This window comes from Salvelinus fontinalis, chromosome 32, assembly GCF_029448725.1.
Source record: "Salvelinus fontinalis isolate EN_2023a chromosome 32, ASM2944872v1, whole genome shotgun sequence".
NCBI classification, from domain to species: domain Eukaryota; kingdom Metazoa; phylum Chordata; class Actinopteri; order Salmoniformes; family Salmonidae; genus Salvelinus; species Salvelinus fontinalis.
The window spans coordinates 40,483,060-40,540,572 of record NC_074696.1 but is presented as its reverse complement, the minus strand read 5'-3'; the positions used below and the strand labels follow the sequence as shown (position 1 = coordinate 40,540,572).

The 57,513-nt window shown below is 43.5% G+C and overlaps 1 protein-coding gene across 1 annotated transcript; it reads right to left on the bottom strand.

Annotated features, from left to right (window-relative positions):
- Positions 1-19,257: 19,257 nt before the first annotated feature.
- LOC129831342 (syndecan-2-A-like) lies at positions 19,258-53,947 on the bottom strand. The gene is made up of 5 exons (XM_055894671.1): positions 53,421-53,947; positions 28,935-29,049; positions 28,300-28,469; positions 26,456-26,585; positions 19,258-21,569 (listed from the first exon to the last, which is right to left on the bottom strand). The coding sequence occupies exons 1-5, from the start codon at positions 53,478-53,480 to the stop codon at positions 21,406-21,408; spliced, it is 639 nt and encodes a 212-aa protein (XP_055750646.1). The 5' UTR covers positions 53,481-53,947; the 3' UTR covers positions 19,258-21,405.
- Positions 53,948-57,513: the final 3,566 nt, after the last annotated feature.

The following is a 57,513-nucleotide window of genomic DNA, read 5'->3' as shown; positions in this document are numbered from 1 at the left end:
ATTGAAGACATTAAAACTATGAAATAACACATTGAATCATGTAGTAATCAAAAAAAGTGTTAAACAATCAAAACATATTTTATATTTGAGATTCTTCAAATAGCCACCCTTTGCCTTGATGACAGCTTTGCACACTCTTGGAATTATCTCAACCAGCTTCATGAGGTAGTCACCTGGAATGCATTTCAATTAACAGGTGTGCCTTCTTAAAAGTTAATTTCTTTCCTTCTTAATGTGTTTGAGACAATTAGTTGTGTTGTGACAAGGTAGGGAGAAATACAGAATATAGCCCTATTTAGTAAAAGACCAAGTCCATATTATTGCAAGAACCTCTCAAATAAGCAAAGAGAAAGGACAGTCCATCATTACGTTTAAGACATGAAGGTTAGTCAACACGGAACGTTTCAAGAACTTTGAAAGTTTCTTCAAGTGCAGTCGCAAAAACCATCAAGCTCTATGATGAAACTGGCTCTCATGAGGACCGCCACAGAAAGGAAGACCCAGAGTTACTTCTGCTGCAGAGGATAAGTTCATTAGAGTTGCCAGCCTCAGAAATTGCAGCCCAAGTAAATGCTTCACGGAGTTCAAGTAACAGACACATCTCAACATCAACTGTTCAGAGGAGACTGTGTGAATCAGGCCTTCATGCTCAATATGGCTGCAAAGAAACCACCACTAAAGGACACCAATAATAAGAAGAGACTTGCTTGGGCCAAGATAACACTAGCAATGGACATTAGACTGGTGGAAATGTGTCCTTTGGTCTGGAGTCCAAATGTGAGATTTTTGGTTCCAACCTTCGTCTCTTTCTGAGACGCGGTGTGGGTGAATGGATGATCTCCGCATGTGCATTTTCCACCGTAAAGCATGGAGGAGAAGGTGTGATGGTGTGGGGGTGCTTTGCTGGTGACACTGTCTGTGATTTATTTAGAATTCAAGGCACACTTAACCAGAGAAACAGACGCCTCACAAGTCCTCAACTGGCAGCTTCATTAAATAGTACCAGCAAAACAACAGTCTCAACGTCAACAGTGAAGAGGCGACTCCGGGATGCTGACCTTTTAGGCAGAGCTCCTCTGTCCAGTGTCTGTGTTCTTTTACCCACCTTAATGTTTTCTTTTTATTGGCCAGCCTGAGATATGGCTTTTTCTTTGCAACTCTGCCTAGAAGGCCAGCATCCCGGAGTCGCCTCTTCACTGTTGACGTTGAGATGTTTTGCTGGTACTATTTAATACATAGTACCCGCAAAACATCTCAACTGCCAGTTGAGGACTTGTGAGGCGTCTGTTTCTCAAACTAGACACTCTAATGTACTTCTTGCTCAGTTGTGCACTGGGGCCTCCCACTCCTCTTTCTATTCTGGTTAGAGCCAGTTTGCTCTGTTCTTGAAGGGAGTAGTACTCAGTGTTGTACGAGATCTTCAGTTTCTTGGCAATTTCTCGCATGGAATAGCCTTCATTTCTCAGAACAAGAATAGACTGACAAGTTTCAGAAGAAAGTTCTTTTTTTCTGGCCTTTTTGAGTAATTCCAACCACTAGTTTAAAGAAGGCCAGTTTTATTGCTTCTTTAATCAGAACAACTGTTTTCAGATGTGCTAACATTATTGCAAAAGGGTTTTCTAATGATCAATTAGCCTTTTAAAATGATAAACTTGGATTAGCTAACACAACGTGCCATTGGAACAGGAGTGATGGTTGCTGATAATGGGCCTCTGTACGCCTATGTAGATATTCCATTCAAAAATCAGCCGTTTCCAGCTACAATAGTCATTTACAACATTAAGAATGTACACACTGTATTTCTGATCAATTTGATGTTATTTTAATGGACAAAAAAGTGTGCTTTTCTTTCAAAAACAAGGACATTTCTAAATGACCCCAAACTTTTGAACTGTAGAGTATGTACCCACAAGTTTTATCAACACTTTTCACTTTTTTATCAACACTTTTCACAATTTTATCAACACTTTTCTAACTTTATTTAACTGTTTTTCTACATAATTTATTTTTCTCAAGGACCAGTAATTAACTACAGACCAGAGTTTAATAGTTTAAGTGTTTTATTTTTCATTCATTTACCTTTCAAAAGACAGTTAAAAAAAGCCCTTCAGTCTTTTGGAATGCGCCAAAGCAAGCCTGTTAAATGTATACTGTTAAATGTATATTAGCACTCATAGTTAAAATTACATTGTTTTTTTACACATTTTATGCCAACTTGCATACGAATGCCTGCCGAACTGCTCATTTGATGAACACATCATTTAAAACGGTTTGACCTAAAAATATGACTCAATAAATCATTTACGGGGTAACTATCGGACTTGTTCGCAAGGCATATGGCAGCTCCACAGGACTTAAAAACCTCTGAAATTGCTTTGGCAAGCCGCTCAAGGAAAGGAGCAATAGAAAGGGGGGAATAAGTCATTACGGGACGTTCTGCCGTATTCCGTCTGAAAACACTTTGGAGAGGCCCTTTAGTCTCTCCACACTGCCTATTTTGGAATAAGTGTTGATCTCAGTCATTATTGACTCGCCCAGCCATTTCATAACCTAGCTATTGACTGAGCTATTTGGTGCAGCAAATTATACCGCTCCCAAAGAACAGCTTTATATTCTAGCACTAGCAATGTGCATACAACTACTTGGGAAAAGATTAGAGTTACAGAATAGCGTTTTTGATTAAATGAGGAGGAGGCAATATGGGAATAATAGTCCTATCTAGGGACAACATTGTTACCTTGAATGTTTCAAGATGCTTCGAGTTATACTTCGTGTGAAGTTGCATGTGCAATGGGATTGTTATACTTCTATATATTTGCGTACTGTATACGAGTGCAATATTGCGATATGGTTATGAATGCATACTTTATGTTTATAACAATTATCGTCATCATCATAAAATACAGTATGAATGCCGAGATATCCCTCTCTTATGTAGTTCTCCTGTGAAACATTCTCACGTTCTCCCCTCTCTGACTGGACGTTGAGTCAGATTGTTTGTTCAGTGTTCCTGGATAGCTGGGAAGTGTGAGGTGTTCCAAGCGAGTGCCTGAAACCTTCTGTTCGACCACCCGTGGAAAAAACACCTCGTACACAGAGTCACGGTGCTGACTTCATTGTGTCTACGCAGCAGGTGAGCGGGGAGGGGAGAGATAGGGAGCGGGGGAGAGAGAGAGATGTAAAGAGGTGAGACTAAACCACTAGTGTTTTCTGTCAAGTCATTAATCTCTCAATGGGTGCCCAGCAAACACAGGGCCGGGATGAGAGGGGCCTAGAATCACACAGACCAGTCCTGGCTCGAACCCCGCACAGTCTCCCTTCCAAACAATGCAACCAAGTGTTAAATTTACGCATGCCAGCCCCGGCCAGTTTAACACAACATCACATGACGATACGTGGAGCCTCGATGGAGAAGAACACTCACAGAATACATTATTCATTGAATTCATTGTATAATTCCATAGATATGCATTACAAATGTTGTCATGATTACAAATGTTTCCCTCAGTTCAAATAAATATTGAATCTATAGTATTCAAAATGAATATTTTTTTACCACCTTTTTTCTCCCCAATTGGTAGTAGTTACAGTCTTGTCTCATCGCTGCAACTCCCATACGGACTCGGGAGAGGCGAAGGTCAAGAGCCATGCGTCCTCCCGAAACACAACCCAACCAAGCCGCACTGCTTCTTGACACCAATGTGTCAGAGGAAACACCGTACACCTGGCGACCTGGTCAGTGTACACTGCGCCCAGCCCGCCACAGCAGTCACTAGTGCGCGATGAGACAAGGATTTCCCTGCCGGCCAAATCCTCCCTAACCCAGACGACACTGGGACAATTGTGCGCCGCCCCATGGGCCTCCCGGTCGCGGCCGGCTGCGACAGCGCCTGAACCCAGAATCTCTGGTGGCACAGCTAGCACTGCAGACCACTGCGCCACCCGGGAGGCCCTCAAAATGATTCTTGATAACACGGGATAGTAATAGGATAGGAATTAATTGTAGTTCAACGTATAGAGGAAGGGGTAATTGGACAGGACACAGCAAGAGAGAAATGGTGGAATAGGAGGCGCAGGAGGAGGAGGAGGAGGGGAGTGATGGAGAGAGGAGGAGGAAGAGGAGGAGGAGGAAGAGGAGAGTGATGGAGAGAGGAGGAGGAAGAGAAAGAGGGGAGTGATGAAGAGGAGGAGGAAGAGGATGAGGAAGAGGGGAGTGATGGAGAGAGGAGGAGAAGGAGGAGGAAGAGGAGAGTGATGGAGAGAGGAGGAGAAAGAGGAGGAGGAGGAAGAGGAGAGTGATGTAAAAAGGAGAGTGATGGAGAGAGGAGGAAAGTGATGGACAGAGGAGGAGGAGAAGTGATGGAGAGAGGAGGAGGAGGAGTGATGGAGAGAGGAGGATGAGGAGTGATGGAGGAGGAGAAGGAGTGATGGAGAGAAGAGGAGGGGGAGTGATGGAGAGAGGAGGAGGAGGAGAAGAGGGGAGTGATGAAGAAAGGAGAGTGATGGAGAGAGGAGGAGGAAGAGGGGAGTGATGGAGAGAGGAGGAGGAGAAGTGGAGAGATGAGGAGGAAGAGGGGAGTGATGGAGAGAGGAGCAGAAGGATGATGAAGAGGGGAGTGATGAAGAAAGGAGAGTGATTGAGAGAGGAGGAGGATGAGGAGTGATGGAGAGAGGAGGAGGAGGAGGAGGGGAGTGATGGGGGAGGAGGGGAGTGATGGAGGAGGAGGGGAGTGATGGAGAGAGGAGGAAAAGGGGAGTGATGGGGGAGGAGGGGAGTGATGGAGGAGGAGGGGAGTGATGGAGAGAGGAGGAGGAGGGGAGTGATGGAGGAGGAGTGGAGTGATGGAGAGAGGAGGAAAAGGGGAGTGATGAAGAGAGGAGGAGGAGGGGAGTGATGAAGAGAGGAGGAGGAGGAGGAGGAGGAGGAGGAGGAGGAGGAGGAGGAGGAGGAGGAGGAGGAGGAGGAGGAGGAGGAGGAGGAGGAGGATGGGAGTGATGGAGAGAGGAGGAGGGGAGTGATGGAGGAGGAGTATGAGAGTGATGGAGTGGAGGAGGAGGGGAGTGATGAAGAGAGGAGGAGGAGGAGGAGGAGGAGGAGGAGGAGGAGGAGGAGGAGGAGGAGGAGGAGGAGGAGGAGGAGGATGGGAGTGATGGAGAGAGGAGGAGGGGAGTGATGGAGGAGGAGTATGAGAGTGATGGAGTGGAGGAGGAGGGGAGTGATGGAGAGAGGAGGAGGAGGGGAGTGATGAAGAGAGGAGGAGGAGGGGAGTGATGGAGAGAGGAGGAGGGGAGTGATGGAGGAGGAGGAGTACGAGAGTGATGGAGAGGAGGAGGAGGGGAGTGATGGAGAGAGGAGGAGGGGAGTGATGGAGAGAGGAGGAGGGGAGTGAAGGAGAGAGGGGGGTTTTCTGTAAAAGAGCCCATGGACCCACTTTGTTAAGATAACAGAGTGCCACTGCCGCAGCGCTATCACCTGGGGCAACAGCCGATCGGCAGCACTTTCCCAGAATCCTATAGGGGTTCCATCTCTCTTTTCTGCCCACCCCCCTGTAGGTAATGAGATGGGTCCTGCATGCCTAGTTAAGTGTGCACATTATCCATAACCTGATCATGGAGAGATAGAGATAGAGAGAGGGAAAGAAAGGTGGAGAGAGAGAGAGAGAGAGAGACGGAGCGAGATAGAGCAGGGTGGGAAGAGGAGAGAAAGCATTTCGGGGAGACGTAGGGCCTTTTTGAAGAGGACACGGGCGCTGCACAATCATGGCCTACTTCAAACAGCCTTCATTAAAACCTTGCCTGGAGACCAGAAACCCCCTCTCCCTTTCTCCACTTTTCTCTCCCTCTTTTCTTCTCTCTCCCTCTTTTCTTCTCTCCTCTCCTCAGCTGCAGTGACAGCAGGTAAAGAGGGAGTGAAGGAGGGAGGGACAAAGAGGAGAGAGAGAGAGAGAGAGAGAGGGAGATAAGAGAGAGAGATCAGCCAGGCAACAAAACGGGGTCTTTGGAGTGGATAATGTATTTTCTTAGGGACTGTTTTCTCTTGTGGTTGCTCATGTATGCCCGGGAATCCTTTCTCATCCTATTTTGTTCCTCTCTATGGTTAGGTTACAGAGAGAACAATATGTGTGCATGTGCTTGAGTGATGAATTAAAATGGGACCATTGCCAATGGCTAAGGATGGTCGGAGCCTACTGTAGCTTGTCTGGTTCGAGTGTAAAAAACATGAAGAACTCCTGCTTTTTCCATGACATAGACTGACCAGGTGAATCCAGGTGAAAGCTATGATCCCTTATTGATGTCACTAGCTAAATTAGTGTAGATGAAGGGGAGGAGACAGGTGAAAGAATGATTTTTAAGCCTTGAGACGATTGAGACATGGGTTCCTTATGTGCCATTCAGAGGGTGAATGGGAAAGACAAAATATGTATGTGCCTTTGAACAGGGTATGGTAGTAGGTGCCAGAGAGAATAAGGGTTAGCTTCAGGATAATATTATGACCATGCAATATACAAGAGGAGAGTAAAGTATCGTCCATATACAGTACAATATTAACCACTTATTAATCCACACTATACTTAGTATAAAAACCTTTCCTACCATCGAGTTCAACATTTTATCTGATGTAATGACATGTTATGAATATTGCATTATAGTCGTTATAACTTTAATGCCTGTTCTACTATTCCTTACAGCAGTCTTCAGATATACAGTGGGGAGAACAAGTATTTGATACACTGCCGATTTTCCAGGTTTTCCTACTTACAAAGCATGTAGAGGTCTGTCATTTTTATCATAGGTACACTTCAACTGTGAGAGATGGAATCTAAAACAAAAATCCAGAAAATCACATTGTATGATTTTTAAGTAATTAATTAGAATTTTATTGCATGACATAAGTATTTGATACATCAGAAAAGCAGAACTTAATATTTGGTACAGAAAACTTTGTTTGTAATTACAGAGATCATACGTTTCCTGTAGTTCTTGACCAGGTTTGCACACACTGCAGCAGGGATTTTGGTCCACTCCTCCATACAGACCTTCTCCAGATCCTTCAGGTTTCGGGGCTGTCGCTGGGCAATACGGACTTTCAGCTTCCTCCAAAGATTTTCAATTGGGTTCAGGTCTGGAGACTGGCTAGGCCACTCCAGGACCTTGAGATGCTTCTTACGGAGCCACTCCTTAGTTGCCCTGGCTGTGTGTTTCGGGTCATTGTCATGCTGGAAGACCCAGCCACGACCCATCTTCAATGCTCTTACTGAGGGAAGGAGGTTGTTGGCCAAGATCTCGCAATACATGGCCCCATCCATCCTCCCCTCAATACGGTGCAGTCGTCCTGTCCCCTTTGCAGAAAAGCATCCCCAAAGAATGATGTTTCCACCTCCATGCTTCACGGTTGGGATGGTGTTCTTGGGGTTGTACTCATCCTTCTTCTTCCTCCAAACACGGTGAGTGGAGAGACAAAAATAGAGCTTTTTGGTCTAATCAGACCACATCACCTTCTCCCATTCCTCCTCTGGATCATCCAGATGGTCATTGGCAAACTTCAGACGGGCCTGGACATGCGCTGGCTTGAGCAGGGTGACCTTGCGTGCGCTGCAGGATTTTAATCCATGACGGCGTAGTGTGTTACTAATGGTTTTCTTTGAGACTGTGGTCCCAGCTCTCTTCAGGTCATTGACCAGGTCCTGCCGTGTAGTTCTGGGCTGATCCCTCACCTTCCTCATGATCATTGATGCCCCACGAGGTGAGATCTTGCATGGAGCCCCAGACCGAGGATGATTGACCGTCATCTTGAACTTCTACCATTTTCTAATAATTGCGCCAACAGTTGTTGCCTTCTCACCAAGCTGCTTGCCTATTGTCCTGTAACCCATCCCAGCCTTGTGCAGGTCTACAATTCTATCCCTGATGTCCTTACACAGCTCTCTGGTCTTGGCCATTGTGGAGAGGTTGGAGTCTGTTTGATTGAGTGTGTGGACAGGTGTCTTTTTATACAGGTAACGAGTTCAAACAGGTGCAGTTAATACAGGTAATGAGTGGAGAACAGGAGGGCTTCTTAAAGTAAAACTAACAGATCTGTGAGAGCCAGAATTCTTACTGGTTGGTGGGTGATCAAAAACGTATGTCATGCAATAAAATGCAAATTAATTACTTAAAAATCATACAATGTGATTTTCTGAATTTTTGTTTTAGATTCCGTCTCACACAGTTGAAGTGTACCTATGATAAAAATTACAGACCTCTACATGCTTTGTAAGTAGGAAAACCTGCAAAATCGGCAGTGTACTTGTTCTCCCCACTGTATATCACCACAGGTTAGATCAGTTGAAATTATAATCGGCATGAAAAATATAGTTTCATTTTCATTATCTGTTAGCAGGCATCTTGCTGCTCATGCTGTACTCCTGAGAGTTGGTGGAAGATCAGTGACTCAGTCCATTGATAATTCATCAGAGTAAAGCAGACTCCAGTTTGATTAGACATTTGGACGCGGACATTGGCCAGAGGGAAGTAATGAAAGCAGGAGTAGCTCGTCACTTAGCGGCACACGGATATTTGTCACCACTCGGTGATACAGCAGAATTGTCAAACGTGATGAAAACAGCTTGGTGACAAAAGTCCTTAAAAAAGTGTCACGACAACTTCACTCGTCTCATAAATTGACGTGTGGAAGAGAAAAACGAGTGACACTTCAAATCATCTTTTCAGAGAGACATTGTATCCTTCTTTTTACTTGATTAAGGTAGAAGAAGATTGAAAATGTTTTAAAACTTTTGTTAAAAATTTTTTTTAGTGTCTCTGGGCAGTAGATAACGTGTCCTTTGTGAGAATGAAGATGTATTTTCCGATGTCTTAGGAGAGAAACGCCTTGTTGCTAAGGTAATGAGATCTCCAGGGGGTCCGGAGCTCACAAAAACTGTTTGTGATGAATAGATAATTATGCATTGGGAAAAACAAAGCAAAGATGGGATCAGCATATTACACTTATCCCGCTCATTGCATTGCCTCTGTGAGGGGGGTCGACACTATAAAGTGTATCTGATGCAGCTTTGATTCTCCTTCCCCTTCATCTCTATCAATCACAAAATGTACAATATGTTACAAATTTGCAAAACGTATGATATATTACGACTTCCAATTTGTTGCGGCTGTCATTAGCTAGGTGGCTAGCACTAAAGTTAGCTAGCTCTAGGGGTTAGGGTTTAAGGTCAGGATTAAGGTTAGGAGTTAGGTCAAAGCACGTGTCAAACTCATTCCACGGAGGGCCGAGTGTCTACGGGTTTTCGCTCAACCCTTGTACTTAATTGATGAATTAAGGTCACTAATTAGTAAGGAACTCCCCTCACCTGGTTGTCTAGGTCTTAATTGAAAAAAACAGTTGAGGTTAGGGTTAGGGGAAGGGTTAGCTAACATGCTAAGTAGTTGCAAAGTAGTTAAAAAGTAGTAGCTATGTTGTTGCAAAGTTGTTAACCTTTTCACTTGTGAGTTCCAAATATCTCTTACAGTCATCCCAGCGTGAGGGAGAGGTTCCAAAATGTGATTGTTAAGCAACAGGACAGTTAACTTCTTTGGGCTGCAAGCCCGAAGCCGGGCACAATATGACAACAGCCACTTCAAGTGCAGGGCGCGAAATTCAAAATATATTTTTTAGAAATATTTAACTTTCACACATTAACAAGTCCAATACAGCAAATGAAAGATAAACATCTTGTGAATCCAGCCAACATATCCGATTTTTAAAATGTTTTACAGCGTAAACACCACGTATATTTATGCTCACCACCAAATACAAAAAAGGACAGACATTTTTCACAGCACAGGTAGCATGCACAAAACCAATCTAACTAACCAAGAACCAACCAAACTAACCAAGAAACAACTTCAACAGATGACAGTCTTATAACATGTTATACAATAAATCTATGTTTTGTTAGAAAAATGTGCATATTTGAGGTATAAATCAGTTTTACATTGCAGCTACCATCACAGCTACCGTCACAAATAGCACCGAAGCAGCCAGAGTAATTACAGACACCAACGTGAAATACCTAAATACTCATCATAAAACATTTCTGAAAAATACATGGTGTACAGCAAATGAAAGACAAGCATCTTGTGATTCCAGCCAATATTTCCGATTTCTTAAGTGTTTTACAGCGAAAACACAATATAGCATTATATTAGCTTACCACAATAGCCAGAAACACAAGCCATTTACCAGCAGCAAAAGTTAGCGATCGTAACAAACCAGCAAAAGATATATAATTTTTGACTAACCTTGATAAGCTTCATCAGATGACAGTCCTATAACATCGCCGTGTTAGAATTCTAAAAATAACTTAATTACGACATCCAGCTTAGTTATAGCGAGAGACTGCCCAAAATCTGGGCGCAAACTACTAGTACACATGCTCGACAGATATATGAAATAGCATCATAAAATGGGTCCTACTTTTGATGATCTTCCATCAGAATGTTGTACAAGGGGTCCTTTGTCGGGAACAATCGTTGTTTGGTTTTAGAATGTCCTCTTCTCCAGTCAATTAGCACGGAAAGCTAGCAAAGTGGCGCGAAGCTCTCCTTCGTGAACAAACGCAGACAAAGCAACACACCTAACGTCCCGCAAAAAAATTCAATAATCTAATAAAACTATATTGAAAAAACATACTTTACGATGATATTGTCACATTTATCAAATAAAATCAAAGCCGGAGATATTAGTCATCTACAACGACAGCTTTACAGAAGGCAATACCAGGTCCCTTCTCGCGCGTTCCAGAAAACAGGAAATGGGGGTCACGTCATGCCAAGAGCTTTTATTTGACCTCAGATCATGTTATACACTCCATTTCTTCTCTCACTGCCTGTTGACATCTAGTGGAAGGCGTATGAAGTGCATGTATACTAATAAATATCAAGCACATTTATAGGCAGGCCCTAGAACAGAGCATCGATTTCAGATTTTCCACTTCCTGTCAGGAAGTTTGCTGCTAAATGAGTTCTGTTTTACTCACAGATATAATTCAAACGGTTTTAGAAACTAGAGAGTGTTTTCTATCCAATAGTAATAATAATATGCATATTGTACGAGCAAGAATTGAGCACGAGGCCGTTTGAAATGGGCACCTTTTATCCAGGCTACTCAATACTGCCCCTGCAGCCCAAACAGGTTAACCCACGCTGCCTTCAAACCAAGGCACACTGCCTGCTAATTATATATAGGCTATGTTATATATATAGGCTATGTCAACTTGTCAATTTCAAATTATTTTCCAACAAGTTTTATTTTCTAATCACAGTTTGAATTGAGGTGTGCTTCACATAGAAGGAGCCCATTTCACTGTTGCAAACAATTTATGTTTGCGGATTTACTGAGCAGACCAAACATCTGTCTTCGACAAGAGCCCAAGCAATACCTCAGTGTTTCCCCAGATAAAGTATGTAGACATTTGAGCATCTCCTGTCAGAACCTGCACAAACTCCCATGGCACATTTTCTGGCTGGCGCCCGTATTGCCTTCATTGTTGTTTTCCTTATTAATAATAACTTTGGACATGTGTGTGTTCCTATCAAAGTAAGTGCCTTATTACGTTATCATTATAGTTTCTGTATATTGGGTTGTCATTTCTACTGTAGCATAACGCACTGTTTGTATGCATGGAGCATAATGTATTTACTGCTTTATTCACATTTTCAAGTACTGGTGACAAATCATGCATTCCGATTCTTGCATAGATTGTAATGGACACATATGATGTGTGTAAAATACTTTTTGGAAAATTGTACTGTTTATGATGAGCTAAATGCCAGGTATGTGTGGCGCCATGTTTGTTGATTTTATACAATGCATTCTGGTTGTCACGTAAACGTCTGTCAGACCAAAGATGATATAACAAAACGAGGTGAAGGGATGGTTCACTTGACTGACTTAGATTGTAATTGTTGTTACTCAGGGTTGCCAGATAAGACCCCTCTTTCCAGGGTATTATTTTTGTTTATCTTATAAACTTCTCCTGTATTTGGCCCACATTTATTGATGAATACCTTCCCCCATTTCCACCCAACAATGCCGTTTAGACACGTTTGTTGCATCACACATTCTGTTGCTATTGTTCCAATCACATATTTGCGGTGGTACACTGCAGGGACCACTCAACAATGATCACAAATATGTGATCGTTTACATCAAAGAGTTAATTAGATAAAATGCCAAAGTTGTCCGTGATGAGATTTGAACACGCAACAATTTGGCTTGCGAGACATTTGTGTTCTACGCCTACTCATCCACCCGACCAACTACCCTCCTTTTGTTTTTGCCTAAGTAGCCTATCATACTAATTTGAGTGTCTCAGATGTATGTTTACTATGTTATGTCTAGTCTATGAGCCCAGTCTGCATGCTGCGGTTACCGAGAACCAGGGTCGAAGAACACTGTTCTACGGTACAGCATTGTTCCAATATTGCTTCAGATACCAGAACTAGAGGCCCGTAACTTTACTAAACCTTTACCAAACAAAATTACCAAGTGTGACTTATACTATTACCTCTACATATTTTCCTTGTAGCCCCGGACAAACACACCTCATTCAACTCATTGAGGGCTTGATGATTAGTTGACAAGTTGAATCAGGTATGCTTGTTCAGAATTACAATAAAAATGCGTACTGTTTGGTGTACTCGAGGACCAGCGTTAGGAAAACACTGATTTATACAACAAATTTCCATGGGCTCAAAAGCTCAAATCCATGACTCTTTCTCTCTCCTGAGCCTCCAACTTAATTAGAATATAATGATTATAAACGGTCCTATCAGAAAGGACTTAATTAATCAAAACAAAACTGACATTTTTCAAAATAGGCCTCCAATGAGCTGGTGGTATTAAAATTAAGCACACTATCGTGTTCCTTGGTAGAGGGAAGATGAGAATGCTGCCGAGCATGTTGTGGGGTGTTGATTTCTAAATCCTATCAGGGGGTACTACGGTGGCCCATCGGCATTTATTATCAGTCAGTGTTTAATCAAGCGCCGGAGTGATTAAGTAGCAAATTGAGGACCTTGTCATTTCTCAAAATTGAGTTTGTTGTGTGTGTGAGCAAAGGATATTATTCGTTATCATCTCACAGCCATTTAATGAGTAAGATTCTAATTCTGTTATTTTTACAAGACTAAATTAGTTTTTTACCATTTTGTTTGACATTTGAACTAACTTGGATTGCCAGATTTATGGCTTTGCTCAAACTGAGACACTGTTTAAAGCTGCATTATGTCACTTTTTGGGCGATCCAACCAAATGCACATCGAAATGTAAGTTATAGATCTGTCATTCTCATTGAAAGCAAGTCTAAGAAGTGTTAGATATGTTCTATATGCGCAATTTCTACGCATCCTGTTCCTACGTTTTTTGCGTCTTTTACTTCCGGTTTTGTATACCAGCTTCAAAAAGCTGAAAATACAGTTGAAGTCGAAAGTTTACATACACCTTAGCCAAATACATTTAAACTCAGTTTTTCCCAATTCCTGACATTTAATCCAAGTAAAAATTCCCTGTTTTAGGTCAATTAGGATCACCACTTTATTTTAAGAATGTGAAATGATTTATTGTGAAATGATTTATTTCAGCTTTTATTTCTTTCATCACGTTCCCAGTGGGTCAGAAGTTTACAAACACTCAATTTGGGTCAACTTGGGTCAAACGTTTTGGGTAGCCTTCCACAAGCTTCCCACAATAAGTTGGGTGAATTTTGGCCCATTCCTGCTGACAGAGTTGGTGTAACTGAGTCAGGTTTGTAGGCCTCCTTGCTCGCACACACTTTTTCAGTTCTGCCCACAAATTTTCTATGGGATTGAGGTCAGGGCTTTGTGATGGCCATTCCAATACTTGACTTTGTTGTCCTTAAGCCATTTTGCCACAACTTTGGAAATATGCTTGGGGTCATTGTCTATTTGTAAGACCCATTTGCGACCAAGCTTTAACTTCCTGAATGATGTCTTGAGATGTTGCTTCAATATATCCACATAATTTTCCTGCCTCATGATGCCATCTATTTTGTGAAGTGCACCAGTCCCTCCTGCAGCAAAGCACCCCCACAACATGATGCTGCCACCTCCGTGCTTCACGGTTGGCATGGTGTTCTTCGGCTTGCAATTTGGACAAACAGTTCTATTTTTGTTTCATCAGACCAGAGGACATTTCTCCAAAAAGTACGATCTGTGTCCCCATGTGCAGTTGCAAACCATAGTCTGGCTTTTTGATGGTGGTTTTGGAGCAGTAGCTTCTTCCTTGCTGAGCGGCCTTTCAGATTATGTCGACACAGGACTCGTTTTACTGTGGATATAAATACATCTACTTTTGTACCTGTTTCCTCCAGCATCTTCACAGGGGACTTTGCCGTTGATTTTTTATTTTATTTTATTTCACCTTTATTTAACCAGGTAGGCAAATTGAGAACACGTTCTCATTTACAATTGCGACCTGGCCAAGATAAAGCAAAGCAGTTCGACACATACAACAACACATAGTTACACATGGAGTAAAACAAACATACAGTCAATAATACAGTGAAAATAAGTCTATATACAATATGAGCAAGTGAGGTGAGATAAGGGAGGTGAAGGCAAACAAAATATATATATAAATAAAATAAAAATATATATAAAAAGGCCATGGTGGCGAAGTAAATACAATATAGCAAGTAAAAAAAATAACACTGGAATGATTGGTTTGCAGTGGAAGAAGGTGCAAAGTAGAGATAGAAATAATGGGGTGCAAAGGAGCAAAATAAATAAATACAGTTGATCTGGAATTGATGTGCACTTTTTGCAGCAAAGTTTGTTTTTTTTTGCACCAGAGCGCGTCTCCTTCCTGAGCGGTCTGACGGCCATGTGTTCCCATGGTGTGTATACTTGCTTACTATTGTTTGCACAGATGAACGTGGTACCTTCAGGCGTTTGGAAATTGCTCCCAAGGAGGTCTACAATGGCTAATTTCTTTGGATTCTTTGGATTTTCCCATGATGTCAAGCAAAGAGGCACTGACTTTGAAGGTAGGCCTTGAAATACATCCACAGGTACACCTCCGATTGACTCAAATGATATCAATTAGCCTATCAGAAGCTTCTAAAGCCATGACATCATAATCTGGAATTTTCCAAGCTGTTTAAAGGCACAGTCAATTTAGTGTATGTAAACTTCTGACCCACTGGAATTGTGATAGAGTGAATTATAAGTGAAATAATCTGTCTGTCAACAATCGTTTGAAAAATGACTTGTGTCATGCACAAAGTAGATGTCCTAACCGACTTGCCAAAACTATAGTTTGTTAACAAGAAATGAGTGAAGTGGTTGAAAACAAGTTTTAATGACTCCAACTTAAGTGTATTTAAACTTCTGACTTCAACTGTATATTTTACAGCTGTTTAGACGGTACAGTTATTTTCTACACTTTAAATTGCTTCTTTTGTCACATAAACTGAAATTAGGATAACTATTTGAATTTTAGCAACAAGGAAATGGAAGAGCAATTTCAGTATATTAAATGAACAAAATGTCCCCGAAGTAGGTTTTGGTGTCCAATGATCCATGTAACATCCCTCTAGGTTTAACTCAAAAGTTAATACGCAAAGGAAACTATGAAACTTTATACTTTGTGTTGGCTTTGTCAATGATTAAAGGAGTTACAGCCAGGCATGTGATACATTAACACCGTTCTCATCTGAGCATCAGAAATGTTCAAAACCTTATCAAGCAAAATCTGTAAGCAAAATCGTGTCATTACCGTAGGTTCATCTGAATACGAAAGGCATTAAGGATTTCAGAGATCACCAAGTGTGTTTTTCACGGGATTCTGACACTAAACGTAGTTTCAAGTAGCTAGCTGTTCAAATGATGATAAAGGTCTTGCCTGGAGAAAGACAGTGCATGATATACAGTACCAGTCAAAGGTTTTTCTTTATTTTTACTATTTTCTACATTGTAGAATAATAGTGAAACATCAAAACTATTAAATAACACATATGGAATCATGTAGTAACCAAAAAACTATTAAACAAATCAAAATATGTTTTATATTTTATATTCTTCAAAGTAGTCACCCTTTGCCTTGATGACAGCTTTGCATGCTCTTGACATTCTCTCAACCAGCTTTTCCAACAGTCTTGAAGGAGTTCCCACATATAATGATCACTTGTTGGCTGCTTTTACTTCACTCTGCGGAGGCCAGGTCATCTGATGCAGCACCATCACTCTCCGTCTTGGTCAAAAAGCCCTTACACAGCCTGGAGGTGTGTTTTGGGTCATTGTCCTGTTAAAAAACAAATGATAGTCCCACTAAGCGCAAACCAGATGGGATGGCATATCACTGCCGAATGCTGTTGTAGCCATGCTGGTTAAGTGTATCTTGCATTCTAAATAAATCACTGACAGTGATCACTGACAGTGTCACCAGCAAAGCACCCCCACACCATCACACCTCCTCCTCCATGTTTCATGGTGGGAACCACACATTGGGAGATCATCAGTTCATCTACTCTGCGTCTCACAAAGACACAGTGGTTGGAACCAAAAATCTCAAATTTGGACTCATCAGACCAAAGGACAGATTTCCACCAGTCTAATGTTCATTGCTCATATTTCTTGTCCCAAGCATGTCTCTTTTTCTTACTTTTGTTCTTTAGTAGTTGTTTCTTTTCCAGCAATTCGACCATGAAGGCCTGATTCCCGCAGTCTCCTCTGAATAGTTGATGTTGAGATGTGTCTGTTACTTGAACTCTGTGAAGACTTTATTTGGGCTGCAGTCTTAGGTGCAGTTAACTCCAATTTATCTAATGAACTTATCCTCTGCAGCAGAGGTAACTCTGGGTCTTCCTTTCCTGTGGCGGTCCTCATGAGAGCCAGTTTCATCATAGCGCTTAATGGTTTTTACGACTGCCCTTGAAGAAACTTTCAAAGTTCTTGAAATTTTCCGGATTGACTGACCTTCATGTTGTAAAGTAATGACTGCGGACTGTCGTTTCTCTTTGCTTATTTGAGCTGTTCTTGTCATAATATGGACTTGGTCTTTTACCAAATAGGGCTGTCTTCTGTGTGCCACGTTTACCTTGTCACAACACAATTGGTTGGCTCAGACGCATTAAGATGGAAAGAAATTACACAAATTAACTTTTAAGAAGGCTCAACTGTGAATTTAAATGAATTCCAGGTGACTACCTCATAAAGCTGGTTTAGAGAATGCCAAGAGTGTGCAAAGCTGTCATCAAGGCAAAGCGTGGCTACTTTGAAGAATTTGTTTAACACTTTGTTGGTTACTACATGATTCCATATGTATTATTTCATAGTTTTGATGTCTTCACTATTATTCAACAACGTAGAAAATAGTAAAAAAAAAAAAAAAAAAAAAAACTTGAAAGAGTAGGTGTGTCCAAACATTTGACTGGTACTGTATGTGTTAAAGAAAATGTTGCGCAACCTTAGAAGAAAACATCCACCGTATCCATACATTTCTTGTGCCTCGTTGGTACAATCAACAGGGAGGAAATGAAGGTGTACCGGAGGCGGTATTGTTGGGGGTTCAGGCCAGAAGACAAACAATTTGGTACAGAAATTGTAGGTGCCTTAGTTTGCTTGGTGTGCTTTACAGGGCGGCTGTGATGCAGCCACACTTCATTACATCATTTTCAGCTGACTTTGGTATTAGAACTGTCTGGTCAATTCGGATGAAGTGTCACTCCAGAATTGCAGTCATTTAGCTACCTTGCAATTTGGCACAGAACAGCTTAGAACTAAACTCTTTCCACTAATGCCTAATAATACCATCCATCCATCCATACAACCATTCTGACCACCTCTTCTTGGCACAGATGTTTGGCAATGATAGGTGTTGTCCAGTAAGGTTCCTGTGGTGTTTGACCCAGTTAGTGGCCATACAGATGGCTATATAGTACAGTGAAGTGGCCCAGTGGTGTCGTTCGGCTGTGTTTGTTTCATTGAGGTGCTATGGGTCCACACCGTCCCTGGCTTAGCCTCCAGCCATGAGTCCTTATGAGGCTTGACAGCGTGTTTACTTTGGACGCCATTTCCTAGAAGTTTCTGCATGGTTTGGCGCTCACTAACAGTTGATGGCCGGCCTCTTTATTGAATTAGTTCTGTGTCAAAGCGTGAGAGAGAGGGAGAGAGATAGAGAGAGACGGAGTGGCTTTTGTCCTCTATCGACATTCACCTAAACCCCTTTCCCTACTCTCTCTCCTACTGAGAGGGCCATGAATTTATGTTCCACACTCTGATATATGCACACAGGACACTAACCCTAAAACAAACAGAGTCAACCATTCAGGGGGTTATACATTGTGGTCACACACAAACAGAAGTGGGGAAACTGGATGGATGTGTCGAGATCCTATTGAATCTCTGCTTTATTCTATTGAGAAGCTTCTCTTTGGGATGTGTTGTACATGTATCGCTTTTGGGCAAATATCACATACTGACATATACTGACCTTGTTCTGTATAGAGAAGCGTATTCGTACAGGGAAACAGCCCGTGCTTCAACCAGTGATAGCATGTCTTCCTTGACCCATTGATCAAGCCAGAAAAGACACACAAACTCACCGCCGGTACTCTCCCACGCTACCGACTAAAGCACTCCCACATCCTCCCGCTTCTTCAAAGAGCACACAAAATGGCGTCTTCAATCCCAACACTTTGAAGCGTGGAGGTCCTCGCAGCCATTATTCAACTGGAGCGTGAGTAACCCCATTCTGAATGAGCTAACCTTGATCGCATGCTAGTTGTAGTGCGCTGGCACTCTAAGCCAAGATTTCGGAGGCTCTTTAACCTGTCGTCTACGACGGATCCGGAAGCCTGAGGAGCACTATGTCACTCCTGTAACAGATATGGAAACCAGACGCAGGATAATCCCCCCAGTTAGCACTTTACATCACCATTATACAAATCTCAATCCAGAAACCAATTCAGATTAGTTCAGTAAAATGATAATGCTCCGTCCATCGCTCATTAAGATTAGTCATCACACTGATAATGCCAAATCAAAGCCAAATAGTTGTTTATCAGTTATGGGGTGACGATGTATGTGCTAATGGATAAGTAATGCATGCTTTTATGGTATATAGTTCATGTTAATCACTACCTAGATATCAGCATCTGTAAAATGGCGTCTTGGGAGACCAGTATACAGTATTCCTCAGTCATTGGTTGTGGCCCGAGGGAGGAAAAACAGTGAAGAGAAAAGACACTGAGATCGATATTAGGCCACAATGTTTATTCAGTAGTGTTGTTTCAACGTATAGGTACAATACTGTCTGCTTTTGTAAGACAAAAAAAAAATGCCAGTCATTATCATCATCCCCCTGGTGTAATGTACGCACCTCCTTATTCTCTCCAAGAGAGCAAGTACATTTCCAAATGGTAGGCACTTTGAAGGTTTAAAACATTGGCGAATATACATTTGTATATATAATATATCTTTTCATATACTAATAAGCAATTGGACTCAATGGTCAGAGCTCTAATAGAAATAAAACATTTTTTAAAACAAAGAAATAAATGTGGCCATAATGGGAAAATGTGTGATGGTGAGAATACCGTCTTTGGGTTTTGTTTATGCAGTTCAGTACCTTCCTTTCTACGATAAGCTGAGAGAGAGAGAAAGAGAGGGGGGGTGGGGTTTGCAGGTAGAGGGCAGAAGCTGGAGGGTATAGCAGAGTGGGGAGGGAGGAGGAAGGTTTGCATGGAGGAGGATGGCCTCAGATGTTCAGATGACAACGCCTATTTCACACTACTGTACAGCTCAACATCTCAAAGGAAACGCCACTATCTGTTGTACCTTTCTCCTCGTTGCAGGTTCATGCAGAGGTGGTCGTTTTAATGAGAAAGCGTGACGGCAACAACAGGTCAATCCCGTGATGTACTGTTCTTGCTATACGTTTTGTTCTTGGTAACCAACCTCACACTGTCTGATAATCGCTCTCAGGAAAGCTCTTCACTAAACAGAGCCATTTTGCGGACCAGCGCCTGCATTGGGATTAGCTCAAATCGAGATGCATTGACTGACCGCAAAACACTCGAAGCTTTAGAAAAAGGACCTAAAGTTCCATTTCATGCTAACAACTGGTTCTGAACCACTGGGAACATCGCCGCGGTCCGCACGGAGCTGACTCATTTCAATGGGCAGCTGGTGCGTGTCCAGTGGTACATAGCGGGCCGTCAGAAAGGATCTCCTGACTAAACCATCGACACGGGGGAGACAAAAACACTGGGCGCGCTGGCAACACGGTGGAGTGAGACAAAGGGGAGGGGACGACAGGTCCATTGGCTCCGGTCCAATCTGATTACCATGAGGAGACAGAGAGAGTGGTGGGGGTGAGAGGGGGAGGTGGTACAGGCAAAGTAAACTAGGGGGAAATATTGGGGGGGGGGGGGGGGGGGGGCCAAATTTAACCCCAAATATACTGAACACTCAGAGCTGAACGAGACCAGCAGAGGTGCAATGCAGTGAATGTGCAATATGAAAAGCCGTATGCGATGAATTAAACATCCACAAGACATACTGTAAAGTAGATCTTATATCTTTTTCTTGAGCCCCTGCCACATCTTAGCTTTTAAAGACCAATTCCCGATTATAAACACGTATGCTGTGTAAGAAATGGTTTTGACCAAGAGAAACATTGAAAGAGAACAAAACAAGACAAACAAAAAATTAAATTAAATGCTCACTTTCCACTAGATGGGTGGTGAGAGCAAAAAAAGAAACATTGTAACCGTGAAGGGAGAACATTTACATTGACCGTTATCAGCGTTAATATGAAGACGAAAGGACTTGAAAAAAAAGGCTTTTTTTTTTTTTTTTTTTTTTCTCGATCTGAGAAAAAAAAAGATAAATTAATGAAATACACATTTTAGAGATCAATGTCAGACATGCTAGGACAAAAATGAAAAAAAAAAAAATATGAAGTAGGATTGGTACAGAATAATTATATTCAATTATTTCCACTTTTAAAAATATTCTTTACAAATACATACTGCTACAGTTAAATAGTAGTCAGTGACTAAAAACAGCTCCTTTGACAGAAGACCGATGGAATCAGTTTTTCTCACCTTTACAGATTGTGTTTTTTGTTTCATTTTTTTCAGCCTTTTCAAATAATACACAAAATGTTTAAATACACTGAGATTTGCCATAAAATAAGCAATGCTTGGCTTTTCATTTAAAAAAAGAAGAAAGAAAATGTCTTAATTACAATACTCTATGCAAAAGCTTTCCTTTATGTATTTTTTCCTCAATAAATTTTTAACTTTTTTTGTTGTTGTTGTATTTTAACAGCTTTTGTCGTTGTCATGGACTGCCATAAACTGTCACTGTGATTTGTCAATCTTCTCGCGAGGGGGCGGGGCTTTAGGCATAAAACTCCTTGGTTGGGGCCTTCTGATATGCTGCCCCAGAGGGTTTCCTCTCTCCCAGGTCGTAGCTGCCCTCATCCTTCTTCCTCATGCGGTAAACCAAGAGGAGGATGAGGAAGATGGCAAAGAGGAAGCCAATAACTCCGCCCGCAATGACAGCTGTGGACAGAGAGCAGGAGAGATCAGAGGTTAGAGGTCAAAGGCTATTCAGGGGACACTGAAGCTCACAGCATCTAGAGAGGGAACTTTGAATGCACTGTACCCTTTCGTAAGCAATCTACCTGTCAAGCTACGCGACACTACTCCCAGATCTTGCCCTTTTTTCTTGTGTGCTAATTCTTTACATAGGCTTTCGTAATTTTCCCATTAATACTTGTATGAGGTTTCTTTATAGTCCTTAATCTGTTTTAGGGCTCTCATGACGAAACAATCTCCTCTCTGCTTCAGTTTTATTTCCACATCTTGGACTGGCCCCTCGGCCCCATGGGTAAAAAGAAACCTGCCACTCTTCCAGCAAATTACCCTGGTGGAAACCGTGCAGTGCCTCGGTGTGGAGCGGATAAATGTACATGAAATGACGACAATTAGAGTTGTGTGAGCCATGGGGGACAGGAAGAGGAAAATTAGAGGTATAGAGGACAGGAGGAGGTTAGCGAGCCACGTCTGTTTGCACACTGGGCTGGGCCTTCTGGTCTCTGGGTTTTACATTGCGTTAATCCACAGTATTTACAGCCTTGGGTTTCAGTGGATGTGGCCAACGTGACAGTAATTGAAAACAAATATTCAAGTTTGGATGTAGCTTTTAGAATTTGAAAACTCTGGAATATACACAAAAATCCAAATGAGCAAAGGCAACTAACTAGATGGATGTTTGTGGGATACACACTACATGACCAAAAGTATGTGGACACCTGCTCGTCGAACATCTCATTCCAAAATCATGGTCAATAATATGGAGATGGTCCCACCTTTGCTGCTTTAACAGCCTCCACATACTTCTGGGAATGCTTTCCACTAGATGTTGGAACATTGCTGCGAGGACTTAGTTCCATTCAGCCACAAGAGCATTAGTGAGGTTGGGCACTGATGTTGGGCGATTAGGCCTGGCTCGCAGTCGCATTTCCAAATTCATCCCAAAGGTGTTCGATGAGGTTGAGGTCAGGGATCTGTGCAGGCCAGTCAAGTTATTCCACACCGATCGACAAACTATTTCTATATGGACCTCACTTTCTATACAGGGGCATTGTCATGCTGAAACAGGAAAGGGCCTTTCCCAAACTGTTGCCACAAAGATGGAAGCACATAATTGTCTATAATGTAATTGTATGCTGTAGCGTTAATATTTTCCTTCACTGGAACTAAGGGGCCAGCTCGTATCATGAAAAACAGCCCCAGACCATTATTCCTCCTTCACCAAATTTTATGCATTGGGGCATGTAGCATTCTTCTGGCATCCGCTATACCCAGATTCATCCGTCGGACTGCCAGATGGTGAAGCGGGATTCATCACTCCAGAGAATGTGTTTCCACTGCTCCAGAGTCCAATGGCGGTGAGCTTCACACTACTCCAGCCGAGGCTTGGCATTGCGCATGGTGATCTCAGGCTTGTGTGCGGCTGCTCGGCCATGGAAACCCATTTCATGAAGCTCCCGACGAACAGTTCTTGTGCTGACGTTGCAATTGAGTGTTGCAATTGAGGACAGATGATTTTTACGTGCTTCAGCACTCGGCAGTCCCGTTCTGTGAGCTTGTGGGCTACCACTTCGCGGCTGTGCCGTTGTTGCTCCTAGACGTTTCCACTTCACAATAACAGCCCTTACAGTTGACAGGGACAGCTTTAGCAGGGCAGACATTTGACGAATTGACTTGTTGGAAAGGTGGCATCCTATGACGGTGCCACGTTGAAAGTCACTGAGCACTTAAGAACGGGCCATTCTACTGCCAATGTTTGTCTATGGAGATTGCATGGCGGTGTGCTTGATTGTATACACCTGTCAGCAATGGGTGTGTCTGAATAAGCCAAATCCACTAATTTGAAGGGGTATCCACCTAGTTTTGACCATGTAGTGTATTTCCAGCACAACTATATTGACGTCCTAATTCATCCTCATCCATTTCACTTCGTCACGGGAACTAACAGACGGATGTCACAACAAAGCAGAACTAAAGTACCAATCCATTTGCAGCGCACTACATGTGTATCTCTGACACTGAAGGGAAAACTGCATCAGTGAGTGTGATATCCAGTCAGATAATTTCCCTAGTTTGCATTTCGTTAGAAGGGAAATTAACACTAAATTGGAGCAAACCGCGTTCTCAAATCTGGAAGGTCCCACTGAGGGGTAATTGAGTTTATATATTAAACTGGTTATTTTCAGAAGCTGTAGAGCTTAGAGAGCTTGACGGACGTTGGGAGAAATCCCCCTTCCCCCTTTAGATGTGCGTTACTGCATCATTACTACCCAGACCTATTAACAGCGTGATTAAGGAATGATCAAGACGTAAACCAAAATGTATAACATCAATGTTAAAACGATTGTGTTATAGATGATTAGGTGTTTGGTCACGAGTCCCGTTGCAGAGCATGAAGTTGATGCACAAGTGGCTGAAGATAAAGATGCAGCGAAGACGCTACCAACTAAATGTGCCTGACATCAAGCAGACACACGACGGCATCGATCCAAAGCATGGCACCTGACCTACTTCATAATCGAAGACGTAATCAAGAACTCAATGAAGAATTCAAACGGCAGTCCGGTTACCCGACAGTAGCTAGGTTTCCATCCAATTGGAGACCGATTTTGAAATGTGAATATTCAAAAATCTGCATTAAAAACTATGCGCATTTTCCCACCAGAGATGTTTTTCCATCAAATGTACTGTGAGTGATGACGTAATGCACATAAAAAACAACTTTTACGGTTCAATTCCAATGTACTGAATTAAAAAGAAAGTTAAATGGGTTTCCATCGCATTTTGAACTCTACTGATGGTGTTGTCACAAAAACAATTGTGTTATATAGAGAATGAGCTCACTCTGGTCTTGGCAAATGCCCTCTAGCCAACAGCACGCAGATACAGTGCGGATAGGCTTCCTACAGTGCCTTCAGAATGTATTCTAACCCCTTGACTTACTCCACATTTTGTCATGTTACAGCCTGTATTCAAAAGGGATTAAATCCATTTTTTTCTTTGCCATCTACACGCAATACCCCATAATGCCAAAGTAAAAACATGTTTTTTAATTTATTTGAGCAAATATCTCATTTACATAAGTTCTCACACCCCTGAGTCAGTACTTTGTAGAAGCACCTTTTGCTGCGATTAGAGCTCTTTCTGGGTAAGCCTCTAAGAGTATTGCACACCTGGATTAGTCTTATTTATATTCATATTTGTACATTATTCTTTCAAAAATGATTCAAGCTCTGTCAAGTTGCCATTTTTAAGTCTTGACATAGTTTTGACTTAATTCGGCTTAAAAATCTAACTAAGCCATTCAGGAACATTTAATGTCGTCTTGATAAGCAACTCCAGTGTATATTTGGCCTTGTATTTTAGGTAATTGTATTCCTAAAAGGTGAATTTGTCTCCCAATGTCTGTTGGAAAGCACTGAGTATACTACTTTGTAAAGCCAGCTTCAGTTAGCTTCACATTCTAGCTCAGGCTTCATCCGTACTACGACTCTAGCTGGCTTGTCATACGTGGCTAGGATTTTGTGCTTTGCTCTATTCGATTTTTTTTATCCTAAAAAACTACCTTGCTGATGACAAGCATACATATAACATGAAGCAGCCACCACCATGCTTGAAAATATGAAGAATGGTACTCAGTGATGTGTTAGATTTTCCCCAAACATAACGCTCTTTATTCAGACAGAGTTGATTTCTTTGCAAATTTTTTGCAGTTTTACTTTTGCAAACAGGATGCTTGTTTTGGAATACTTTTTATTCTGTACAGGCTTCCTTCTTTTCACTCTGTCATTTAGGTTAGTATTGTGGAGTAACCACAATGTTGTTGATCCATCCTCAGTTTTATGCTTTCACAGCAGTTCACAACAGTTTAATCTCTGTAACTGTTTTAAAGTCACCATTGGCCTCATGGTGAAATCCCTGAGATGGTAACCTTCCTCTCCGGCAACTGAGTTAGGAAGGACCCCTGTATCTTTGTAGTGACTGGGTGTATTTATACACCATCCAAAGTGTAATCAATAACTTCACGATGCTCAAAGGGATATTCAATGTCTGCTTTTTCATATTTATCAATCTACCAATAGGTGCCCTTCTTTGCTAGGCATTGGAAAACCTCCCTGGTCTTTGTGGTTGAATGTGCGTTTGAAATTCACTGCTCGAGTGAGTGACCTTACAGATAATTGTATGTGTGAGGTACAGAGATGAGGTAGATATTCAAAAAATCATGTTAAACACTATTATTGCACACAGAGTGAGTCCATGCAACTTATTATGTGACGTGTTAAGGCAAATTATTACTCCTGAACCTATTTAGGCTTGCCATAACAAAGAGATTTATTACTTGATTCAAGACATTTCAGATCAAAAAAATTATATGAATTTGTAAAAAATTCTGAAAACATGATTCCACTTTGACATTATGGGGTATTGTGTGTAGGCTAGTGACACACAACACCTCTATTTAATCCATTTTAAATGTAGGTTGTAACACAACTAAATGGAGAAAAAGTAAAGGGACTGTGAAAACCAAAAAAATACAAAAGAACGAGATTATTTGTATTTGTCAAACAGCAGCCAAGTATCGATCATCATGTCACCAGAATAAAACCCTCGATATATATTCGGAAATAGCATAAAGCTTAAGTACTTTACGCGCATAAAAAGGTTAGATGGGACACCTGGTTAGTCGTATAAGAAATTCAACCTAATTTCCTATTTAATAGCTCACAACTCATAATCAACCTCTAGTCTATCCCAAACAGTAGTCTAGTGTAGATGTGTAGACACAGGTGCAAGGAAGGCATCCTGTGTCCACTGTCCAAACCACCAAACCCCAGTGTGGTTTCTGTACATACCCGCCAGCACCTCTGTTCTCTGGAAGAGGTTTTCCGAGCGCACCTCGATGGGCTCCAGTGGGGAGCTGGGGATGCTGGTGGTGCTGGTGATCTGGTTCTTACGCTCGTCCTCTGTGACGGGTACAGGGGGCTGGGAGGAGAGAATGAAGGAGTTACGGATTGAGGGATACAGGTTCTGTACCAACATAATGGCCTGGAGCCTCATTTGTCTATCACACGTGGGCACAAATCTGGGCGGGATCATTGCCACGCAAAGTGTGAGATTTAGCAAGGTTTGCTTGAGAGTGTGCGTACATTTACGCACAACCGTGACCATGTGTACGCATAGTGCCAAGTGGTGGAATAAGGGAACTGTTTGTCAAGCGTAGAATGTTGAAAATGTCATAATAAGTAATAATTTAAAAAAAAATGTCATTGTATTTACATTTGAGCACATCAGTGCATTTGTTTACGATAACAATCCATATAAAGTACAGTCATTTGTTAAATCAGAGGCACGTGTGAAAGTGAAACTATTGTTCGAAACACTAGAAAAGTCTAAGATAATGGGAAATCGAATGAGAGGCTTATCTTGCTCTGTTGGAAGATTCAGCACACGCTGCATTTTGCAGAGATTGCGTTTTTTAGAGACCTGCTATCCACCATCGGGTTTTTTGGCAGCGGGCACTTATTCAGCGGGAGCTTGCCAATCGGCATCTTTCAGCCCTCGGTGAGCCAATGTTTCGGATGCAATCCTCAGCAAAACAAACGTACAATCGCCATACACCATCACACAACAGGTTGAAGTCAAGAGGGATTCCTTTACCACCGATGGGTTCCAAAGTACGAACGGAGCAATAGAGGGCGCCATAAAAGCACCGTCCCAAAACGAGTTCAACTCTGTGAAACAGAAAAGGCTTCCACTCTTAATGTGCGGTTGATAGGTGATGTGATGCGCAAAATACGCTGCTGAATGTGGTGGCGAAGTGGCCAGGTGCTCCGCACGACTCGTTCATTCGACACAGCAATGTCGGCCTATACGCCTACAGCAGGGCTCTGTCGAGGATGGGGAGGGGGGGGGGGTTAGTGGTGAGTATATTTTCCATTGCTAAAAGCAACTAATTGTCCTAATGTTCGTCTCTTTATAGCTATGTTTTTACTTTGAAATGGTCAAGCCACAACTGAGCGAGCCAAATAAAAGCTTTTGGTTGTACTCAATCTCTGACACTAGACTAGCACCTCTATTTCGGTTTAGAAACGTTTTTTCTGGGGGGGTTGTTTCAAAATTTCAAAACAATTCGGGTTGTTTCAAAATGCAAATAGCCAAGGTCGTATTGCTAACATCCATCCCTAGTCTCTTCAGATCCGTAATGATTGAAGGGGCTAGGGGAACAGGAAAGGGACCACTATTGGCAACAAACCTGTGTCCTTGACTTGGCTTACGGGGAAGTGACTGCCCCTTACCTAGGAAATAATCCCCCAATGCATCATGGTGGTTCCAAGAGTTGACAGCGTTCCAAAAGGTGAGATTATGGCTGTTGGTTCAGTAATCCAGCATAATGTACCACAGACCAGATCAACATCAGGGGTCTAGATGACTACCTGATCCTTATTGATCCTAGAATTCCAGCATTGGGGTCAATGCATGTTCAACTATTATTTGGGGTGGTGAATTGAAAGGCCCTCAAAGGAAATAGCAGGCAATTTCTAACCCGTTAATTGTACAAAGGAATATCTACCATATGCAGCAGATAAGGACTGGTCATAGGGTAGTTCGGGCAAATGCTCAATGGGCTGGTCCATCTTTAGCTTAGTGGGCCGGTCCAAATAGTCTGGTGTATGGGTAGGTTGTTCTGTTCCCTCACCTCTGTTCGGACTGGCTTCCTGGGCGTTTGCCTTGGCAGGTCTTCTCTGGGCGTGTCCGTCTCCACTCGAGGAGTGAAGTCTTTGGTGGAATCCTTGGTGGGTTCTGCTTTCGGGGCAATGTACAGCGTGCTCACGGTCACCGCCTCCTCGAACACCTCCTCGCCAACGCCTGCAGAGCAAGATGAAGAGATAGTTTGTACTACTTCGCCGGAACACAATTACTTTCAGTTCAGTCTGTTGAAGACGAAGGTTGTCTGAGTCTGTGTTTCAAGTGAGACCCTGCTTTTCACGAGAACTTTTTTTAGAAGTCCGTTTACATTCCCGTTCCTAAATCAAATCACAACAGACAAAGCCACCTCCTGATATTCTCGAAAGGGATCAGGTGGAGATAAAGTGAGGTAAAAACAGAGTTCGTTACAGTTATCATAGCACTTTCTTACTGCTTTGCTTTGGCCATCTGCCTGTTGTTAAACGTTTTGTAAAAGGTGCTTCAATGCCTAAGTAAAACCTCAGTTCTACAGAAATGCCTATTCTGGGTGAAAGACACAGTATACAGCAGTGACTGACTGTGTCCGCCAGCCTGCCTCCCTGTGCGCGTTGACCCAGTTGAAGGCTACGGTGACCAGAATCTTACCTGACCCTGACCCCGAGTTAAAGTCGTCGTCGTCCTCAGGGTAGTAACCCCCGGACCCTGTGTCGTCAATGAAAAGTTCATCCACTTCGGAGGACGACTTGGCCGCGTCCGCTATCTGAAAGGGAGAACAACAGAAACAGATTAAGTGTTGGGGATTTAGACTGTTCTGAGACCACTTTTCAGTGTGCGAGTCTGACATAACTTTCCTATAGTCACCACTTTTGTCTTGGAAACACTTTGAGCGGTGAACACGTTTCTGGATGCTACGGTCTCACCTTTGGTAGAAGGCGCTGAGTTTCATTGAAAAGTGAACACCGACGCTCTTCTCACTGGACTCAAAGCCGTAGTTGACACACAAAAAAAGAGTTGCATTGGTAGTTTCGGATCAAAGTCTGTTCTGCCAGGTAGGCCTATTGCTATTTGCTTGAACATGGTTGTCCATGTACCTCTGAGGAAACTTGTCTCAACAAACCACGCTGGATCATATCACTGTCTCAAGAGACATAACACCCCTCTCTGAACAGATGAGCATTCAATTAGACGTCTAGCTCCGCCAACCATCGTTGCCCGGGGTGAAAGTCCATAGAAGTGTGTGTGTTTGTCTTACAGCTTAACGGAGGAGCCAATAGGGAAGCTGAAATTGAACAATGCTGTTTGTTTGTGTGACTTGCAAAGGCATCGACCCCCTCGAGACTATAGCATGCTAGTTAATAAAATGTTATGTCATCCATCCTCAATTTCCTTTACACACAACGTCATAGAAACTCAGTGTAATGACTGCACATTGGACAAAACATTGCCATTGCTGTGTGCGTGCATGTGGAATAGCTGGGTAGGCCCCATGGCAACCTCCATGGCAACCTCCAACCAACCTCCATTCAACCTCACTCAGAGCCCGGGTGTGCTGTCCCCTCCATACTGATGCTGCTTTAGAAAAGGGCCACAAAAGAGGGCCAACAATAGATCATCCTGGCGTTGCTACGGTGCTTGTGTGGTGGTGGTGCTAGGTGCTGATAAACCTGAAAGTAAATGAACTGGGATTCGATTTTACACTCGCTGCTTTTCCAGAAAAGGCCGGGGGAAGAAAGAGTTTCGGGGGGCATGACATAAGAGATTACTCTTTTCTTTGGAAGGAAGCTGTGAGAAAGGTAGCAAAGTAGTCGGTTTGTGTTGTTGTTTGTCTGTGTGTGTGTGTGTGTGTGTGTGTGTGTCTGTGTCTGTGTTGTGTCTGTGTGTGTGTGTGTGTGGTTGCCTTTTTTACTATGCCTGCAATAGGTAAACTACTGAGTGCACCCACCCACACACACACACACACACACACACACATTATTCAATACATCACAAATATAAAGAAAGAAACACTAAACAATGGCACTGCTATAGTCTACATGACACAAAGGGCAAGCATACAGTGAATCAAATCAGATATTAATTCTAGAGCGGAAATTGTCAGTAAACTCCTGCCCCCTTATCACTATTGCCATTTTGAACCTTCCAGGAAGACTTGCCTTTTGAATTATTCTCACAAACTGGGAGTTCAAGCCCAGAACAAAGAAGTGCCATCCTCATAGAAACATTAGGCTACTAGTAATTCTATTTCTCTTCTCCTCCCAGATAGTGTCCTTTGTACTTGTTTACTTTCTTCCCACAGAAAGTGAGAGGCCAGACAGGGCACCGGTTCTCTTTCAGCTCGTCAACTAAATGGCAATTAGGCTATTACGGCCCAATGCTGTTCACCCTCGTGGTGCTCTTCACAAACAAAGCCTGCTCTACACACGATCTGACTACTACGCACTGGCATTCTTTGAACTCAACAGATAAAGGGTTTCTTCCAAGCAAGCTATTTAAAAAAAAAAAAAAAAAAGAAGGGCTCTAGAGTACGGACGGACATCTGTTAATGCTTCAAGCACACACACACACACACACACACACACATTTGAAATACTTTATTAGAATCCACCAATCATATTTACAAAAGGATCCAAACATTTCAACGGTCCCTGTATGTATGACACTCAAGGGTACAGAAAGCACCTCCTTCTCCAAATAGCCAGGCTGCCCACGACAGCTGAAACAGAGCAGTACCTAGCCAAATGCTTTGCCCTACTTTTTGTCAGGCCCGCAGTCTGGAGGCCACGCACCGCGCGCCTGTGTACGTGGCCGAGACTGCCAAATATCAGCCCTGCCAGCTTGCGCCTCCACCCGAGACTGTCCAAGTGTGTCACGAGGGGCTGGTAATTAAGAAGCTTCCTGGCAAAGGCCTGCTCCATGGAGCCGTCCAATGAGCAGCCCACTTCCAGAATGAGCCCTTCCCCCTGGCCTCCCCCCACAACATCATCACCAAGAATGTTTCTGTATGCGTGCTGGTGGTGAGACTAAATCACCTCGCTGGCTATCAAGATCAACAAGGCGGTCATGTCTAGCAATGCGCAAATCCTTGTATGACCAGCAGCCATTCACAACATGGGCAATGGACTCCATTACCTCAGCCTCGCCTTAATAGTAAAAGGTGAGAATGTCCTCGCCGACGGCAGTATTCTGGTACGGGGAGACGGAGTGGTCAGCACAGTCCAGAGCAGTGAGTTTCCCCCGACAGCCTCAGGCCAGTCCAATGTTACAGTAGCTGGATCGGTCTGATACCGAGGAGTGTTGCCCTGGATGTTTCATCATGGGTGACAGAAGCCTCCACAACAACACTGAGATCTGACCACAACAGGCAGTCACTGGCTCAGTTTGCATATCAGTCCGTGTCCACCTGAGCTCCACTCCAGTCTGGTTACACAGGTCGTGGAGGTCAGGACAGTCTGACCAGACACCAAAGCCCGCGGCGCGAGTGTCCAATTTCCCATCGACATTCCTCCTGAAGTCCAGGAAGTTGTCCGCAGTGTCCAGGGCCAGTGGATCCTTCCTCCCCTCTGTTCCCTTACATTCATTGACGTCAAATTGGTAAAAAGGCTATTTAAATCATGTTTTATTCTAGGTCTCTATAGAGTACGGACAGACATCGGTTAATGCTTCAAGCACACACACATGCACACACACACACACACACGCACCCCCCAAAAGTGTTAAGGACTACGTCGTTAACACATTCTCCACCTCCAGCTACGACCCCAACTAACACAGTGAGAGGGAGATCGGTCGGATGCAAAACATACAATCCCTCTTCACTGGTATGAATGAACGGGAGAAGGCCCATAGCGAATCCACACAGCCAATCAGAGCCTTAGCCGCCTTATCCTTAGCCGAGACCCTTAACAAGCAACGAGCAGCACCTAGCCCTGCGCCTGGTCGACTGACTGACTGACAGAGAGACTGCGCTAACAAGGGTCTAGCGGCACTGGGGCTTCTATTAGAACTGAACTACAGCAGTTCCTACTGTCTGTCTGCTCCTAATGAACAACTAGTGGCCAGCAGGAGGCTTGGTGGTGATGCAGTCGGTCTCCATAGAGACCTTGTCTAGGGAAAGAGACATAATAGACAAGAGGAGGAGGAAGAGAGGGAGAGGAGAGGCAGAAACAGAGTGAGAGTGACAAGGAGGGAGAGTGACATAGAAAGAGGAGAGAGAGAGAGTATGTGTTGCAGTAGACAATCTGTTGCCAGCAGGTTGCTTTGCTAAAAGCCTGTCAAACCACCAAACCTATGCCTGGCGGTGTCTGGAAGCCAAAGAGGCTCTCTCTATGGCTTGGGCAGTTAGCTGTGAGCTGGCGCTATTGTGGGGGGGGGGGGGGGGGGGGGGGGGTAGTTAGAGTAGGGGGTGGGGGGGGGGTAGTTAGAGTAGGGGGTGGGTGGGTGGCTAAGGGTCGTGGGGGTAGTGTAGGGTAGCTTGGATGAGCCATCTTTCCCCGTCTCTAATCCGCGTCGACACACTGCATTCACTTCTTCCACGGTCAATATTAACTCACCCCAAGACAGGGGAGGAAAAGAGTGTTCCTCAAAGGTATGCAGACACGCATGAATACACTCACACACGCATGGGCTCACACACACACACACGCACACACACACAGGCACACACACACACACACACACACACACACACACACACACACACACACACACACACACACACACACACACACACACACACACGGTGAGGCTTCACAGGACTGGAAAACAAAAGACAGAGGGCAGACACTGCCTCAGACATTCTCCGTCGGTCTGGTGCTCTGCTCCCGCTCTAAGATATTTCCTTAAGAGTACCTCAAATGAACTATGGGGGCGAGAGAAGCCCATTACATCAGAAAGCACTTGACTTGCAATGCCGTCCTTTCATATTTCAGAAGAATATCCACTCATGCCAGCTATGGTACCTCACAGTACAGTGTCCAGGCTATATTAAGCCTTCAAATGGTCATTGGTCAGTATTGTCCGCTTCTGTAAGACCATTGGCTACCGCTGTACTATCAAATAGAAAAATCGGTCTCCTCTCTCCTCTCATGGCAAACAAAAGTAGGGCCTGCTGAACGTCAATGACTTTCTGAATGAGAAAAGGCCTGGGTGCCTGTGTGTTAATCTCTAAATAACAAAGTGCAGGTAGCTGTGAGTTTATCTGTAAACTCAGCGAGCCGCAGATCTATACGGCTCAATACTGCCACCACTCTCCTTCCAGTCTCTCTCCCACAGGCACGTTTCCACGTTTTTTTGTGTTTGTTATCGGCCCTGAATGGATGGACGGCTACGGCTTTTCCCTGTGGCTGACCTGGCTGGGAGGAAAAGATCGGTGGGTGACTGGGCGAGAGCAATTAGCTTGAGTGGGCTACAATGGCTGGGTTCAAGACGCAGTGTCTCAATAGTGAAGTGTTTCAAGAAGTTAAGATTTGACTCTTGTTATTGGTCCTATGTGGAATTTTAGTGTGTCACTTATTGCCTTAAGAGATACCGACAACAACAACGGACTGCTAGGTTGGCATCGGTTGGAGGCCATTTTGTGGGATAGCGCTGGAACCTGCTAACGCTAAACAAACAACCAGCAGGAAGCTAGCTTCATAGTGTATGTTTGTTGGTGAGGATTTGTTTGTCGAATGCAATTGGGGTTGAGAAATGAGTTGAGAAATACCAACGCTAAACCAAGGGAGGTGGAGTTCAAACAGTGACCCACAAAATAAACAAAATGGTTGTGGGGGTGGGGTGGGGGGGGGGTTGTCTCTCAGCCGCTCTTCAGAACCTTCAACTTTTATTGCCCTCCCGGGGATCATAATAAGGAACTAATCGATCGTCTTTGAGACACTGGAGGGCAGGGAGTTGCAGCAGGAGGTTGACACAAATCAAACTCTCCCTGAAACCAGACTGTGTGACCTAGAGCTATTCCAGGAGTGTGGGGGACAGCTTTGTAGCTTTGTGTGTCTGTGTGTGTGTGGGGGGGGGGGTTGACATTCACCATGAAAAGCAGCATAATCCAGGAAACAGAATCTGTTCATCTGGCTCTGTTGCTAGCAGCTCACTTTGCCACATGTTCCTTTTTTTTTTTGCATCGCGCATAATAGCACGACATAATGCATTCATAATAGGGATTTCTGGTTAATGATTGAACTTCTTCTTCTTCTTTTTTTTAAGTACATAAAGACTTTAAAATCTTAATTGGGAAAACAAAGACAGTTGAGAGGAGCTAGACAGACGAGTGCTGACAGTATATGCATGGCTACCGTTTGAATCCACACCGTTATCATTCGTAATGAACTGACAGGTAAACACTGAAATGAACACAGCTGAAGTGCTCTTTTTCCTGTTTCAAAGCAGTGCCACACGTGCGTTGACACGAGGGGTTTGCAGGTGGAAAGATGTGTTACCTTTTTATTCTGCGCTGCTGTGGACTCATCAAATGAACGGCGGAGAGCAGACATTTACGGGTTCATTAGCTGATCTTTATGTCCTCGTAAAGATTGAGTAAGCGGTCGGAGGCGGCGCTAAAATGATTAACCAGCAGACCTTGCTGCTCTATGGACCTGGATCAGTTCACCCCATACTTCTGGGAATATAAGCTCAATACTTTCACAACCATTTGACCCATTGCAGTTCGCCACAAAGGTAGGACGTTCTATACCCTCAAAAAGGCCGTCAAGTTCGGACATGGGGGCATTAAAAAGTGTCAGCGTCCGCTTTGATTTAGTCATCCTAACAAACAATGTGCCAAAGTCCAGTCAAGCACCTCAAACTACATCTATATGTGAACAAACGCAAGCTGCATGAGCAACATTTGTTACAGTTTGACTGAAATAAGTCCTGCCTCAGGAAAGGAGAACAGAGAGTTTGACTAATTCCCTCCGCACATACGCCGACGATTAATCTACCTCAGACTGTGTAAATAATACATGAGGCAAGAATCATAAAGACACCGATAGTACAGAGACTGACAAAATATATATATTTAAAAAAAAAATTTTTTTTTATACAAAATACTTTTCTTTTGAGCAAGTGCCAAAAAAATCCAATGTTTTTCCTACAGACGCCCAATAAGACACAACACACTCCAGCTATGACTTCCCCTGCTTCCTGAGAGGAAGTCAGTCAATTGCATGGTTTCCAATGAAAACAGATGCGCTCTGATAGCCTGGCCACGGCACAATAGAATAAACTTCGCTTTCACCCCTACCTGTACAATCCTATTTACGCCGTTCGGCATGATGAAAATAAGATAACCAATGTGCCCCAATTTTCGCTGCGGTCTCGGTTGTGTGCCTGCGAGCGCTCACACGCTGCGACACATTATGGCTCATTTACTTAATATCAGACCATTAAATAGTTGACCAGAATACCAATTAAAGCCTGCCTACTTGACTCATTCGCAGAGGCACCTGATGAGCCTAATGTAACGTTAATGTAACCCTTCAGTGACCCCCCACAGTCCCCATAAAATACTAAGAAACAACGTGGCTCATGTGGTTCCAACATGTAAAGGTCTCAGTGAATACCTCAGCTCTGTGGCATCAAAGCCCGTAGTACGTGACAAGAGTTCTTTCTGCACACAGCACTCTACGGATTCCCAAATCCACCGTTCGGTATACTACCTGCCCCCGGGTGGGAATTGGGAAATTCCTCAGCCCCGTTAAACAGCTTTGATATGCACTGGAAACCCAAGATTCTTTGTCAGCTCGGAAACCCAATACGCTGGGAAATGGGCTTCACCTGCGAGTCATTTTTGTGAGGAGGGAAACTGAAGGATTTGCTGCAGCACAACAGGTTCCTTCCCTCAAGTCACAGTGGAAATAGGAGGCTGTAACAGGCATGGCTGAACAGAAACAAGCACAGGGTGGTTTGAAGTGCTTAGGCCTGTATAAAACAAGTCTCATATTCAACAGCCCGAAGACCTCGAGCTATAACCAAAAAAAGACGTATCAGTAATCTAGAATTCCCACATCCAGGAGCAACGTTCGTACTTGACTACCATACATCAAGTCCACTATCCTCACAAATACCATTGGGCCAGTCAAAATGGTGCCCGTATCAACATGGCTGGTAGGTCTCTTCAGGGGGCAGCTCTGTGTGGGGAGGATGTTGCTTGTTTAACGGGGGTGGGGAGAGAGAGGAAAGGGGGCTTAGAAAAGGTTCAACCCTCAGCAAACCACTGACCCTCTAATTGATATCGTCTGAAGTGGAAAAGTACCGTGCCGTGTTCGCAAATTCACCATTTGGCCGGTCCTGACTTGTCTGAGTGACGTTGGAGACGCGCTGTTCCCTTTGTCCTGCCTTTGTACCCGCTTAGCGTTCATTTCACACATCCCTGACTAACTCAGCAACACATTCTTTTTCACAAAGGAACGTTTCAGTAACGGGTTTGAACGGTCCTTCCTTTCACATTCCAGCTCGCGGAAAACGAGGCAATGACCGTAGGTCCTCAAACGTCTCCAGGAAAATGAGTACGGGGACGAGAGTGGAAGAGCGGTTAACAAATGTGATCTATAAAAGGTTATATAGACTGAATTAGTCCTCCAGACAGTTAATCATTGGCTCATATCACCTAAAGAGAGGTTGATGAGGGGAGGGAGAGAGAGAGCACAAAAGAGAAAGAATGAGACATTTGAACACACACACACACACACACATTTTCACAGGCGTCATCAGTTTCACCTTTAATTAATAGCCGGACCAAACCTCTACTGAAGCACTTTTGGCTACAGGCACATTAAAGCAAGATGAGGCGCGTTCAATCTCAATCATGGGGAAAATGAGAAGGCCTTGCCCCGCGGTCGGCTCTGGACGATCCCGCTGAAGAAAATGTGCACTTTCCCAAGAGCTCATTCCCCAAGTCTGAGTAACCCTCCCATGACTCATTGATCTTAATATAAAACAGATCGGATTTCCATTCGTGTAGTAAAATCCCTGGTGGCCCTGGTGGTGGGAAATGTTTAATTTGCCTTCTGGCCTCAAAGACGTAGATTACACCTTTCTGACTTCTCCTGCAGCACATGAATAATGTTTTACTTAGCATTTAGCCTACAGGTGGAAGAGAGGACTGCTTTTCATGGAAAAATAAGGAAATTAATACTTTTGCTCCCAGGCAGGTATGATTGGCTACTCTCCATGGGGCCTGTACACATTAGGTCGAGTATACAGGATGGATATTGCAGGAAGCAGGCCTTGGGTTCTGTTCAAAGCGCTCATCTCTTTGGCTTGATATGCAGCACTCGAGTGCGATTAGGCTCTTCCCGAACACGGCTCAGCTGGCCCGCGTGTGGTCCAGATTCGGAGCGTCGTACAGTTCCGCCGGGAGCTGTCAACGACTGAAAGGCATTCCTGCCTGATGAAAAGCTATCGGAGGATGAATGCTGAGAGGACTTGCCAAGTCCTCTTCTCGAAGAGAGAGAGAGAGAACAGGCCTTCGCGTTTTCCTTATATCTTAATATGAGCCAGAGGGAGGGAATGGATGGGGATGGATACTTTTCACCAAAGATTCATTCCTGATTACTGCATTGCTTGAATAAGAAGAGGGATGTATACTTTGACCGTGACATGAACAACAACTGGATCAAATCCTCTTAACAGTATTCAGCTTTATATTACACATGAAGCAGCATGCGATCCCCCATGTACATAAGCACATGTACATCCGCCATGGTTTTTACTTTTCAGGGTTATTCAATTACCTCTGATCCATGCCAGTGTTGCCATCGTGTCACAAGGCACTTCTCATTCACGCTTCAAACAGTCTGCGATCCCCTTCAGCGTGTCAGGATAAAGGCATGGCTTCAATCAGCATCGCTCAAAGCCTTTGTGTTTGGTTCCCCGGGCCTCTAAAAGAGCTATGGCATCCAGGGAGGGGGGGAGGGGGGGGGGCGTGATGGATAAATTAGCTGCTGGTTCAAAGTTTAATTGAATCCAGATTCTAAGCCTCTGCCAGAGTGGTGAAAAAAAGGAGCTGTATGTGCCTTTGTCCGGGTTCCATCCAGGCTTTTAAACCTTTTCTTAACAGGAAACTCATGAGTTCTTCAGAGCCAGCTCATTAACCCCATGCAGCCAGGAAGGGCCGTGACATGAAAGAGCTTCTAGGAGCGATGGGTCAAAGGTGACCTGACCACAATGTCATATTGTCTTCCTCACAACATAAAGCAGATGAGTGGCTCTTTGGGGGGGGGGGGGGGGGGATTTCCTTGTCTCTTGGTGGTCAAGGCGCAATGAAGATTGCATGTGACTTTTGAGGATTTTTTTTGTCTTTTTTAATTGATAACATCCAATTTTATAGGCATGGACAGGCAAGTTTTGTGTTGTCGTGACAAGATTATTTTCCAGATGTATTGAGCACTCGGAGTTTACCGTCATTTCCAATCTTATTCCTTTCATTTACTGTAAGAAAACTTTAGAATGGACCGGTGGGATGTGGAAAAGTTCACGCTCTTTCACCCACACTCAAGCTCATTTATACATATGACATTTTCCCCACCCACTTATCTATTTGTGCCGAAAAAATGATGACCTGCCAAATTCCGCCAAAGCTCAGTCTATCTCTCACTGCCACACTGCTGCAAATGTGCCTTTATCTGGGGAAATAAAAGCCATATGTATGAGGGAGGGTGGACGGGTGGGAGGGGCGATTTCACCGCTTCAGTGGCTGATCTACTTCAACCCTCACAGGGCAGCAATTGAATTCCCATCCAACCCTTCCCTTAAGAGGATTTGGGTTCAGGGGAGTCAGGAAGGGCGCTGCACTCTGGTCGAGGGGGGGGGGGGGGGGGTCGGCAGTACGGAGAGGGTGGGCAGCGAGGAATAGGGAGGGGAAAAAGGAGGGAGAGTTAGTGGAGAGAGAGTTGCCATAGGGGTGATGACGCAAGTTCCTCTGAGAGCATGATGCTGACAATGATGTTGACAATGATGCTGACTATGACGCTGACTATGACGCTGACTATGACGCTGACTATGACGCTGACTATGACTATGACGCTGACTATGACGTTGACTATGACGCTGACTATGACGCTGACTATGACGCTGACTATGACGCTGACTATGACGCTGACTATGACGCTGACTATGACGTTGACTATGATGCTGACTATGATGCTGTGTTGACTATGATGCTGACTATGATGCTGTGTTGACTATGTTGCTGACTATGTTGCTGACTATGATGTTGAATATGATCCTGACTATGATGTTGACTATGATGTTGACTATGATGCTGACTATGATGCTGACTATGATGCTGACTATGATACTGTGTTGACTATGATGCTGACTATGATGTTGAATATGTTGTTGACTATGATGCTGACTATGATGCTGACTATGATGCTGACTATGATGCTGACTATGATGCTGACTATGATCCTGACTATGATGGTGAATATGATTCTGACTATGATGCTGTGTTGACTATGATGCTGACTATGATGCTGACTATGAGGAGGAAGGGGAAAATAAATGGCGAGAGGTTGATGAAGGGAACGAGGACACACAGTCAGTACCGGCAGAGGGAGGAGGCACAGGAGGAAACATTAATGGTGTAAGAGAGGGATGGATGACTCGGGGCGAGGGCGTCAGGTGGTGTTCTCTGATCACATTATACAGGGCTAATACCAGCCGAGGACACAAACCGACGCAGGCACAAAAAAATAACTGGAGCATCGACCCGGTCTCAGCACAACCTGCAAGAACAGTGATCCAGGACCAGGGGGGTTAGTAATTACCTGGTCGGCGTAGCCATGCCCCGTCGCTACGTTCAAACACTGATCCAGAGACAGGTCTAAAGTTTCACACCGAGGCACCAGACCTCACCGCAAGCTACAAATGTTGACCGCACTATGAGGTAAGATGGAAACAATAACAACCTGAAAGCCATGCTCAAGTCAAGAGGCAACTTATGAAGAGTGGGAAGCCAATATTCATGTAATAGCCGATTAATGAGGCATGATCCCAGCAAGGCCCTGGGAGCTGGGATAGTGGCCTTATAGGTTTGCACAGTCACAGACTACTCAACAGTGCATCATAGAGACATTAAAACATTGACCTAAACCTCAGCTGGCCAGATGCTCATAGAACAAAGCTGCTCTCTAATGCCACAGCTTTAAATATGTTTTGGTAACTCTGCGGTGCTGGGGACACACCTACTACCCTTTCACACAGTTACACAATTACTGGGTGGATTATCAGTTTAGGACGTCACCCGGGGTATAGTGGCACATGCTGAAGATTAGCTGCTACGGCCAGCGTTCAGGGAGCGATTCACAGGAAGAGATCAAACGCCGCTCTACAGAGAGGAAGCCATTTGAACGTGTGCGTGACGCTTGACAGAACACTACCGCTCCATCCGATTCGGTTCCGACGTTTGTTGAAACAAACTGGTCCACAACAAAAGGGAAATCATTTCCTCCCCATGTTTTACATGTGCACCCCAGCTGCTGGGAGTCAACTGGAAAACCCTGTAGCCACAGTTAGTTCACAAAGCAGGGGTAAACAACTCACAAGGCTCTGGACAATATCGTCGACACATTATGTAGACATCTTTTGTAAACCAGCCACAATAGACCAGCCTTTTCCGGTCACAGTTTATTGTACTTCATGCAATAAAGTTATCAAATGACAAAGGTCATAGGCATATAAGCTACCCTCGGACTATAAATATCAGGGCTTTTACAAAAAGCAGGTTTGCTTGGATTCTATGGAGCTTTTATGTGACTGTTCAAAGCAGTGCTTTTGCCCTGAGCTCATGTTTGAGCAAGATGAGGCAAAAGGTCTCATTCATATTCCATTCTGTGTAAATAATTGAGTTGTGGCTACAGAAATAGGTCCTGTACGAGTACCACGGCGTGGCTTCTTTCTCAATCTTTAATGATTATGTGGCAGAAAGAGCATTTCCCCCCCGTCAGGGACCTTGGAGAAGCCCACTTTATCAAGACATAAAACACACTTTTGATCAAGAGACATACCCACGCACGCACACACAGCCAGAACTTCCAAAAAGGACCATTTTGTCCTCCGTCAGGAACCACTGATTGTCATCGCTGACAAAACTGTGCAGCTAAAAACAGCTTTAATGTATCTGCCAAACCTCACTCTCGCTACACAGCCCAATTATATCCCTCTGCTGTAATTCCTGAAGAATGTGCGGTTATGAAGTCCGCAGTCTCGCTTTCCCCGAGTTCCTGAAACAACACAAGGCCCCTGTGCTCCACCCTCTGTCTTACTGCCTCCATATGGACGAGCAGAAGATGCTGAGGATACAGTAGAAGAAGCATTCTGATTGGTCCCAGAGACACACCGAGCACCTGTTTTCATTGGTTACCAGAAAGTTCAAACACAACATTAGAGCCTTTGAATAGGTCTCAGTAACTGGTATGCGAAACACTTTGAAATGCCGGACCTCTAAGCAGGAACAGAAGAGATGTATTGTGCTGAAAAGCTGGAGAGCAGAGATTGTGGTGGTAGACACCACACTAAAGGGGAGCCACGACTATACCCCACACAAGTACAGATGTCTTCAAAGTATTTGTAGCCTAGACCCCAACAAAACCTGTCAAGATGCCTTACGTGGTCAATAACTCACACGTAGTGATGGGAAGCCACACAAAAAGACAAAAGGGTAACAGAATGCTTCAAAAGATGCCATGAACTCCAGAACATTCTGAGGAGGTTCGGAAGACTGTACGGCTGTACGTAATATCCAGGCCCAGGCACTGGCTGGTAGGGTAGGTCATGTCTGGTATTTTACTAAGTCTTGGTGTTGGATGCGTTCTGGGAGACAGCCACGAGGCTCCATTTTCTCTAGAGGATATCCTGGGTCTGGAGTCAGGGAAGTCGGCCATCATTCCAGCCAGCCACTGAATCACTTGATTAAACAAATTATTGTCATCAAAGTCATCAAGCCTCACTCCTCCAGGCTAACCGGTTTAAGCATAGCATGACAATGCCAAGATTAAAAAAGCAATGACCTTGGCCCAGTCTCTCCGAAATCAGGGATGGGAGAAAACAGAGCTATGATCTACACACTATCAAAGGTGACAGATTGGGAAAGTGGATTTCCAATGAGGTCACTGGGGGCCAGAATTTGTGGAACGCCATCCACAAAACTCTTGTTTGTTTGGAGGCTTTCCTTGAAATGTTACACCCATTAAGACTTTGCGCTCGCCTCAAAAGGAGAGCGAGGAAATGAGCGTGTCAGTGGCATTTGTATTTAAAATCAAAATGGATTCCATCTCACACGCTTCTTTAACGGCTCCTCCCCAGTTTAATAAAAAATTGCCCTCGTTCTCTCTCTCGGTACTGGGAGCGTTTCGGGACACTGGACATGGCTGGACACCTGAGTCAGAGATGGCACTATATCAGGTTTTGTTCAGCTCTAAAAATTATACAAGTGTACCGTTTTTCATGCTTCTATTCAAAAGTGAACAATTTTCCAGTTTATCTACTGGACTATTTGGACAGTGTGTCTGCCACCACTACCCTGGAGAATCAAACTAAAGAACCTCTGAAAAGGGCATTTCAGTCATGACAGGAGATGCAGGAAGCTGTATACTTGCTTCTAAAAAAAAACAGGATTGAGGATAATAGAATGTAGCTTTTTTTTACAAAACACAAAAAGGTTTAAAACGTCTTTGTACAACAGAACCAAATCTGAATTGGTGGCATTTTCGCAGAGAGCAAAGAGAGTAAAAAATAGCTGTGCCTTGGAGGGCAATTATTAGTTTGAAAAACATTTCCCTACGGTACGGTGTACCTAGACAGAGAACTAAAGTACTTCCTGTTTTTGTCAAACTGTTCCTATGACAACCACTACTCTTTGCTGAATATTCATGACTGCCAATGAGTAGAAACGTTTACACATGACCACAGCATTTGGATGAGGAGGTGCTATTTTGAAAGCCTCTAACGAATCTTTACGGAAGTTCCTCAAAACCCTCTGGAATCTGGGAGATTTCTCACGAAAACAACATGACATTACAGTGTTGCACTGAATCAAGTCAGTGTTTATAATGGAAACACCAGATATGAAAGTACATTTTTCTGCTTGGCGGAGCACAGTACAGATTTCAATTAGGTGCTTTTTAGAACCGATAAAACATGCTCATAAATATGAGTGAGCACAGATGTGTTAAATGCAGGCATGTTGTTTTCCAGAACAATCTTGGGAGCGGGATGGAAAAATTCAATTGAAGTCATGACTTCATCATATATCCCCCATTTTTGGATAACACCCCACAGATGAAGCACATTCCCACTGTCTATACAGGAGAACACAGCCAATAGGGAGAAGGAGCGGTTTCCCAGGCAGCAGATATACAACAAGCTTGACCACAAACTATGAAACTCTGAGCCAATAAGATTTCTGTAACTTAGTGTGGCGTGCGTGTGCCCAAGTCCGAGCAAGGAGATGGAGAGTGTTGGTCAAAGTTTCTGTTTTTAATTAAGTGACATGAGAGTAACTCCGTGCCACATAAAATACAATTTGTACACCATCACTGTAACGATGTACGCTGAGAGTCGTGAAGCAAGTTCAGGGAGTGAGTGTTCTTTTTTTCTTTTTCTAAGGGGTGGATCAGCTTAATATTGCAGAAAGAATGTTGCTTCCATCAATAAAATTGTCTGCATCATTTCCAATCCCCCATATTTTTGGGGTAAATATATATATCCATACACGCATGCATACATATACACATATATACATACACATACCTATATAGACATACATACTTTTTTTAGGAATATACCTTTATTATTATTCCCCACAAACCCTACCACCGATCCCCCAACTGGAGTAAACTAATAAACACTTCTGCTTCTACCTTCAATTTATACATCTTATACACATTTTACAGACACAGTCTACTTTATAATAGTTCTCTCTTGTTTGTTGTTAGTCCTTCCTCTATTTCTGATGTCCATCCAGTTTGATTTCTATTTGTAACTGTGCTATTTCACAAAAGTTCCGAACCTATATACATTTTACAGATCCCGTGTGCTTTACATTGTTTATCTTGTTATTAGGTCCACCCTTCAGCTCCATTCAACCCCTCCCATCTATCTCTCAACATCATCCATTTCGGATTTCTATTTGCCATATATTTTTCAACTGTGCTGTGATGCTTCACAAAATAATTGAACCTTCCTATTCTCATAGCTTCTACAGATTGTAAATTAAAAATTCAAATTTTTGCTAAAATAATTATTATATTATTGATTGATTGACTATGGCTTTTCAAAATCACCCAGTATTGCTATCTGCAGCGTTAGTTCTAGGCAAATGTTGCAATTCTTCAGCCATTCCTGGACCTGTGACCAAAAACGAGCTACATATGGACAATAAGAAAATAAATGATCTAATGACTCTGCCTCCTCACAGCAGAATCTGCAGAGCTGGGAAGATTGTATCCCCCGTATATATAACATTATATTAGTTGCAAGAATTTTGTATAGTAATTTAAATTGAAAAATTAGAAGTTTTGAATCCGGCGTTGTTTTGCGTATCAATTCATAAACCATGTGCCATGGAATGGGTACATCGAAAATCTCTTCCCAACTATTTTGCAATTTATATGGCACAGCTGTCAGTTTTTTGGTCCTTAAATGAAATTGGTATAAGTTTTTATTTATCACACTTTTCTTTAACCATTTATTTTCTTTAATATAGGGCCGACATACAAGTTCCTTACTTTTTTCCCCTTCTACTTGCCTCTTCCATTTTTGTGGTAATGCTGCAATTAATTGGTTGTAATTTTGGGTAGAGCAGACATTTCCATATGTCTGTGTTAGCTGCATGTGTGACATTACTCCACCAGTCCTATTTATGATATCATTCACTAAAATTAGACATTTTTTAAACATTTCTTCGATAAATACAGTTTTTTTTTTATCAATTAGTATATTTGAATTTAACCACAATATTTGTTGTACTATTTGTTCTGTCCTTTCAGGTGGATTAAACTGAAATTGAAACCAACTTTCTAAGGCTTGTTTAAATAAATAAAGATATTTTGGAGATAATTTCCTTTTCAAACAACCGAAAGTGAGCAGGTGTAATCTGAATAAAGGGGAAAAGGCCCTTCTTGAACATAGGATGAGACATTCGTACCAATTTACTAGAGAACCAGTATGGATCTAAGTATAACTTTTGTATGACTGATGCCTTTAGTGAGAGGTCTAACGCTTTAATATTAAAAAAATTCTGCCCTCCGAATTCATATTCGTTATATAAATAGGCCCTTTAAATTTTATCTGGCTCGCCGTTCCAAATAAAATTGAATATTTTTTGTTCATATAATTTAAAAAGCAGGTCACTAGGTGTAGGCAAAACCATAAGCAAATAGGTCAACTGTGATATGACTAAAGAGTTAATCAGGGTGCTTTTTCCACAAATAGACAGGTATTTTCCTTTCCATAGTAGCAAGATTTTATCTATTTTTGCTAACGTTCCATAAAAATGTATTGGAGTGAGATCATTTCTTTCTTTTGGGATTTGTATACCGAGTATGTCCACATCTCCGTCAGACCATTTAAATTGGTAAACTACATGGTAATGTAAAATGTGCATTTTTTAGTGATCCAATACGTAATATGGTACATTTATCATAATTTGGTTTTAATCCAGAGGTTAGCAAAAGTATCTAGATCCTTTAAGAGGCCGTGGAGAGACTCTAATTGTGGTTTTAAAAGAAAACATGAATCATCAGCGTACAATGACACCTTAGTTTTAAGCCACGGATTTCTAATCCCTTAATATTATTGTTTGATCTAATCTTAACAGCTAACATTTCGATGGAGCGAGTGTTTTAATAAATAAATTAAACAAACAAGTAAACACAAACAAAGCACAAACATGACCCAGGAACAGAAACAATGACAACTGGGGAAGAAACCAAAGGTTTCTCCATCCGCAGGACGCCGACCAAGATGACGATTCTGGGGATCAGGAGCGGACTGGTCACCTCTGCTAAGGTGTGGGAACCTGTCAATCCAGCTGAGGCGCGGGAGCATGGCAACCTGACAGTACCCCCTCCCCGGTGCGTTTGGCTCCAGCTACAGGACGCCAACCACAGGGACGATCCCGGGGATCTGGAGAGGACTGGTCGCCTCCGCTGAGGCGCAGAAACCTGAGGAACCGGCTGAGGCGTGAGAGCCTGATGAGCCGGCTGAAACCTCCCCGGTTGCCTCGGTCGAGGCACGGGAACTTGTTCACCCAGCTGAGGCATGGGAGCCTATCGAGCCAGCTGAGGCATGGGAGCCTATCGAGCCCGCTGAGGCATGGGAGCCTATCGAGCCCGCTGAGGCATGGGAGCCTATCGAGCCCGCTGAGGCATGGGAGCCTATCGAGCCCGCTGAGGCATGGGAGCCTATCGAGCCCGCTGAGGCATGGGAGCCTATCGAGCCCGCTGAGGCATGGGAGCCTATCGAGCCCGCTGAGGCATGGGAGCCTATCGAGCCCGCTGAGGCATGGGAGCCTATCGAGCCCGCTGAGGCATGGGAGCCTATCGAGCCCGCTGAGGCATGGGAGCCTATCGAGCCCGCTGAGGCATGGGAGCCTATCGAGCCCGCTGAGGCATGGGAGCCTATCGAGCCAGCTGAGGCATGGGAGCCTATCGAGCCAGCTGAGGCATGGGAGCCTATCGAGCCAGCTGAGGCATGGGAGCCTATCGAGCCAGCTGAGGCATGGGAGCCTATCGAGCCAGCTGAGGCATGGGAATCCGACAAACCGGCTGAGACCTCCCAGGTAGCTCCGGCTACAACACCCGGACCCGACATCACCTCCAACACGAAAAGAAGAACAACAAAAAAACACTCCCTGATGCTTCCCTTTGTTGAGTCGTCATTCTGCAACGATGTGCGCTGAGAGTCGGGAAGCTAGTTCAGGGAGTGAGCGTTTTAATAAATAAATGAAACCAACAAGTAACACAAACAACGGACAGACATGACCCAGGAACAGAAACAATGACGACTGGGGAAGAAACCAAAGGGAGTGACATACAAAGGGCAGGTAATCAAGGAGGTGATGGAGTCCAGGTGAGTGTCATTCTGTGCAGATGTGCGTAACAATGGTGACAGGTGTGCGCCATAATGAGCAGCCTGGTGACCAAGAGGCCGGAGAGGGAGCACACGTGACAATCACATACAATTTTGAGGTTTCATTTGACCTCACTCAAAACAACGATCGAATGCGTTGCATGACAATAAGTCCAATTAGCGTTCAAAATATCAACGGGAGATAATAGCATGCAATTGAATTTTTGGATCATTCATTTTTCATTTCATTGGAATGATTCAAAGCAGAAATGGCTTTTTTTGACCCAATACAATGGGCATTTCTCTTGGCAACTGAGGTTTACTGGGGATAGTATGAGGCAGATGTGTGATCATGTGCTCAAGCCAGACACTTAACTTTCATTACTGTCCTAACTAGCCTAATCCAGCGCCATCCTGCTTGGCACATGAGTCTGCCCCCCCCCCCAAAGTCAGACGTTCTCAAGCATTCCTCACAGTAAAGCACCAGACGGAGGGAGACCAAATTCACACTCTCCTCTACATTGAAAGTGTAACCAGGCTACAGGAATGGTAGTACAGGAAGAAAGCAGACAGGTTAAAGACAGGGTTTTTCCCCCTGCTTTTCTTTGTCACAACCACAGAACCTCCACTACAATCCTCTGAAGGAACTTTTCATTTGCTAAGCTAATTAAGGGGCGAGAGAGCGAGAGAGTGAGAGAGCCAGAGAGCGAGAGAGCGAGAGAGCCAGAGAGCGAGAGAGCGAGAGAGCGAGAGAGCCAGAGAGAGACAGAGAGACAGAGAGACAGACAGAGAGAGAGACAGACAGAGAGAGAGACAGAGAGAGAGACAGAGAGATGGGCTGCTTTATAAACAGTCACTGTTTTCAACAAAAACTTGACATTCGCGTTAATAAAGGTGAGGAGTCGCTAGTTTGTCAAATTGTGGCTCCTTGCCGTCTACACATGCATGGTGGCAGGGGCCAAAGTTAAACCACCGTCCATGTGCTTCCTCTCCCTAATGTGTTTCCCCATGCCTGGGAGGCTGGACTTTGTCTTTAATAAAGACAAACAAACACACACACAACCTCAGCCTCATGAAAGAATCCCTTCCAAATAGTCAAGAGAGGGTGGAGGGAAAAGCCCTTCTTGAGTGTCAGCAGAGCAGAGCGTGGCACTGCATCTCTCTTCTTTAAAAAAAACAACATTATTTTCAGCTGTCTTAATATGGAATAATAACGCAACTGTTCCCAGGGCAACTTAAGACGCAGCGGTTATGACAAGCGGCGTCTTAGCCTTGGGGGTGGGGTCTACAAAGCAGGGCTGCGTGCGTGGCTGATGACAAAAGAAGAGCGCATGGGGACAGATGCTTTCCTTCAGAGGCCCAAGGAGCCCGGGCCTGCAGAGTCCATTAGAGATGACATAACGCTTGGCAGATAGGGAGATTTAGCATTTTCACTTTGAAAGGTCTCACCCCTCACCCCGTTTGACCTAAAATCCTGAAATTAGGTACATAGGTCCCTCTTCTTACAAGGAACAAATGTCTCAGGGACCGATAAGGTCAGCCATGATGGATTTTCCGCCATTTAGAATTTTGGGCTAAACTTTTAAAACGCTACTCTTCTGGCAACGAATGACCGATCTGCACGAAACTTGATGTGTGGCATCTATAGACAAAGGTCTCTCGATGCAATATTTTCCCGACTAGTACCTAAAACCACAGGCCACTATTGACCAATAAACATTCACGTGGGGTTGGTCTAGCACATAAATGCATATAAATCAGTCAAGGATATTCATATCGTAACAACACAGTTGCAAACACTATAACTGCCTCTATAATGGGAACATTTTTATATTTTTGACTCAGAGTGATGAAATTTGGCACACGTGCTCAGGGATACGAGTCTAGCTAACCCACGCGATATCACAGACACCGCTGGCCTGATTTTGACTAAACTTGGGTGAATGATGAGTCTTGCCATAGAGATCTGGCATTTACAAAATTACACTGATTGGCCCAACGGGGGCGCTGCATAATTTGTGGGGGACGACATGTTTACTGTTCATTCTTGTTTATTCAATATTTCTTCAATTATAGATGATGCACTTTTTTTAAATAAAAGGAGGATGGATAAAGCCCTCTTATAGTCACTTTAAAAGAGACTGCGAGTCTGGTTCTAAAACTGCACAGAGTCAGGGTGTACAAATATTCCGGTCAAAACATTCAGAGAAGTTGCAAGAATCTACAGGAATATTAATAAAGTTGGTTGAAAATTGTATACCGTATCTAGAGGAATAGGAAATGAAAAAGGCCTGGCATCTGTGGTCCTGGGCCTGCTAGTGAATGCAGTTTGTGTATTGATGTTGCTATTGTCTTCTTTAATACAGAAGCCGAAGACAGCCTCAGGTGTAGAGCTGGCAGGAGCGCGGGGTGATCTGGCGGTCAGCTAGCATCCTGTGCTACGCGGGCACAACATTACTTCAAATCAGTGAACACAAAACAAATGGCCAACAAAATGAAGCTCTGAGGTGCTGTGTAGCTCTACCCATGGATACATCTCCCCTGACCTCTTTGTTTAGGCGCCAGTGTTATTTAAGGGCACGGGATCATAAAGCATACAATACACATCTATAAGCGCATCATAAACATTGCTTTATTGCTACGTAGCATTATAACGCCGTAATGCAGGGATGCATGCATTGATGGTGCGCTTATAGATGTGTCATTCCTTATGATACACCGTTTGTAAACAATCACATATTTTGTTATATACAAAGTGTATAGATAACCTCAAAAGTGGAACGGAATTTTAGTGTTTATCCCACTTATTTTTCCTTGAATGTCCAAAGATTCCTTGGCCAATTCCATTTTTGAGTTATTCCTTTGAGGTCCTGCATCAGACACTGAGACAGTGCTACCCTCACATAAATCATCCATTTGAAAGGAGGTGAGCACCCACGCTTCCCACCAATACCTGACAAAAATTGACCTGCTCGCACATCTGGCAACTAGCGGGAACCCAAAACATAGCTAGGGCCCAACCTTCTTCGCATCCGGGTTCCAGGAAATAAAGTCACTGGGGGAAAAATTGCAGCGGGCATTATATATCACCTTCGACTACAGCTCTGTCCAAATTGACACACTATTCCCTATACATAGTGCACTACTTTTGATGAGGGCCCATGGAGCTCTGGTCAAAAGTAGTGCACTAGACACGGAATAGGTTGCCATTTGGTCCCATGTTGCTCAGTTGGTAGAGCATGGTGCTTGCAACGCCAGGGCTGTGGGTTCAATTCCCACGGGGGACCAGTACGAGAAAGTAAAAAAAATTATGCACTCAGTAGTGTAAGTCGCTCTGGATAAGAGCTTCTGCTAAATAGACAATTTGGGACGAAGACCCCAGCTGAAATGTCTTATCTAATGGGTACAGCAACGACTGTGCTTGATGGCGTGTGGTAATTAACTGCAGGTTGGCATTTATTGTTATGAATCTTGCCCCGGAGGCATCTCTGTAGAGTAGCTGGCACAGTTACAAAGTCATAAATCTGATTTTAAACATTTTAAACCCTAACCTTAACCACACTGCTAACCCTAATGCCTAACCTTAAATTAAGACCAAAAAGCTCATTTCCCCCCAGGAATTTAAACAATAGAGACAATTTTGACTTTGCAGCTGGCACATCTAGCGGAATTCACTCAGTTCTGCCTCCAGGGCGAGATTCGTGACAATAAACGCCAACCTGATAATTAACACATAGATTAGCCTGGTGGTTATCAGCCAAACCACTTGATTGTCACGTCAACAGGGGTGCCAACATTGAGAATCAATGTCACGCGTCGAGTTTCATCGAGGCGGATACACGCCTCTCACCGCTGCAGGGTACACACAGATAGAGAGAAGCGATAGATTGATAGGGGGAGGGAGAAGGAGGGGGTTTATGATAGTCAAACATACATGGTGCAGTAGCAAGTTGTGTGTGTCGTTGCCATGCCCACAAAGCCATGGAGCATACCTCGTAGGCTACAACCCAGAGGACCGAGGGGGGTCAAAGAAAATGACAGGTCGCGGGGGCTCTCTTCACAACTGCCCGATGACAATGTTCCTCAAAACAACACAAATACAAAAGTAACGCGGCCACTTTTGCGGGTTTTGTGAGCTTTGACTTGCTCTCCAATAGTATCCAATGGAGGGAGACCGTATGAGTCAAGCAGACACAAGGGCTTCTGGTTCTGAGGCTCGGCTATTAAAAACAGGCACTCTGGGGTTGACATCATGCAAAACAATGACTCGTTCAAACACTGGTGGCTGAATCAGCTAATTGGACAACCATCCAGGAGAGGAACGGAGCCAAGTGACAAGTCACAGAGCCACAGAGAAAACAGCGGGACACGTTGACTTAGAGTTCAGTTAAGGCACCAAATACATGAAAGACACAAAGGCTCAATTATATTTTCCCAAGTCCATTCCAGCATTCTAGACAATTTGTGAGATAATCAGTGGGCCCCAATTATATTACCAAACATGAGGATATAGAAACAGCATAATCACATAATAGTACGTTTGGATATCTATAATAAAAGAAATACCATACATGTCTCGAATATGTTTGGCTCTAATGCGGACTTTCTACTGTAACACCAGTGTTACACTTAAGCCATAAGGCCCAAAGGGGTGTGGTATACGGCAAATATACTAAGTCTAAGGGCTGTTTTGAGCTCTACGCAACGTTGAGTGCATGGATACGGCCCTTAGCCGTGGTATATTGGCCATATACCACAAACCCCCAGAGGGGCATTATTGCTATCATAATCTGGTTACCAACGTAATTAGAAGAGTAAAAATACATTTTGTCATACCCGTGGTACCAAGGCTCTTAGCCAATCAATATTCAGGGCTCAACCCCCCCCCCCCCCCCCCCCCCCCTCTCAGTTTATAACAGTGTATACACCCTTATGTTGCACTAGGGAAATTGTGTTTTGAGGACTAGTGGAGAGCAGCATCAACAGCATCGTAATCAAAACAGTATGCCTTTGTGAGGTGTTAAAGTTCACAGTTAGCTACTGTTATCTAAATGCCAGCTGAGAAGTACCAGTGGCCTGGCGTTGGCCCCACCCACGTGAGAGCAGGTCTGCCGGAGCCATGGGTCCAATGAGACACGGATACAGCCCGTGTAAATGGGAACAGAAAAGTCTGAGCCTTTTGGGTAATACACGAGGTAAACAACCTATTGTTACACTGCCATAAACCCCATATTTAGCCCTCACCATAAACCCCATATTTAGCCCTCACTAAAGTCTTTGTCAGCATTAGAGTATCTTATAGGGTTGTCTGGAGTTGTGTCTTACTCTGATAACCAAAACGGTCAACTGAGCTGGGCAACGGAACATAACATGTATTTGGCTAGGTTACGTTCCTGTGTTTGAATCGGCTAGGCACGTCGACGCAGCCGAAATGATTTTGGAAAGGCTGCATGCAGCAATAGCGTTTATTTTGCATTTCACAATAATAACATATGAATTGGCCATTACATCTAAACGACAAAGCTTCGTAAATGGAACCAGGCTAGGTTGTATTCCCTCCAAAGGCCAACTGATAACAGGTAACGTTAGTTTATTATAAGCAGTGATTTGTAAAAAGTATTCTTGTTATTTCCATTCAGAAAGGGTTCCTCTATGTTTGACCAGCAACCTGCCACGTACGTAGAAATGATAGTTTCGGAGATGTTCAAATACTGAAATTAAACTCGACAAACTCTAAAATTAATATGTATCTCTTCAAAGCAAACTATCAACGTTGAAACATTGGCAGCATAGACAAACTAGACCGGCCAAAGAAAAATATGTAATATTGACTACAGTTCAAGAACTACCACTGTCCGAAATTAAATTCACATTGCTATTGAGTTGTAATATGACAGGCTACAATGTGTCACATTCAGGACAACAATAGGCTACAGTCACAATTGCTTCATGTACGTTACTGTGCACATACAAGTGTGAGTGGTCCCAGATTCGAAGTTGTTTTCTCTCCCATCTAACGTTACCCCGCAAGCAAATCGAAATTGTTCACTTTTAAAAACTTACCCTTTCCCCCGAGAGAAAGGCCGTCATGCCGAGGGTCAAAATTATCCAAATGTTCCTCATTATTCCTTCAATAAAATGTGTAGATACAGCCAAAATACCAAATATTCTTCCTTCTCTCCCTTCCCTCTTCTGTTTGCGACTATCCCCCTCTCCCCTTGCACCCTCGCTCCAGTCCTTGCGTTTCTCTCACTCTAGAGTGGAATACCGGATACGTGTTGCGTTTTCTTATTCCGCCACGCACTTTTTCCTACAAAAAAAATATATTTTGAGTCAAATTGCTGGGTAGGACATTTGACTTGGTTGTTTCACCGTTGAATCCGGACTTCTATTCACTTATAGTATAGTTCCGTTAAACTCGCTACGATTCGGCCATTTCACACTTCACAGAAACTCAACCGTATGCAGAGAGAGAGTCGGGAAGAAAACACAGGACAGATAAGGAAGAGATCGTGAAATGATTGACAGTTCCTCCGACCATATGGGTGCATCGTTCAAGCCAAGAGCATTTTCTATCTACATCATTACAACGCACTGCCATCAAATGAAATATCCTATTGCTTGCATCTAGATGTACTTTATTGACGTTTCAGTCATTTAGCAGACGCGCTTATCCAGATAGACGTTCAGTGAGCGCATACTCTTTTAAGTACAAGTCCCAAATGGGTATCGAACCCACAACTGTAGCAGTGCAAGCACCAAGCTATGTCAACTGTGCTACATGGGACACGATATACATAAAACATCATTTAATAGCTTACATAATGATCAAATGTTGTTTCATGTTCCAGAAAAGTACAGTTACCATTAGTCAACTATAATATAATTTATCATCTTAATTTGTGGGTTATAATTATCTGCATCTTCTCTCCAACGGAGAGGCATAAATAACCATTAAACCATTGCAGTCATCTCGTCAGACCTTAACATTCCCCTTTAACAAAGTATTACTTTACTGAAATGACTGTGACAGCTTGAAGTTATAATTGTGCTACTAACTGTTTTTCCCGATGGCCTTGATAGTCCAGAAGAGGGTCATTGTAAGCAATTTTCCAGTCAGCCCATTTCTATGGTTAATTTCCATGCAAAGTCTCCCCCTGCTGGTATAATTCACTCCTAAAGTGATATTAAATGGGATCCAGTTTTAGTTGGCCTACGGTATGAATCATAGAATCATATCACGCATAAATGACAGTATTTGAATCTTGAATGAGCACTTTGATAAAATTGTTATGACATTCTCATACTGTGAATGGCAGACATTGCTTCTAACTTACAAGTAACCATGCATTCAAACTTTGTATCAGGCTCTATGCTTGTATATTACCTTTCTCGCACAAATCAAATCAAATGTTATTTGCCACGTGTGCAGAATACAATGGGTGTAGATTTTACAGTCAAATGTTTGCTTACGAGTCCTTCCCAACGAGTAAAACTTGTTTGTATAAAAAATAGTAGCTTGAGGAATAAAATACACAAGAATAAAGCTATATACAGGGGATGTTTAACATGATTTTTGAATGACTACCTCATCTCTGTACCCCACACATACAATTATCTGTAAGGTCCCTCAGTCGAGCAGTGGATTTCAAACACAGATTCAACCACAAAGACCAATGCCTCGCAAAGAAGAGCACCTATTGGTAGATGGGTCAAAATAAAACAAGCAGACAATAAATATCCTTTTGAACATGGTGAAGTTATTAATTACACTTTGGGTGGTATATCAATACACCCAGTGACTATAAAGATACAGGCGTCCTTCCTAACTCAGTTGCTGGAGAGGAAGGAAACCACTCAGTGATTTCACCATGAGGTCAATGTTGACTTTAAAACTGTTAATGGCTGTGAAAGGAGAAAAATGAGGATGGCTCAAAGACATTGTAGTTACAGTTTACAATTGGCTCATTCATCCCCCTCCTCTCCCCTGTAACTATTCCCCAGGTCGTTGCTGCAAATGAGAACGTGTTCTCAGTCAACTTACCTGGTAAAATAACAGTAAAATAAATAAATAAAATAAAATAAAAAACTCCACAATGCTAACCTAATTGACAAAGTGAAAAGAAGGAAGCCTGTACAGAAACCAATATTCCAAAACATGCATCCTTTTTGCAAAAAGGCACTAAAGAAATACTACAAAAAATGTGGCAAAGCAATTAACTTTCTGTCCTGAATACAAAATTATTGATTGTTCAGGGAAGAGTACCACTCTCCATATTTTCAAGTATATTGGTGGCTGCATCATGTTATGCTTGTAATTGTTAAGGACTGGAGAGTTTTTCAGGATAAAAAAAGTTAGTGAATGGAGCTAAGCATAGGCAAAATCCTAGAGGAAAACCTGGTTCAGTCTGCTTTCCATCAGACACTAGGAAATTAATTCACATTTCAGCAGGACAATAACATAAAGCACAAGGCCAAATCTACACTGGAGTTGCTTACCAAGAAGACAGTGAATGTTCCTGAGTGGCAGTTACAGTTTTGACTTAAATCTGCTTGAACATCTATGGCAAGACCTGAAAATGGTTGTCTAGCAATGATCAACAACCAATTTGTCAGCACTCGAAGAATTGTGGAAAGAATAATGGGCAAATGTAACACAATCCAGATGTGGAAAACTCTAAGAGAATTACCCAGAAAGAATCACAGCAGTAATCACTGCCAAAGGGGATTCTTATCTAATCAAGATATATTCATGTTTAAGTTTTCATAAATGTTTTACCCACTTTGACATTAACAGAGTATTTTGTGCAGATCCTTGACAAAAAAACATGACAATTAAATCCATTTAAATCACACTTTGTAACACAACAAAATGAGGAAGAAGTCAAGGGGTGTGAATACTTTCTGAGGGCCCTGTACTCAGTCTTGTTAGTGTGCATAGAGTCAATGCAACATAGTCTGTGTAACCTTTTCATTTACATTTTTAGCAGCCTTATGGCTTGGGGGTAGAAACCGTCTCGGAGCCTGTTGGTCTGAGAGCCAATGCTCCTGTACCGTTTGCCGGATAGCAGCAGAGTGAACAGTCTAAGGCTTGCTGGCTGAAGTATTTGGCCATTTTTCGGGCCTTCCTCTGACACTGTCGGATATCGAGGTCCTGGTTGGCAGGGAGCTCAGCCCCAGTGATGTTCTGGACTGTCCGAACCAGGGTGTATACACTGCATTTGCCATACCAAGTGGTGATGCAGCCAGTCAAGATGCTCTCGATGGTGCAGCTGTAGAACGTTTTGAGGATCTGAGGGCCCATGCCAAATCTTTGCAGCCGTCTGAGCGGGAAGAGGTGCGGTCGTGCCCTCTTCATGACTGTGCAGGTGTGTGTGGACCATGTTAAGTCCTTAGTGATGTGGACGTCTCTGACCTCCTCCCAGTAGGCCATCTCATCGCCGTCGGTGATCAGGCCTACCACCGTCATGTTGTCAGCAAACTTGATGATGGTGTTGGAGTCGTGTGTGGCCACGCAGTCGTGGGTGAACAGGGAGTACAGAAGGGGAGAGGCAGTGTGAAGTGCAATAGAGATTGCATCATCTGTGGATCTGTTGGGGCGGTATGTGAAATGGAGTGGGTCCAGGGTGTCTGGGATGGTGGTGTTGATGTGTGTCATGACCAGCCTTTCAACGCATTTAGGCAGGTTACCTTGGATTTCTTGGGAACAGGGACTATGGTGGTCAGCTTGAAACATGTTGGGATTACCGTCTGGGACAACAAAAGCCTTGTCACCTTGGTGCCAGACTTTTCTCTCAGCTCAGTCTCACTATCAGTTGAGAAATGACACTGGCAAACTTCTGAGGAGGATTTTTACATAACACTGTTTTAAATTAGGAGTACAATAGACCTATACCCTTTTGTCGTCAGCACTGTATAACCCTCAACTTTATGAAACCCTTTCCTAATCACAAGCAGGGTGCTCTGCTTTTGGTCGTCTGCTTCAAACAGAAATCCCTTAACATCCCCTGTCATTGTTCAATATGGATTGTAATTACAGGCATGGCTAGTCCTTTACAAGAGGTGACATGCGTCAACCGCAAACTGTTTCAGAGAGCATAGACTTTAGGACCGCAACGTTCTAAAGAGCAGAGCAAGGGCCTAATGCGTGGAGAAT

Bases quoted from the DNA above. Each gene is read 5' to 3' on its own strand.
- LOC129831342 (XM_055894671.1), bottom strand. From the start codon at position 53,480: ATGAGGAACATTTGGATAATTTTGACCCTCGGCATGACGGCCTTTCTC. The intron at 29,050-53,420 runs GTAAGTTTTTAA...TCTCCCTTTCAG, and splicing joins CCTTTCTCTCGGGGGAAAGG to ATAGCGGACGCGGCCAAGTC. The intron at 26,586-28,299 runs GTGAGGGAACAG...CTCTCCTCCCAG, and splicing joins GGAAGCCAGTCCGAACAGAG to CCCCCTGTACCCGTCACAGA.